General features: G+C 39.4%; 4 protein-coding genes across 24 annotated transcripts; 2 read left to right on the top strand and 2 right to left on the bottom strand.

Annotated features, from left to right (window-relative positions):
* The first annotated feature begins 11,673 nt into the window (after positions 1-11,673).
* LOC148868594 (BRISC complex subunit Abro1-like protein) lies at positions 11,674-40,195 on the top strand. Of its 19 annotated transcripts, none has more exons than XR_016107415.1 (4): positions 11,731-12,819; positions 13,546-13,628; positions 25,720-25,807; positions 27,225-27,691. XR_016107415.1 is itself a non-coding variant. In XM_088970738.1 (3 exons), exons 1-2 carry the CDS (start codon positions 11,932-11,934, stop codon positions 13,591-13,593), a joined length of 936 nt encoding a protein of 311 aa, XP_088826864.1. In that variant the 5' UTR covers positions 11,674-11,931; the 3' UTR covers positions 13,594-13,628; positions 39,893-40,195. The 19 variants fall into 19 exon arrangements, 11 of the variants coding, with proteins under 11 accessions (XP_088826864.1, XP_088826866.1, XP_088826869.1 ...); XR_016107416.1 differs by lacking the exon at positions 27,225-27,691 and adding an exon at positions 39,893-40,195 and having other exon boundaries at positions 11,822-12,819; positions 13,546-13,623; XR_016107417.1 differs by lacking the exon at positions 27,225-27,691 and adding an exon at positions 39,039-40,195 and having other exon boundaries at positions 11,822-12,819; positions 13,546-13,623.
* A 2,681-nt stretch (positions 40,196-42,876) lies between these two features.
* On the bottom strand, positions 42,877-46,333 carry LOC148868593 (cation/H(+) antiporter 15-like). 2 transcript variants are annotated; one of them, XM_088967690.1, is made up of 4 exons: positions 45,897-46,333; positions 44,738-45,721; positions 43,459-44,599; positions 42,877-43,188 (listed from the first exon to the last, which is right to left on the bottom strand). In XM_088967690.1, exons 1-3 carry the CDS (start codon positions 46,146-46,148, stop codon positions 43,496-43,498), a joined length of 2,340 nt encoding a protein of 779 aa, XP_088823816.1. In that variant the 5' UTR covers positions 46,149-46,333; the 3' UTR covers positions 42,877-43,188; positions 43,459-43,495. The 2 variants fall into 2 exon arrangements, with proteins under 2 accessions (XP_088823816.1, XP_088823815.1); XM_088967689.1 differs by lacking the exon at positions 42,877-43,188 and having other exon boundaries at positions 43,390-44,599.
* Positions 46,334-59,535: 13,202 nt separating this feature from the next.
* On the bottom strand, positions 59,536-62,862 carry LOC148868592 (cation/H(+) antiporter 15-like). Of its 2 annotated transcripts, XR_016106968.1 has the most exons (4): positions 62,349-62,861; positions 61,171-62,154; positions 59,876-61,039; positions 59,536-59,762 (listed from the first exon to the last, which is right to left on the bottom strand). XR_016106968.1 is itself a non-coding variant. In XM_088968585.1 (3 exons), exons 1-3 carry the CDS (start codon positions 62,850-62,852, stop codon positions 59,939-59,941), a joined length of 2,589 nt encoding a protein of 862 aa, XP_088824711.1. In that variant the 5' UTR covers positions 62,853-62,862; the 3' UTR covers positions 59,872-59,938. The 2 variants fall into 2 exon arrangements, 1 of the variants encoding a protein (XP_088824711.1); XM_088968585.1 differs by lacking the exon at positions 59,536-59,762 and having other exon boundaries at positions 59,872-61,039; positions 62,349-62,862.
* Positions 62,863-67,307: 4,445 nt separating this feature from the next.
* On the top strand, positions 67,308-69,357 carry LOC148868591 (dehydration-responsive element-binding protein 2C-like). The gene is made up of 2 exons (XM_088967160.1): positions 67,308-67,450; positions 67,940-69,357. The coding sequence occupies exons 1-2, from the start codon at positions 67,428-67,430 to the stop codon at positions 69,024-69,026; spliced, it is 1,110 nt and encodes a 369-aa protein (XP_088823286.1). The 5' UTR covers positions 67,308-67,427; the 3' UTR covers positions 69,027-69,357.
* Positions 69,358-71,236: the final 1,879 nt, after the last annotated feature.

Genomic DNA, 71,236 nt, shown 5'->3' with positions numbered 1-71,236 from the left:
GTACTCTGTTTCATTGTTAGACGCCGCAAACTCGAAGCGTAGCGCATATTCCAGTTTTGTACCGCTTGGGTTGTGCAGAACTATTTCGGCACCACTGCCCTGTTGGTTCGAGGAGCCATCTCCATGAAGGATCCAGGGCTCCTCATCCCAGCTCGCGGTTGGCCAAGCTAGGAGAGGTGTCACACTGGCTGCTACCTCACGGGGTTTGGACTCGACCGACCAGGGAGCTTCGGGCTCACCCGAGGTGGGAGCCTTACACTCAACCGGCCTGGGAACTTCAGAGTTGAATGTGCATTCGGCTATGAAATCTGCTAAGGCTTGGGCCTTAATGGCAGTTCGCGGCTTGTACTGGAGGTCATACTCGCTGAGCTCAACGGCCCACTTCGTCAACCGACCAGAGACCTCGGGCTTAAGCAATACTTGCCTCAGAGGTTTGTCGGTGAGGGCGATAACAGTATGAGCTTGGAAGTACGGGCGGAGCTTCCGAGTTGTGATTATCAGTGCGTATGCTAGCTTTTCCATCTCCGGGTATCTTGTTTTTGCTCCCTGCAATACTTTACTAACATAATAGATGGGTCATTGGAGCCGATCTACTTCCTTTATTAGTACCGAACTTACCACTTCGTCGCTCGCCGAGGGGTACAGTTCTAAGACATCGCCCTCCTCGAGCCGGGTTAAGGTCAGCACACTAGCGAGGTATTTCTTGAGCTCGTTGAACATGAGTTGGCAATCTTGGGTCCATTCAAACCCTTTGCTCTTAATTATCTTAAAGAACGGTAGACAGCGGTCCGCCGATTTAGACATGAAGCGGCTCAGGACGGCTATGCGGCCATTCAACCTCTGAACCTCCTTCAACTTCCGGGGTGGTCTCATATCTAAAATGGTCTTAATCTTATCTGGGTTGGCCTCAATACCGCGCCAGTTAACGATGCATCCTAGGAACTTGCCTGAGGTCACACCGAACATACACTTGTTTGGGTTTAGTCTCATATTAAACTTACGCAGAATTTCAAAAACAGAATGCAAATCTTGTATTAATTCATGTGAGAATTGAGTTTTGACGACCATGTCATTTACATAGCATTCTACTTTTCTACCGATTAATGGCGCAAACAACCTATTTACAAGCCTTTGGAAGGTTGCCCCTGCGTTTTTCAACCCGAATGGCATAACCTTGTAACAGTATAGGTCGAATTTCGTGATGAAGGTGGTCTTTTCTTTGTCCATCGGGTCCATCTTGATTTGGTTATAGCCTGAATAGAGGTCCAAGAAACTTAGCAACTAGTGCCCTGAGGTCACGTCTACCAAGTGGTCGATTCTGGGGAGTGGGAAGCAGTCTTTTGGGCAAGCCCGGTTCAGGTCGGTGTAGTCGACACACATGCGCCACTTGACATTGGCCTTCTTTACCAGAACGGGGTTGGCTACCTAGCTCGGATAGTGGACTTCTCTTATGAAGTTCGCTGCGATGAGCTTTTCAACCTCCTCGTTGACCGCTTTCCACCGCTCTAGGGCTAAGTTATGTTTCTTTTGTCTAACGGGTCTAACTACAGGATCAGTGTTCAGCTTGTGAGTTATGAGTTCGGGGTCTATATCGGGCATCTCTGTTGCAGACCATGCAAAAATATCTAAATTTTGAAGTAAGAAACTTACCAGTTCTGATCGTAGAGGTTCCTGGATGGAAGTGTCGTTCTGAAGCGTTCAATATGGGTCCACTGCTAAGGTCGGAACCGTGACTGTTTCTTCTATTGGCGCGGCTCGTTCTTCATCTTGCTCCATAGGCCGCTCCAGCTCGAGGTCGTCGGTTACCTTGGTTTTTCCCTTCAAGGCGGCGACGTAGCACTTACGGGATTTGAGCTGGTCGCCCCGCACTACTCCCACACCGAAGTTGATTGGGAACTTCATAGCCAAATGGTAAGTGGAGACTACCACCCGTATGACATGGGTGATCGATCGACCTACTATGGCATTGTAGGGGGAGGGGGTCGCGACCACCAAGAAGTCATGCTTGAATCTAACCACACAAGGCCACGTGCCGACTTCCATAGATAGTGTTATTTTCCTAAGGGGCCGGACTTCTTCTCTGCTAAAGCCTACCAAAGGAGTGTCTACGGGCTTCTGGTCGCTTCTCTGCAACTAGAGCTGGTCAAATGTAGCTTTGAAGAGGATGTTGGTTGAGCTGCTTGAGTCGATGTGTACACGCCTGACCTCAAAGTCGTTGACTCTTAGTTTTATTACGAGCACGTCACGTGGGGGTAGTGGATTCCTCGGACATCATCTTCTGTGAAGAAAATTGGTTGTTCTGTCCTCAGTTGTTTTGGGGTGTTCTGCTCCTCCCGAGTGGCTTCACGAATTGAAGTTCGAGCTACTACTGAAGTGCAACCCGCGACGATAGAGCCTCCCACTATCATGTGGATGGTTCCCCGGACTGGCCTCTCCTCTGGAGGCTGCCTCTGCGGTTGTTCGACCGGTCTGCTATTGGACTCGGGAGCATCCTTACTGCGCTCCCCTTGCTGACTTGTTTTATTACTATTATTATTATTTTGTACAAAGTTTCTCAAATACCCTCGACGGATGAGCTCCTCTATCTCATCGCGGAGGCTTTTACAACTCTCGGTACTGTGGCCGTGATCTTTGTGAAAACTGCAATACAAATTCTTATTCCTTTCATTGGGATTCCCTCTCAGACGGGGTGCCCACTTCACGTACGGGGCGTCCTTGATCGCCATCAGGATTTCAGCCCGCTTCGCATTCAGTGGTGTGCAATCAGCTCGGTCCGCTACGGGAGGTTGGAATAATTAATCTGGCCTTCCCCCCCGAGCAGTGTCCTTTTTCTTTCGGTTGTCCCCTTGACTGGAAAGCTCTCCTTCCCTCTTTCTTTTTTCGGGCGCGCCCTCACCCTTTTGGTTGATCTCCTCTTCGATGGCTATGAACCTGTCCGCAAGCTTCAGGAACTTGGTTATGGTCGTCGGTTGGTTGACGACCATGTGTCGTTTAAACTCTTTGTGCGTCACGCCCTTCTTAGCTACTGCAAGGCGTACGACGGGGTCCAGGCACGGTATTTGCATACTGGCATCGTTGAACTGCTTGATATAGCTTCGGATGGATTCTCCCTCTCTTTGTACTATGCTGAGGAGACTTTCTTCAGTTCGCGGACACCGCTTGCTAGTAACGAAGTGGGACGTGAAGGTTTGTGCGAATTACGCCCAACTTCTTATCGACCCGGGTGCCAAGTTCCGGTACCACGTACGGGCTACTCCGCTAAAACTAGTGGAGAAGGCCACGCACATGCACGACTCACTAGCTCACGCCAGGTGCATCTGTGACTGAAAGGCATCTATGTGATCATTTGAGTCGAACGACCCGTCATACTTGTCAAGAGGGGGGAGCTTGAAGTCTTTGGGCATCGGGACTGCCAGGAGTTTGGAAGACAGGGGGATGGAACCAAGAGGAGGGGGGTTTGACTTCGATCGAGCTTACCTCTTCTTTGCCCATGAGCTCGGGCAAATCGCAGGTGACAGATCGGTGAGCTCAGCAGTGGCATCTCTGCTTCTTGGTGGGCTCGACGTTCGTGCTGCTCACCTCTGCGCTATCCGGTCTACGCAGGGAGTATCCCGGTCTGCTGGTGACGGCTGCGAACAGAGCAGGGTTTCAAACTTTGACTGCTGAGGTGACGTAGACCTAGCGAGTTGGGGTCCTCCCGACCTGTCCGCCTACGGTGAGATCGGGGTAGCCAGTCTCTCTCGTCTGCTACGGGGGGAGGCCTGGTTTTTTTGGAGGTTTTGGGGGGCCTCTCCTTGGCCAGAGGGGCGCTCATCCTGGCGGCGAGACTTAGCTTGCTGCGAGGCCGGGTGCCGAGGCGGGAACTGCAGCTGCTGAAGTTGAGGTTGAGACAGCTGGGGGAACTGCTGCTGATACTGATACTGGGAGACCTGGTGCAGTACGTGTTGTTGATAGAGCTGAAGTTGTTGGAACTGTTGCGTTTGGGCCTGCATGGCCCGCATGCACTGCATCAAGTCCTCCAGTTGGTTTGAGCAGGCCGTTGGGGGCACGACCAAGGGTTCGGTGAACCTCGCTCCGACTGTAGCAGGGAGTGGGGCGACGACAGGTGCCACTGTGAGAGGCACATTCAAGCTGGGGATTCCGTCCACTGAAGGGGGACGATGAACTATCCGATACAGACAGTAGGAAGCTGGGGTTATTCCCTGAAGTTATCCATTTCTGTGCTTCATCCGACGTTGTTGGAGGAAGCCATGAGCGTTGGATTGTTTCGAGGAAGAAAAGAACTCAGAAAGTTTAGAGAGAAAGGCTTTTTGAAGCGTTTCCCATAGACGATGCCAATTGATGCGGCACGATCCGAGCACTCCTAGTTGGCGGCTGACTTGCTCCTTGCTGGCAGCGGACGACACCTGAGAAGATGAAAGGAAGGATTCTCGGGGATTTTACCCGGTGGGAATACTCCGATGCTTAAGTTAGAACGCAAGAAAGAAGGAAAAGAAGAGTCGGTAGCTAAGAGTGTAGGTCGCGCTTTATCACTATACTCGAGAGATTAAAGGTCTCCAGAAGAAGCTTCTCTTCAGCCCTGAGGGCTTTTATAGGGGCGCTCTTGCGAGATCCGGCATAACCGCCACTGGGCCCCTGCCACAGCCATTACCTGCCATGGCTGCACAGGTGGCCGTTGTGACGTATTCCTCGCCCGGGTGAGTGACACGTCTCCAAAGTGACAGGCACGCCTCCGCCTGTTGAGAGATGTGGGTGCAGACTGTCGAAAGGGCAGGGACTACGCCATCAGTAAGGGACGTGGCGCAGTCTGACCGGTACGGCCTATCAGATAGAAGCTTCCTGAGGAATGCTCATGTGGCCCATTCGTGAGCTACTTCGTAGCGAGCTTGGAATATTTTAGGAGTACCCTATGTAGAATTGGTCCTCGGGATGACTTGTCTGCTTGGGTGCTCGGGCGAGCTGGTTTTCTTAGCTCGCAAGCTAAAGTTGCCTCGAAATATCCCTTTAGAGGTAGCTCGGGGAACCCGGAGCTCGCGTTGTGGTGAGCTTCTCCCTTTGCGCGCTACGATGTAGCGAGCTGCTTTATGGGCCTGTTACTTGGTTGTATTGGGCCTCAATGTTGAGCTGTCGCTTATGTTGAGTCAGTGTCTATGTGTCACCACTTCATAGGTTGGGTCAAATCATCATTCATCAGATAATATATTGTTTAAAACTTATATTATCTTTATTGATTAAATTGAGTAATTTAATATGTAGGTTATCATAATATATTAATATATGGTTGAAATTTTGTCATTATAATTTAAATTTTGTAAATATTTTCTTTTACATTATTTATTATATACATACAAAAATTAAAATGAAAACAAATGATCAAATCACTTAAGTAACTTGATGGCCAAGTGAGACCATGACTTTTATAACCATGAGTGTTTGGGCTCAAATCTTCTCATCCTTAAAAATAGTTGGGGTTTATTTCAAAGAAAGTTCGGTTCCAAGGTCGATTCAGGTAGGGTAAACCTCTAGACCCTATAGCCGACGCCGGTGGAAGTCAGTTCCATGAATTAATTCAAGCCCGATTCGAGGTTGGTTCCATTTGATTCTGAGTATAACCTACCCGTTTGCTCACCCCTACCTAAACTAAGCATTTGTAAGATGATGAGATTGCAGGTTTCTATGGTCTTCCTACTTTGCTCTAAATCCCAAGCTTGCAAGGTTTTTTAACTACCTTTTTGCTATTCTCCAAAGAGTAGGGGAAGAAATTAGAAAATTGTGGGTATATGGTCTTTTTTGCAACAACTAATTCGGGATGGCCCCAACCCCCATCTCCTAAGTCTCTTTTGTGTTCTTTTGCGACCACTATGCATGTATTCCGTCTTGGAATTCCCTCCCAAGTCCAACCAAGGATTTAAATATTGGTCAATAACAGTACGGGATACACTATGAATAGAAATGTATCTCATATATTGTTCGTATCAAATCGATATGGATGTATACCGACTAGTATTGTATTGTATCGACCGATATGCACCAATAAAGCACGTTAACCCTTCACTGCGATTTAAACCACCCAACCACACTTCATCTTGTGGTAATTAGTGATATAAAATACATTTTATAAAGTTTGTATCTACATGCAACTTAAAAAGAATACATGTTTATATTTAAATCTAACTATTCAAAGTCATTACCAAAAAAACTATTCAAAGCAATAATATTCAAAAATAGTACTTTATAAACTAATATCAAATAAACTATCAAATCCAAATTTAATAAAATGATGACTTTTAATATCAAGAAATTTATACAAATAGAATATTAATAGTAGAATAATTATTTTAAATCTTTAAATTTTATAAATTTGCAGATGGTATGCATCTTAAAATGTTTATAAATTTTTACAATTTATTAATTAATATTTTAATTTACATCAATAAGTAATAAATATATTTATTATTTACAAAAAATACAAATATTGTTTACAAAATATTAAAAAATATAATATTAAATAGAACCTATCAAATCCACTAATTTAATTTATTTCAAAAAAATGATTTTTTATTTCATATAACCTATATAAATAAATATATTAATAATAGAAAGATTATTTTAGTAATTAAAAATTATGAATTTGTATATGATATATAAGAAATTTTAACAAATTTGATATACTTTGAGTTAAGATTATATTTTTATAAATTATTAATTGATATTTTAATTTTCATTTGAGAATTTAACATTTTATTTAATTTTTTATTAATGTTAATAAATTAAAATAGTAAAATAAAAAAATAATTGATATAATAATTAAAATATAATAGGTGCATATGTTTAGTGTCTTAGACTCTTGACAATACTTTCTTGGAAACCTCCAATTAAATGGAGATGGGATCTCCTAAAAGCAAAAACCAAGGTTTTTAAAACCAACCCGAACAACGAACCGGTTAGGGGTCTGGTTCCCGGGTCGAGCAGTTGGCCCGTTCTAACAAAAAAATTAAAAATTTAAAAAAATTAAAAAATTAAAAAATTAAAACTACCAAAACAGTTGAACAGTTCAATCGCTTGGGTCAATGGTTTGTTGACCAAATCAATGTTTTTTTAGAAAAAATCCAATTTTGGGTAAAAACATAACCGATCACCTGACCGGTTCCCGATTTTTTTGGTCCGACCATTCGATCTGGTCCGGTTTTGAAAAGCATGGAAAAAGCCGTGTGAACATCTTAAGAGCAGGGGATTCAACCACACATCAGGAATATCGCCCCATCAATTTAACATATAAGCATGGGAAATAGTCCTAATGAGTGGATTGATACCATGCTTTCAAGGTGTTGGCACGATTTTTTTGCTCTAAAGAGTCCCTACTTCATTAAATGTAGATCCACCAATGATGAATGTAAAAAAGCAGATCATGTGAATAATGTGATGTTTTTCATTTTAGCAAAAGGGCTGATGTGCTCATATTTAATTCATTTTGAGGTTGAAACTTGAAAATGTGATGTGGCCTAGTGCCAAGCAACACTTTAATTTATTTTAGGCCCTCCTTGTGTTTGGCAGCAAATTATAAATAAAATTATATGATATATCTTGGTATATTAATTATAATATATTTCTTTGCATATACCATTAAAATATACATCTTTATGTATTTAAATACTTTTTATGACTATTTTAATCTTAAATTTAGTGTTATTAATATGTTTGTAGAATTTGTATGTATTTCCCTAGCGTATCCATGTGTTTTCATATTTTTTGTCTATATCCATGTGTTTTCAATGTGTATCCATATCTATATTTGAGTTGCCCGATACGATACCGAATACCGATACTTTAATCCTTGACTCCAACTAATACCTCAATCCCACATAGTTTTTTGTTTAAAAATTAAAGTTTTCATTTCAACATCTAAAACAATCTACAAAGAGAGATTACATCAATGCCCCATATGCACATCTCAGTGTGCATTGAGAATATCTCCTATACTTGTCATCTGGAGATGTTTCCAAGACACGATTGGGATGTGTTGTGAGGCATCTTGGGGCGCTGATGTGAACTCCTTTAAAGATGTGTGTTTACTTTACTGAAAATTGGAATTTCTAGTTGTGCTTGATGTTGATGATGCCTTTATAAGCACTAGTAAGCATGCATGTGCTTTGTACGTGGCAATTCTAAATGATGATAATGATAGTAATAATATATTCAAATTTTTTCTATAAATTTTATGTATTTTTTATTTTTATTATTAATCAAATGCAGATTGCAAAATTTGAACCTAATTACATAAACACCTCATCCAAATATGTGATAATTGGATCAAGTTGTGAAATTTCATGTATCATTGGCAGCCCTAACTACTTTGTTAGACTCTTCTTTTTGCATTGTTTTTCTTTTTGGTGTATCTTTTTCTTTTGTTCAATTATCAAAAAATTGTAAGATTTAAATAGAGTGAATTGATTGAGGTGAAATATAGTAATTCAATTTACAATTTAAACATTACAATTAAATAGAGACTAAATTTAAAAATGAGTACTTTAGTCAAAAGAAAGTTCTACAATTTTATTCATATTTTTAATAAAAGTGTAAATATAGAATTATATGCATGTTCATTTTTTTCTATATATATTTTTTGTGTCAAAATAATTCTAGTATATCACATTTACTTTTTATTTAATATGTAAATATATAATATTATGCATGTTCCTGAATTTTTTTTGCAAAATTTATGTATTTTTATATTTTTATGTTTTATTAATTTTTATTATTTATTTATGACATTAAAGGTTAACACATTTAACCCAAAAGTTAAACTATTTATTATTAATTTGTATATTTCATTTTTGGTTAGTTCTAAATTATGTATTTCATTTTCATTATCAATAAAAATAATTCTTGTTTATTATGCTTATTTTTTTAATTTAATTAATAAGAATATCATAAATGTGTCAAATTTTTTTATAATTTTTTATATTTAAAAATTTATTACCTAACTATGACTTCATAAGTTGATCCAGATTGTTGACTTTCTTAGCCACCACTTGGATAAAAAATGGTTTTGTTTTTCATTCAATTTTAAATTATATGGATTTATATTAAAAATATTGACATAGATCTAATTAGAAATGAAAGTAATAAGAGGAAATTGGATTTAATACCTTAAGTAATAATTGAAGTTACATTTTCAACCCTTACAATTAGAAATTGATTAAAACAAAAGTATAGGCATTTTAGTAGCCATTAAAGCTAGCATTAAAGCTATAATAAAATGACTTTTATAACATTTCTCAAATAAAAATGTAAAGGGTTTGCATGTGGCAATTCTAGATGATGATGATTATAATAATAATATATCCAAAATTTTCTATAAACTTTATATATTTTTTATTTTTTAATCTTTTATTATTAGTTAGATGAAGATTGCAAAATTCAAATATGATTACATAAACATCTTATCCAAATATGTGATAATTGAATCAAATTGTGAAGTTTCAAGTATCATTGATAGGCCTACCTACTTGGCTTAACTCTTCTTTTTGTAGTGTTTTATCATTTAGTGTATCTTTTTTCTATTGTTCATTGTTAGAAAAAAATGTAAGATTTAAATAGAGGGAATTGAATGAGGTGAAATATAGTAGTTCAATTTACAATTAAATAGGGTCTAAATTAAAAAAAATAAGTATTTTATTCAAATTTTAAAATACTGGACCATATTGGACGATCAAACCGTTTGGACCGTGAACTAGTTAGGTCACTAATTCCATTTTGGCCCTAAACTACTATTTAAAAAAAAAAAAAAAGCGTTGAAAGGATCAAAGAACTATTGACCCGAACGGTTTAACTGTTTGACCCAATTAATGTTCTTGGGTTCTTTCAAACCATTTCCAAAATTTTTATTTATTTTGAAATAAAAAACTAGAATAAAAAATTAAAAAAAGAAACTTTTCATATCTCATAAACTTGTTTGATTATTCCTCAAAATTAGTTAGGGTTTTTAGTTTTTTCCATTTTGATTTTAAGTTTCCTCATTTATGCGATTCCTTTTAAATTGTAACAGTAAAAAATACAACTCCAATAAAAAAAATTAAAAAATCGATGCAAGAGATGGAAGATTAAACACCGATCTTATATTAAAATCTAAGATACACCAATGAAGCAAACGAGTGAGAGATTTAGAAAGATGTGAAAGATATAAGAAGAGGGTGAATGGTATTGTAAACATGGTAATAATGAACATGGAGATAACAACTGGTGGCAGTTCTTTCTTCTTTTTCTTCTTCTTAGGGCAAAATGATTAGTGAATATGGTGACAATCACCTCCGATGATGCTTCATTTTCTTCTTTTTTTTTTCTCACTTCTTAGCTTTAACCAGACACTTCTTTCTTAAAGTCTCATACTCCCCTCTTATATAATGGTCAAATAAAAAGTTACACTATATTTTACATCTTATCAGTTTGACTTTATCAAATTGGACAGTTGAATTATTTACTTGGAAACCAAAAGTCAAAGTAATTCCATTTGTTGTTGAAACCTTGATTTTAGTGAAAATAAAGTTCCATAATATTATTAATATTGATATAAATATAAAATTATAGATATGTTCAATTTTTTCTATATTATTATTTTTTTTATATTTTTGTGTGTAAAAATAATTCTGATATGTCTACTTACTTTTTGTTTAATATGATAAATACATGATATTATATATGTTCCTAAATGCTTTTTTTTTTGCAAAACTTATGTGCTTTTTCTATTTTTCTATTTTGTTAAATTTTATTACTTATTTATGACATTAAAGATTAACACATTTAACCCAAAAGTTGAACTATTTATTATTAATTTTTATATTCATTTTTTTGGTTAATTCTAAATTATGAATTTCACATTCATTATCAATAAAAACAATTATTGTTTATTATAATTATTTTTTAAATTTGATTAATAAAAATATCATAAATGTGACTAATTTTTTTCTACATTTTTTGTAAATTTTTATATTTATTTATATTTTAAAATTTTTATTACCTAACTATGACTTCATAGGTTGATCAATTTGATTTGGATGGTTGAATTGCTTAGCTGCTACTTGGATAAAGAATGATTTTGTTTTTGAGTTAGTTTTAAAATATATGGATTTATATTATTAAAAATATTGATATAGATCTAATTAGTAATATTTATTAGTGAAAAGTAACTTAAAAATATAAGATTTAATAATAGAAAATGAGATTTAATACCTTAAATATAAGACTTAATGAGAGATGATTAAATGATGTGGCAAGTAATAATTGAAATTACACTTTCAACTCTTGAGATGGATTAAATACACAAATATGACCGTTATGCTAACCATTAAAACTATAATAAAATGATTTTTATAGTCTTTCCCAAACAAAGAAATAGGGGATAATTTTAGTCTAAAAGGATTTTACATTACAATATATATATCTAGTAGGATCAACGTTACGTTACATAAAGGGAATTACTATGTACCTTTCCCAAAATTACAATGGGAGGTTTTTGGTAAGATGATCAAAACACAGGGGGAGGCTTATGGCATTTTCAAAAAATCTAGGGGTTTTATACTTTTTTTCCTTCTTTAAAATCAGATTTATGAAAAAAGAAAATTGGGGTAAGAACCTTCACAGTTACGAGTAGAACCGGTTGTCCATAGTTTACACATCTGACAAACTTTTGACGCGTCCACTTTTTGTTGGACTCGATGGAAAAAATTCATTGGACTCCAACCGCAGACGATCCGGACTGGCTAACTCGGTGGCCCGTCACTAACCTTTTGTTTTTTTGTTTTTTCTTTTTGGTAATTCAGTCACCTGAGCGTTTTCCATTTATCGTTTAAAATTTAGAGAGACGACCGCTAGCCGGAGCTTAACCACCTCCAGTATATCTTCCATCTCTTCTATTCCCTCTGTCGAAGGGCCATGGACGATCTTCCCTTGCAGAAGATCGCCATTTCGAGCCCTACTCTTGCATCCATTATCCAACGGTTCTCGTCCTCGCCGGGAGACGTCGATGGCCTCCTATTTGGCCACGTAGCCCATCTCACCCCGTCCGATCTCCCGGACGACGACGGGCCCGAATCGTCCTCCATTCGCTCAGATTCGCCTACCCTCGTCGCCACCATCACAAGCTACTACTGCTCCGGCACAGTTAATAGCTTCTACGACTCACTGGGTCGAATTGATGTCAATGCTCTTTCCCTGTTACTCAGCGATCGGGGACCCGGAAGGTCTCTCATCGGATGGTTCACAGGACGACGGAAAACCCCTTTGAGGCCATCTATGAGAGAATTCTCAGTTTCCGCTTCTCTATGCAGCAAAACCCTAAACCTGAGTCCCCATGAAGACTTCCTGTCTTCCCTCAATTCTCCCCCATGTGTTTTCATTATCTTCTCGACGCCGTTTTCTGATCAACTGGTTCACACACACGAGCACCGTGCTTTCCAATTTCGTCGATCCATCGGTGTTTTTGAGCCGAAATCTATGAACGTCATCAATATTGGTCCGGCTTTTCGAGGACATTATGGTACGTTTTGCCCAAGTTCTCCATTCCCGTGGTTGTCCTGTGGGTTGAGCGATACAGAAGGGAAAAACCATACGAATTTGAATCAGATGAGACGGATATCGAAGGATCAGAAAGCGTTGGATTCGTGTGCTGAAGGGTTTGAGTTTGGGAGGATGAGTTCTTTAATGGGTTCGGAGGCGGTCAATTATACTTCCAAGCTGGAAAACTTGTATGAGAAGATGCTTGCGAAGCTTGAGGAGCTGGCACGGCTGGTAGAGAAGAGTTCGGATAAGGTTCTTGAACAGGTTAGTTCGGATAATGATTTTAAATGCGTTTGCTTCAACCGAGCACTAATATAAAACCACCGTGATAAGATAATCCTAGTATCTATCAGTATTGTATGTTTGAGAATTGAAAACGGGTTGTCAAGTGGTCGTTATGGGTTCTGAGGATCTTTCCTGGACTTCTAGTTACAAAATTTGTTTCCTTCAGGTAGGCTCTTTTTACTTTTGGTTCGAGTGATTGCTTGCTTCTTTGGTTACTTTTGAACTGTAAATTAATCCTTTCAAATAACCTAGTCTTTTCCTCCATGATTGTTACGGGAATAGTTTTTCTTTTTTTTTTTTTTTTTATGGGATGTATGCAATTCTTTGATGTTGTATTTGTGCATTATATTACTTTGTCTGTGCTGTTTCTCTTCAATTTTGTTATTATTACCTCTTCAACTCAAATTATCTAGTACTGAATACCTGAGGATGAAGGTAACACAACCGATAGTAACCCCAAAAGAATGTAAATAATATAAGGTTTTGTTATCAACAACATCTAAGTGCATAATTATCTGCTTTGATGTTCCTGCTACAAATCTCCCATTATCCTGTTCAATGCATTATTTTCCTAGGAGTTCTCCAATGTAGTCCTATGTTTTTCTTTCCCCTCTGGTTACACCTGTATATGCATTATATGGATCGTAGTTAAAATGTATTTTTCTTTAGCAGTGTAAAGAAAACTCATTTTCCCATTTTTGACAGGAAAACCGAAACATAAAGTTACGACAAAAGGTTGCAGGCTTGGAATAAAAATTAAGTTCTCAGAGGACCTTTAATCTTGTAAGGTGCTATTTTCACCCTCCAAACTCTAACTTTGTATTGTTTTTTATCACCTAATGGATTGGCAATCTTTTTTTTTTTTTTTTTTGTATGGGATTGTCTGCTCATTGTTATGATAACTCTACCTTTATCAATTTGTCTTTTCTAACCAAAAATAGAACACCAAATGTCCGAATGGTGCCAATCCATGGCCAAGTACAACTTCTTGGGACAACTTTGAGTAAGAAAAATGGATAGAACAATTTACTTGTAAAGGCTTATTTAATTTGACTCCTCTTTTGTTCATGTAATGTGATATAAATATATAATCATCTCTTAGACTTTGGTTAAGAATTGGGCTCTTTGAGAATTGCTTTTTTTTTTCCTTTTTAGGGCTCATGCATAAAGTAACTATCTGAAGAGAGTTTTCTACCATTCACAGTAGTCCCATAGTGTTTATTTTATCGCTTAGAGATCCATGATGCAATGTGGGAAAAAAAAGGAGAGAAGCCATTCAAGAAGAAAATCAAGTTTCTTGCTTTATTTTCAGCTCCAATAGGTCAAGCAAATTCCACTAAAGCGGAGATAATGACAGTACTAAAAGATATGCAATTGACTAGATCCCCCTGAATTTGAGGAATCTGATGGTGGAAGGGGACTCCAAAGTTGTGATCAGTTGGCTCACAAAAGTGGATGGACAGTTTCCTTGGCAATAAAAAAATACCGTGAGAGAGCTAAGAACTCTGGAAAAGGATATAGTGGATTTACAGATCAGCTAATGAACTAGCTGATGCAAAACAGCGGGTAGATAGAGGGCAACTATTTTTGGGCTCAATTGGGAAACAGCAGTTTCATTGATTATTAATTTCAAGTGTTAAATACAATTTGGTAGGATGATGAAAAAAAATACAATTTGATAGGAGGGTGGATGGCTTAGAATGGCCATCCTAGGAGATGCTGGGCATCTAGGCAAATACTTATTCTTTTTATGTGCAATGAATTTTTATTATCAATCAAATACTAATTCTTTTGTATTTTTGGTCAATTTGAGTTTCTAAGAATTGTTTTCTACTTTGTTGGCATCAGAGGAATTAGGGGATATGTTTGATAGAGTCACAATAGAATAAATGGCTTTATTAAAGTGTTGTAGAATTTTGAAAAGTTGAAGACTTGAAGTTAGTAGTTTTGCCTCTTGCAGCCCAAGTTTGAGGGTCAAAATTTTGTTTATTTGATTTGCATTTTTGTTATTAGATAGGTTTTTAGTTACCTATCCAATGAGATCAAGATCTTATGAATTTGATATGTTTAACTGAACTTATGACCATTTTAGTGATAGGGTATAAATATGTGATGGGGTTGAGTCTTTTATTTATTTATTTATTTTGTCTATCTCAAAGTCCTTTTTAATTAATTATTTAGTTTTAGTAGGGAGGGTGGGCCTTGGTGCAACGGTTGGGTTTCTCCCTTGTGACCTAGGTGACCAGGGTTCAAATCTTGGAAACAGCCTCTCTGTATGTGCAGGGGTAAAGTTGCATACACCTGTCACTCCCTAGACCTTGTATTGGTAGGAGCCTTGTGCATTGGGCTGTCCTAATTTAGTCATAGTAGGATTAGTAGTGGCTATTTGGAGTTATTGTTGAAGCCTAGACCTGAGTGTCCTTATGAGTTATGTAACCTTTGACCTATTGCACAACTGTTTCTGGTTGGTTCATAGTTGTTAAGGTGATGCCTAGGTGGGCGCCTACGCAACACCTAGGTGATAAGGCACTCATGGAGGGTTGCATCGTTTAATCACCATGATATTTTTTACACGGTGCTCTTGGGTAATTTTATGTTCTTAACTTTTTTGAGTTATAATAATAAAGTAGACATTATTAAACTAAATTATTCAGTTGAAGTTAAAAGACTAGTTTCTTTTTGTTATTTTTCTCCTTTGTTCGGGTTCAGTCAGCAAGTATACTACCTTGAGGCCTCGAAGCCTTCAAAACTTGAACTGATGAGCATGGAAGAACTAAAAATTTTATCCAATCAACACTTCGATTTTTTTTTTTTGATAGATAAAAATTCAATTGATTTTTTTTATCAATAACTTTGAAAAAATTTCATTAATTAGAAAACTTTAGGATACAACAAGTTGTGAAATAAATCAGCTTTAGTAAGCTGACCTGGGACAGAAGTACAAATGTGCCCAAAACATATGTGTTCTTTGAACCCCTTGCTTTGCTAAACTATCTGCCAAACTGTTGGCAGATCTCTTAACCCATCCCACCTGGATTGACATGTTCCTTGACATCCATTTAAATCTTCGAAAATCATTCTTCAACTGCCATGTCACCCCTTCCCCTTTCTACAACCATTTTATCACAGTTTTTGAGTCTCCCTCGATGATCAGTCTATTGCCCAACTCTTTAGCCTTCTCAACCCCATATGCTGCAGCTAGAAACTCTGCCCTTGCCACATCACCCTCCAAAATTCAATTGATTTCATTAGAAGTAAAGGATAATGAGTCTGTTACAAGCATCCCAATATGAGGTGTTAGGTGCAGCCTCACTCATTAATACAAAAACATCATAAAGTTACAAGTGGGCCTAGTACAACTGATCCCTAGTTACTCCTTGTTTAGCTAGAGAATCAGCAAAAGCATTTTCTTTTCTTCTTTTCCTAAGACAAGAATAGAGGGTCAACCCCTTTCTTTTTTGAAGTTTCTTTTTTTTCTTCCATTTTTTCAAGAATATGTTAGTTTTCTATGTTTCAAATGAAACTTACATTTTTTATGAAGACTATAGACAACTAATAGAAAAAGATAATTGTTTCTTGCTATGGAACCTGAGGAATTATCCTCGGATTCATGATTTTTATTAAAAAAAAAGAAAAGAAAAAAACATCACTTAGGCGACTAGGCAACAAATAGTGAAAGATGGGTTTTATTAAAAAAAAATTCTCATAGCCTTGCCTCAGTGCCTTGAAAACTATGCCTCTAGGGTTCACTATCTTACTTTAACAATCAAGAAATATAAAGATGGCTAAACATGTGGAGCAATGAGTTCGCATGGTCACAACACTTTCTTTTGACCCTCTAATAAAACATGGCATGCTATTAACCAAATTAAAAAGTAAATCATCCATTGAGTGCTTGCTTGGGTGTTTGCTACCTTTAACAATCAAGAAATACAAAGATGTCTCAACATGTGGAGCAATGAGTTCACATGGTCACAACACTTTCTTTTGGCCCTCCAATAAAACATGACATGCTATCAACCAAATGAAAAAACAAATCACCCAGTGAGTGCTTGCTTGAGGGATTTGGTATTGATGTGTTCACATGGTCACAACACATACTTGTGTTTCTCTAATAAAACATAGGCATGGTATTAATCAAACAAAAAATAAATTATCTAGTGAGTGCATCCTATTGTTGCTTCCCCAAATGACTCAAAACCCATAACATATGAAAAAAAATAGAGATTGCCTCTAGGGTCTACTACCTTACTATGACAATTTAGAAATATCAAGGTAGCCTATTGTTGAGTTGGTTCGAGTTGTTTTTTATTTTTTTATTATTTTTTATTTAGTTAGGAAGTTGTTGGGCTTTAGGCCCATTAGTTTATGCTTTTTAAGTTGTGACTGTTCAGTTATATTAGTAGCCGCCCTACTAAGGGCATCCTTGTAATATCTCATCCTTTAAGTTAAGTATAAATATAATGAGAGGTAGGCGGCTAGGGTTAATTTACAATCCTGGTTGATTTCCTACTCTTTTCTTCTCCTTTCTTCTCTACTGCTGAAATCTTCATCTTCCCCTTCTTTCATTTCACAAGAAACTCAACTAAATCTACAATTAGTGATTTCTACTTGGTATTAGAGCGGGCTGAAGGTTCCTTGAAGTTGTTCTCTCATGCAGCCCTAGATTGGCCGATTGCATGGTGATTTAAGAGGCTGATCGAAGCTCTCAAGTAAGCCTAGTTTTTGGATTTTTTTGATGGATCTGTGTGCCATGTAGTTGGTCTAGGGTTTCTCATCAAAGTCAGGAAAAACTGGAGAAAGGGGAAGAGTCCTGTTATTGTTAGACTCTTCAATTTTGACCTAGGAAGTGGCGCCCTAATTTTTTAGGGTTCCTTGGAGTTTTTTGTAAGGGGCGATTCAAGTCCTGCATGATTTGGAGGCTTCTAGAGAGAGCGGCTGGCTCTTCTCTCTCTTCTCCCGTCCCACAGAAAAGGAATCTTTTGTGGGAAGAAAGTCTAGGACACCGGAAAGGTGCTGTTGGTTCCAAAAAGTGTTTTGTTTGATCTTGTCGCAAATTGCAGTTATTTTCTTTACATTTTTTGAGAAGCATGGAGGACCACGGAGTTGAAAACAAGCCCGGGAGTGAAATGGAACTAGTAGGAGGAGGTGTTGGAGACCCTTTCGGGGCTGGGACCATTACTACAGTTAGGTTGGATGGTGCAAATTACTTAGAATGGTCACAATCTGCAAAGATGACCATTGGTGCTCGTGGGAAATTAGGGTATATCACTGGTGAAGAGGTGAAACCCGAAACTAGCAACTCCCGGTGGGTACAGGAGAATTATATGGTGATGACTTAGTTGTGTAATTCCATGTTGCCCCATATAAGTAAAAATTTTTTATGGGCAAATACAACTAAGGAAATATGGGATGGGGTTGCAGAAACCTATTCATAGAGGGGGAATGTTGATAGGGCTTATCAGTTGATAAATCAGATTCTACAAGGCAGGGAGATAGATCTGTTGCAGCCTATTTTTCAGCCCTTAAAACCCTATGGCAGGAGATTGACCATTTAGAGACATTTGCTTGGGAAACCACTAAGGATGCAACTACCTATCAGAAACATCTAGAGAAGTATAGGGTGTTTGAATTTCTTGCTGGCCTTAATCCCGAGTATGATATTGCACGACAACACCTTTCCAGGGACATTGTTACTCTTTCCCAAGCATATGCCTTTGTGTCAGGGGAGGAGTGTAGGAGAGATGTGATGAAAAACCTTATTTCTGATCAGTCTGCCATGGTAAGTGCTGTGAAACCTAAACAAATGGGAGATCGGGGTGTCAGTGAAATCAAGAAGGAAGATAAAAGATATTTGATCTGTGACTACTGTAAGAAGCCTAAGCACACAGGAGATACTTGCTGGAAGCTTTACCCACATCTTGTGCCGACTAGATTGAAACATAAGAAGGGAAATGCACACATGGCAGTTACTGGTGACATTCCGGCCCCTCCTACTACAACTGCTCTGGAGGCCGTTGCAGCTGTTGCAGTAAGGGCCGAACTTGAGAGGTATGGGCTACTTCTGAACCAACGTGATACAACCAGTTCCAGTTCAGCCGCAAGCGGACAACAAGGTACAGGTGGCACTGGTGGAGTCCACTCTACTTCCTTTGCTCACACAGGTAGTTCACACGTCATTGCAAATTATGTTTTTACTTCAGGTAAGGAGGGACCTCCTTGGATTATTTCTAGAGCCTCAGAGCACATGACCCATAGCTCTATTATTTTTTCAACTTACCAGCTCTGTTCTGGTAGAGATAGGGTCTCCACAGCTGATGGATCCCATGTTCCTATTGCTGGGAAGGGATCTGTCAAGATTAGTGATTCTATTTCTCTACCCTCTGTCCTTCATGTTCTCAGATTGAGCACTAATTTGTTATCTGTTAGTAGTTTGACTAAGAACCTGAACTGCCCAGTAATTTTTTCTCCTGGTCATTGTATTTTGCAGGATCTGGATTCAAAGAGGACGATTGGGAGTGATCGTGAAGTGATTGGAATCTACCTCCTGGATGTACTTCCTCCTCATCAAAGTCATCAAGTCAGCAGGGATGTGAGTTAGGGTCTGTGGGTCAAATTATGCTTTGGCATAATCGTTTGAGCCATTTACCTTTTTCTTCTTTGAGTTTTTTGTTTCCAAAACTTTTTGAGTCTGTTAGTTTGTCAAGTCTGGAGTGTGAAAGTTGTCAACTTGGAAAGCATTGTAGACATTCATTTAAACCTAGTAATAAAAGATGTTCTTCTTTTGATGTTATTCATTCAGATGTGTGGGGCCCTTACCATGTTCTTTTTATGGGAGGCTATCGCTATTTTCTCTTATTTGTGGATGATTTCTCACGATACTCTTGAATTCACCTGATGAGATCCCGCGATGAAATACCATCCTTGGTGAGGCAATTTCATCAGATGGTACTAACACAGTTTGGAACAAGAATAAAGGTGTTCAGATCCGACAATGCCAGGGAATATTTTGAAAGACACCTTGCCTCATATCTGTTAGAATATGGTGTTGTCCATCAGAGCAATTGTCTCTACAGTCCACAGTAGAATGGTGTTGCAGAAAGAAACTACAAACACATTGTTGAGATTGCAAGAAGCATGATCACATCTACAGTTCCAGTTCGGTTTTGGGGTGATGCAGTTCTCACAGTAGTATATCTGATTAACAGGGTGCCCTCTCGTATACTTGGATTCAGCACCCCATTCAGTCTCCTTTTTCGTCAGGGGAAGATGTTTCATATTCCTCTCAGGGTGTTTGGGTGTGTATGCTTTGCACATATCCTTGGTCCTCACCGTTCGAAGCTTGATCCCAAGGCAAAGAAGTGTGTCTTCCTTGGATATGCAAAGAATCAGAAAGGGTACTGCTGCTATGGTCCAGTCTCTGGGAGCCGGTATGTTACCATGGATGTCACCTTTTTTTATTCCACCTACTTATTCTCAAAGAATCCTTCTCAGGGGGAGTGTTCTGGGGAAGTGAGTCAGCAGTCTATTCCTCTCCCAGTTCCAGTCCCTGTGTCTACTCCTGTGCTTGACCACCACCCTGTGTCACCTACCTTGCCACCTCCTTTGCGTTATGCTTCTCAGCATTACTTACAGCAGAGACTTCACAAGGAGGTTGATTCCACTATAGCAGAACTCACATCACTTCCTGTCGATTCCTTGGAGACTCCAGATTCGGCTGACATGGATTCAGATTTTCCTCTTGGTCCCGCTACTGTTTCAGTTCTCATTGATCCTACTAACACTGTTACAGATAACCTTGATCTCCCTATCTCAGAAAAGGGAAGAGAAAGTGTACTGCTCATTGTATTTCATAATACTTATCTTACAGTGGACTTTCTCCTTCCTACCGTGCTTTTCTTTCCTCTCTTGATTCAGTGTCTATACCCAAGAGTGTTAGTGAGGTCTCTCCAAACCCGAGTGGAAGACAACTATGCATGAAGAGATGGCAGCTTTGATTAAGAATCAAACATGGGACATTGTGGATCTACCAGAAGGCAATGAGGCAGTTGGATGCAGATGGGTTTACATAGTAAAATATAAGGCAGATGGAAGTATAGAAAGGTACAAGGTAAGATTTGTTGCAAAAGGGTACACACAGACCTATGGCATTGATTACTTAGAGACCTTTGCACCAGTTGCAAAGATGACCTATGTTCGGATGCTTCTTTCTCTTGTTGCTTCATACTCTTGGCCCTTGTTTCAATTTGATGTGAAGAATGCTTTTCTAAATGGGGATCTGCAAGAAGTGTATATGGATCTTCCTGTTGGCTTTTACAATGATACTGAAAAGGGAAATGTATGCAGGCTTAAGAAGTTACTTTATGGCTTGAAACAATCTCCCAAAGCATGGTTTGACAAATTCAGGAAGGCCTTGATTGCTTTTAGCTACACTCAGACTCAATCCGATCACACCTTGTTTGTGAAGCGAAGGGGATCTTTGGTGTCAGTCCTAATTGTTTATGTGGATGATATTGTTATCATCGGGAATGATCTGAGTGAGATTGATGGTCTGAAAAGGAACCTGCATAAAGAATTTGAAATTAAGGATCTTGGAGAACTGAGATACTTCTTAGGCATTGAAGTTGCAAGATCAAAACATGGATTTTTTATCTCTCAAAGGAAGTATGTCTTGGATCTTCTTCAAGAGACAGGGAAGCTTGGAATAAAGGCAATCAACACCCCTATTGATCAGAACCATAAAATCAATGCATCAGAAGGTGAACCAATAAAGGACATTGGGAGATATCAGAGACTTGTGGGTCGGCTGCTATACTTGTGTATGACAAGACCAGACATTTCCTATGTAGTAAGTGTAGTAAGTTAATACATGCATGCTCCACGAGTCCAGCATTGGGAGGCAGTTGACAGGATTCTTGCTTATCTGAAGGGACACCCGAGCAGAGGCATATTGTTTACTGATCATGGACAGTTGAAACTAGAGGCTTATACAGATGTAGATTGGGCAGGATGCCTTGATGATAGGAGATCAACTTCAGGAGTGTGCACCCTTGTTGGGGGTAACCTTGTCTCATGGAAGAGTAAGAAACAAACAGTGGTGGCAAGATCAAGTGCTGAAGCCGAATACAGGGCCATGGCACATGGAGTTTCAGAACTTCTCTGGATCTGTTCCCTGTTAGAAGAAATTGGTGTACAGGCAGAAGAACCCATGATGCTATACTGTGATAACCAGACAACAATTAACATTGCCCATAACCCAGTCCAGCATGACCGAACTAAGCACATTGAAGTGGACAAACATTTTATTAGAGAAAGGGTAACTTCTGGAGGAGTTTGTCTTCCATACATTGCTTATGATTTGCAGCTCGCTGATGTTCTCACAAAAGGTGTTGCAAAGAACAAGCTGGAGCATGATCTACTCAAGTTGGGAATGTGTGACATTTACTCCCAACTTGAGGGGAGTGTTGAGTTTTTTTTTTTTTGATCAATAACACTTTCATTAATCATCAGTAGAAAATTTACAGGAGGAAGACAAACACACTTATCTTTCAAGAGTCGCTAAGAGCCTCATAAAAGAAAGAGAAAAGAAGAAAAAGAGAAAAGAATACACTAAAGTTACAACTTAGCCCAAAACAGTGAATCCCTTTCTGCCCCTTGTTTAGCTAAACCGTCAACTAGGGAATTAGTCGATCTTTTAACCCAACATGTCTTAACTTCCATCTCCCGCACCAGCCACATGAATTTCCTCCTCTCATTGTTATACTTCCATAAACCATTTTGATCTTTAGTCAGCCATCCTATCACCACCTCTGAATCCCCTTCAATTATGAGTTTCTTGATGTTGAGTTGGTCCGAGTTGTTTTTTTTTTTTTTTTTTTCTATTTAGTTAGGAAGTTGTTGGGCTTTAGGCCCATTAGTTTATGCTTTTTTAAGTTGTGACTGTTCAGCTATATTAGTAGCCGCCCTACTAAGGGCATCCTTGTAATATCTCATCCTTTAAGTTAAGTATAAATATAATGAGAGGTAGGCGGCTAGGGTTAATTTACAATCCCGGTTGACTTCCTACTCCTTTCTTCTTCTCCTTTCTTCTCTACTGTTGAAATCTTCATCTTCCCCCTCTTTCCTTTCACAAGAAATTCGACTAAATCTGCAATTAGTGATTTCTACTCCTATCATGTTGAGTGATTAGTTCAAACAACTACAATACTTTCTGCAACCCTCTAATAAAATACAAATATGCTATCAATCAAATGAAAAGCCAAATCACCCAATGAGTGTATGCCTGGATGATTTGGTTTCAATGAGTTCACATGGTCACAACACTTTCTTGCAACCCTACAATAAAACATAGGATGCTAACAATCAAATGAAAAATCAAATCACCCAGTGAGTGCATGCCTTTTTCCTACCCCAAACGATGCAAAAACAACCTGCTAACAAATGAAAACATAAAGACTACCTCTAAGGTTTGCTACCTTACTATGACGATCAAGAAATGCTGAGGTAGCCTAACATGTGTTGTGATGTATCCACATGGTCAACAATACTTTCTTGTGGCCTTCCCATAAAACACTAACATGCTATCGATCAAAAGAAAAGCCAAATCACCCAATGAGTGCATGCTTGGGTGATTTGATTTTGACGAGTTCATGTGGTTACAGCACTTTCTTGTGACCCTCCATTAAGTCACAAACATGCTAATTATGAAATTTAATACCAAATCACTTTCTGAGTGCCCTAGGTGATTTGGTTTCAATTAATCCACTTTGTCACAACACTTTTTTTTGCAAGCCTCAAGTAAAACATAGATATTCTATCAATCAAATGAAAGACGAAATTACCCAGTGAGTGCATTCTTGTTGCTATCCCAAGTGATGCATGAACTACCTGCTATGGCGCTATTATATGTTAAAATGGAGACTGCCTCTAGGATCCACTACCTTACTAGGAATATCAAGAAATACAAAGGTAGCCTCACATGTGGAGCAATGAGTTCACATAATCATAACACTTTCTTGTGGCCTCTAAGAAAAACCCAGACATGGCATAGGTCAAAGGATAAATGGAACAATGTGGATGGCAGAACCTAGAATGACAGAACAACAGTGGAGCTTGGAATAATGAAACCTGGAATGGCGTCATTTTGATCTGAAGAGACTGTCTGATGTCTGACCAAGTAACGGTGATTAGCTGGAAAAAACCAAACTGAGACTATCTGTTTAAAAGTCAAAGGTGAAGAGAAAAGAGACTGTATAAACTCTCTTTTCTTTCGCTTATGGTGTCTCAGTTGTTTCTTTCTCTTATGGTGGGGTTACTTGATTAGAGTTTGGGAAAATTACTTAAATATACCGTGTTTTTCACTAAACTACTTAGATATATCCCGTGGTTTCCAAAACTAATTAAGTATACCTTGTCAGGCGGTTCCATTTGACACAAATAGGCTCTCTGTTAGTGAAACATTTGGTGCTGTTTACACGTGCATCATACAGTTTATTATGACCCCAATTTTGCCCCTCTATGTTGAAAATACCTTTCTTAACTCCCGCATAAGACTTCAAACTGATAACTTGTGCTTCGATTTCTGTCAGTCAATGTAGGTAGAGAACCACTTGCTTGCATTATCTACTCAAAGCATGGAGAGAGGAGAGAGATGATACTTCACAAGTGGAAGCACGTGCTCTACCCCTCAACTCTTTGTTGGATGCACTTAAGCTACTACCTTTCTATGTGTGTTCATTGCCACAACAGTCAAAATTTTTTATCAGAGTATTTGAGTTCTATTTGAACTGTGATTTTGTAATCTGATGACCTTCTGTCCATGCCCACTTGTCAGTTTCTGTATGTGAAGGTTCTGAGAGGAGTGTGAAGAAAGGAGTTCTCTAGTTCATTTGAATTTTCTGGGTTTATTTGAGAGAAACTCTAGTATTAAATGATCAGGGCTAAGGTTTTAAAGATCTAGAGTTATTTTTGCTTCAAGATGCAAAGCTTTGAAGAGAGATTTGTCTCTCTGATCATGGTTGGTGGACTGACTAAAGGTGTGAAATTGGTTAGTGGACAAGCAATAATAAAAACCTCTTTCACGTTCACCCTTCTCTGTTGGAGTTTCTTTTCCCCAAAAAAGTTTTGTTACTCAGTTTTCTGTATCATGCTGACCTGTCAGTTTCTGTATGTGAAGGTTCTGAGAGAAGTGTTAAGAAAGGAGAGTTATTGTAACTCAGTTTCTGTATCATGCCCACCTGTCAGTTTCTGTATGTGAAGGTTCTGAGAGAAGTGTTAAGAAAGGAGAGTTATTGTAACTCAGTGTCTGTATCATGCCCACCTGTCAGTTTCTGTATGTGAAGGTTCTGATTTCTGAGAGAAGCGTTAGTGAGCAACTCTAATTTTTGTCAATCAGGGCTGAGGCTTTAGAGATCTAGAGTTAATTTTGCTTCATGATGCAAAGCTTCAAAGAGAGAGTTATTGTTGTGATCATGGTTGGTGGACCAACTAAAGGCATGGAATTGGTTGGTGGACAAGAAAATAATAAAAACCTCTTTTATGTTCACCCCTCTTAGTCAGAGGTTGTTTGTCCCCCCATTCTGGGCCACACAATAGGGTTGCAAATGAATCAGATCCAATTCAATTCCAAAATGTTAATTGCTGGATTTGAATATCCGAGTAGTCTTAAACGAATCCAATTAAGTATATCCTGTGGTTTCCAAAACTACTTATATATACCTTATTAAAGCATGAACTGTTAAGATCGATAGAAAAAATTAAAGGGCAAAAATATCCTTGTCTATTCTTTAAATTCAAAACATGCACTTGAAAAAAAAAGCTTTCTAAAACCCATTATTTGAAGCTCTTCCAATACTAATTCTGTTTTTTCTTTTTTTTTAGAGCTCTGCCATTGATGTAAAAAGCTATTCCATAACCTCACTGCTTCCAATCTTTCTCAACAAACAGCCAGAAATATGCCTTTGATATGGTGAGAATCACAACTAAAGTTGATGATTGTATTGAAACTTTAGGGTTTTGGAGGAGCCACTAATTTGGGGGTTCTGAGTTACTTTTAATCATAATTATCAAAATGCCACTCCTTGTCTTGTGCATCAAGAAACACAATAACTTTTCACATACTAGTGCAGTTAAACTAAATATTAAAATTTAAAAGATAAATCCAACTAAACTAGAAGAGCAAGATATCATGGGCCAAGCCCACATGGGACTGGTCAAAATGACAAAAATACTCCCATTGTCTAGAAAATACAGAAGTACATGAATTTTCAGAAAATTCCAATTTTGACTGTTCAGCTCTTGCATCATTCTCTCCCGGTTCAAAAAACTCATCCTTGAGTTCTGAAGAACTTGAGGGTGAAAAATTGATATGCCCCAATGACAAAAGGAGTAGGAGTTCCCATAGCTACTTCAACACACTTGGACTATAGAGTAGATGCCACACATAGCTGGAAAAGGATCTTGACAGCGATGCATATCTGAAACACCGTCTTCCATAATCTTCTTTGTTAAATCATCAGTAACACTAGCTTCTTGAACACTTAAATCATCAAGCAACCTATCTTGTGATGATTCTCCCCCTTGTGTTTCACTATGAACTTTCATATCCATAATCTCAATTGCAACATTCAGAACTTTTACTTCAATCTCTAGTTTAGGACTCATCATCTCTATGTGTTCAATTACCCTTGGTTCTTCAGCAAATTCTCAGACTTCTTCCACTATTGACATTGGTGGAACTTATGTTGTGTCAGCTTGTAATTCTTGAATTGGTTCTAGTTGAACTTGTAAGGTAAAGTCATGACTTTCTATGATATATTACAACCAGCACATTTGTATCTTGAACCTGAATTCCTTCAGCTTGCTCCACTTTTATCTCTTCTTTGATCATTAGCCTCATGCTGATCATAGATAACGGAAACTCCTTCAACAATTCTTTTCTTGGCCTGCACCCTTTTGTTCTCCAATGTCTACAACTGCATAGGTTGAAATTGTGGTTCTTTATCTTTATTCTCAACTTTAGCTCTAGGATAGACATCAAAATGCAAGGAATTATCTGCTTTATCTTCAACTTTGTACCTTCTTGTTGGCTTCAAATTCTGTCCTACCCTTCTTTATCTTGAGAGCTAATTCAGAAGCATGATCTAAGCCACAAATTTTAACTGTAAACAATTTGCTTTTCACTTTCTGTAGTGTCACATCTAATAGATAATCCATCAAACTTATGCATATATTAAATTACAGACGCATACCTTGCTTGAGGTTAGTCAACTCCATATGTTGCAAATTTGCAATTGAGATAGTACCACTTGTGCGATTGACTCACCTGTTTGTGTGTTATGTAATGGAGTAGAAGAATCAACTGACCACCTGTTACTACATTGCAGTTTTACATACAACATATGGGTGAAAATCTTTAGCATATTTGCCATCAAAAGTTGCTGCCCTGCAACAGTGGAAGCTTTTGTAAAAGGCTGGTGGGTGGATGCAAGGTCTGAGTAAGAGAGGGAGAAGTCTATGGCAAATGGTCCCAGGAGCAGTTTTCTGGTTGATTTGGCAGGAAAGAAAGTCAAGGCTCTTTCGAAGTAAAGGCTGTCAAGAAGAGGAAGTGTGGCTGAAAATAGTTGGGAAGCTGCTATCCTGGTCATCTGCACGTCTATCAAGGAATAGTGTTCCCCTTAGTTCTCTCTCTCAAATTGAAAACCTTTTTGTATTAACAAATGGGATGGTGGAAGTTTGTTGTATTTCCCACTGTATAGCCTCTGGTTGTACACGGGTCTTTTTTATTTTTTTCTTAATGAATTAGTACTTTACATCTTCTCAATAAAGGTTAGTCAACTCCATATATAGATCATCATGGAAGTCTTGTGGAGTGCAGTTTTCTTGCAAACACCTTTTTTCTCTGCCCACATGGCAATCACCTCTGTTTTTTCATCGCTGCTGAAGAGTTTTCCACCATACTTTAGCATGACCCATGAGCTTCATGTGTGCAAATCTATTCCTTTGTTTGTCAGACATATCATGCCAATCAAAATATTATCTTAGTTCAGCAACCCAATCAAAGAATACTTGCAGCCTTGTAGGTCATCATCTCCTTTGGAATTTGGTATTTCCCTTTCTCTTCCTAAAAGAGCATATTTCCATTGATAGGAAACTTTAGTGACATGAACTAAGTGACCATTATTTGAACCTTTGGGTTTTTCCTAGTTCACCAAAGATTTGTCACCTTTTCTATCCTCTTTGGTTATACTTTCATCCCTTTTCCTCCCCAAGTCCACCCCTATCTTTCCAATTACTTCCGTAACATTTACAGGTTCCATATGTATCTCCACTCGAGTATGTCAATGCAGCTTTCTCCCATCTCAAACAAGTCAACCCCATGATTGATTGAGGGGACTTCCTCCACCTGAAGAGAAGCTTCCCAAAATCAACCTCACTCTTAGATCAATTGCAACATCTTTTGATTTTCCACCCTTGTTGTAACTGCATCATCTGTTGTTGCCTTTTCAAATGTAAAATCCAATGGACTGCCACTCTCCAAGCAATCCATCGATGCCAAACCTCCAAAATCCGATCCAAATCCCGTATGCGGCTTCTAACCACAAGCATCCTTACAAGGAGAATTGGTGGGTGGAAGAACGATTCCAAATTTAACTTGGTTATCAAGTGTTGTAAAGCTTCTAGAGAAGAAAATGAGACTCTTTTTATGGGTTGGGTGGAAGAACAATTCCAAATTTAACTTGGTTAGATGGAAATCTGTGTGCAAATCAAGGAGAATTGGTGGTTTAGGATCAGAAATATTAAAGCTGTTAACAAGGCTCTCCTTGGTAAGTGGTGCTGGAGATTCAGCAAAGAGAGGAACAGCCTCTGGAGGAGAATTATTGCAGATAAATATGGGCTCACAAATCTAGGGTGGGACTCAGGCCCTGGCTTTCTCCCAAGGGGTTGTGCCTTGTGGAGCAATGCTGTCTCTATTTCCCCAGATTTCCTGAATGGAATTAAATGCAAAGTTGGCGAGGGCAACCTCCTTAAATCCTGGTATGATAAGTGGTGTGGGGACACTGCTCTAAAAGAAAGTTTCCCCTCTCTTTTTGACATTGCACAAGATAAAGATGCTGTAGTTGAAGACTGCTTTGATTTGAGGAATGGTGAAGTTGTTTGGAGCCCAATCTTCACTTCTTCAGAAGGAATCTTAATGATTGGGAAATAGGTCCACTAACAGATCTTCTAAACCTTATTCATAGCTCCAAGCCCAACCCGCAGGCAGATGATGAAAGATTTTGGGCTTGGGAGACTTCCAGCACTTTCTCCTCTAAGTCTTTCTACAACAACCTCATGGCCGGTGAAGATGGAGACTTCCCTTGGTTTATAATCTGGAAATCCCATGCTCCTTCAAAAGTATTCTTCTTGGTTTAAACTGCAGCACTTGATAAGTGCCTAACTGCAGATCAGCTGCTCAGAAGGGGGATGCAACTTCCTAGTATCTGCTGTCCCTTCTGCAATGAAGCTCCTGAATCTTCCAGCCACATTTTTATTCACTGCAGCTTCTCTCAGCAGCTTTGGGATATGGCTCTCTCCTGTTTGGTGTCTCCTCTTGCCCTCCTGCTTCTGTCGTACAGCTTCTTCAGGGGTGGACCTTAGAGGGTCTGAACGTAAGAGGCAAATAGCTTTTGAATATTTTTTCAGCTGTTATCCTTTGGGACCTTTGGAAGGAAATAAACAGACGAATTTTTGACAACCTTTCCAATGACATAGTTTCAGTCAAAAACTAAGTTATAGGTTTTTTATATTCCTGGTTAAGTGTACAAAGGGCTTTCACTGGAGTTCAGCTTTTTTCTTTTGTGCAAGCTGGACCATTCTTTATCTGGTTTCTCAGATATTTTTTTGTAAATTCCTATTGTACATGTCCCTCATTGTACATGGGGCTGATGTATCTGGTTTCTTTTTGCAATACAGTACTTTACCTTCAAAAAAAAAAATCTCATGATTCCATGACCTCTTATACAAACCATCTGTTGGCATGTGACCATTTATGTGTGCACATGTCGGCCCAAGATTCTTATAACCAAGTGGACCATCAACTTCATCACTTCTAATCCCAACTCCAAAAGCCCAGGCATTCAAACTTATCCACTTAAATAATGTGTCGTAAAGTTACAACTATTTGAATTTCCATTTAATAACTCTATTTTTTTTCAATTCAGCCCACTTGTCCCATCTCACTCCGTAACTGCCTTGTGGACTCTTGAAGATTCTTCTCAAGATGAATGCTTTGTAACTTTGGCATAGGAAAGCTGTACCCTTATTAACTCATTTCCTGCCAGACCTTTCATCTTCCCCTTCTTGATAACACCCAATTTTGTGTTCACTGACACATTATTGAATTCTACCAGTCCATCCTTTCTGTGTTTGAGAGGATCCAAATTTTGAGATGAAGATCATAGTTGATATTAACCAACCATGGTATATGATCAGGTCTATCTCCCTTAACCACATGTTCACCACACTAAGGTCTTTAAAATTTGTGGTTCTTTCCTCTGGTTTTATAATACCTCCACATGAATCCCCTATTTCCTCAAAATTCTAATATCTCCAAAGGTTGAACAACAATCTTAAAAGAATCAAGATGTCGATGCATCAGCTATTAGAATTTGGACACCAATTCAACAGCAGCAACTGTCTCATTTCTTACTCTAGGACCATCACATCAATCTCAAGAAGTTTCTTCTCAAAGAAAACCAGCTCTGTTCTCCGATAAAGTTTTGATCACGACCTTTTTCCCAGTCTCATTTCTATCGCTTCTTTCACCGTACGCCAACCTGAGACTGTAATCTTTGCTTCAATCAGTTTGCACATATCCTAGCCTGTCAGTCTTTTTGAAATCGACATGGAAGGTCTAATCACCTCTGCTGAAACTAAGATTTCCTCCCCTTCACTGAAGATCTGAAACTGGAGCAAAATCAGATTGTCTTCCTAATTGCAAGAATCTTTCTATTCATCTAATCTGCATGCAAATGCCTCCTACCCTATAAATTTTCTTCCCTTCAGAATACGGATTGTCTTTGTTACTAACATTTTATGGGGAAATGACATTCATCGAGTACATTAGCTGTTCATTTGTGGTTAATGAGTGGGGAGAAAAAAATGTCACATAAAAGTTTCCTTCAAGAATCTGTGGAGTGTAAGAGTCTGGCATGTGTCTGACATGGATACTTCATCCATTTGGGAGAAGCCAAGAGCCCATGAAACAGTATCCAGAAGGCAATAGTCATTGGAGATTCTTCTTTGCTAGTGGTTTTAATGCAAGAGGTTGAATTTTGTGGAGCATATTATCATTTTCTATTTGCTGGAGTTTGTGGAAGAAAAGGAACCATAGTATTTTTGATAGAAAGAGTTGTCAATGAATACAGTGAAAGTAAAAATAGAGAGAAAGCCAGTTTCAGGGGTCTCAATATTGAAGGATTTTCTTGTAGCAAAAAAAAAAAAAAAAAGAAGAAGAAGAATTTTCACTGGCTTCAAGCTTGATCAATTTTGTGGATATTGGAAACAAATACTTCTCTAATTCTTCTTTTGATCATTTGATGTGATAAAGGCCTATATGTAGTTGACAGTTCTATCTCAATGGGGCACCACAGATAGGCCTAAATACCCTTCACTATTCTCACCAGTTAGGTGAGTGATTTTTCTAAATCCCCACTGACACATCTACTGTTTTTATTTTTTATCAATAACTGTGGATTGAATTAATATTAAAAATATGAGAAAATTACAGGGCAGGGGGGCTAAACAATCTTAGTTCCCACGAACAACCATTAAACATCAAAAGAACAAAAATTACAAGACAGCCCAGAAAATAGAATGTCTGTTCACCCCTTGTCTAGCTAGACCATCTGCCAATGAGTTCGCACTTCTTTTTACCCATTTGTATTGGATTTTCATGTCCTTAGTCAGCCACTTGAATTTCCTCTTTTCATTACTGTAATTCCAAAGTCTAAGACTATCCTCTTTCAGCTAGTTTATCTCCATTTCAGAATCTCCTTCTATGATCAGCTTGTTAATATGCATATCCTTGATTCTTTGTACGCCTGCAAGAGTTGCAAGAATCTCAGCTCTCAAAGAATCTCCCACCCCAACTGGTCCAGAATACATAGCTAGCAGCTTCCCTTGTTCATCTCTTATTATTCCTCCTATTCCGGATGGCCCTGGATTGCCCAAGTTGCTGCCATCAAAGTTCAGTTTAACAAAGTCATGTGGTGGGGGGATCCAACAAACATTTGAGGCCTTCCTCATTGGAACAAGTTCTGCTATCTCCTTCCACTTTCTTTGCAACTCATCAGCTGAGAATTCTGTGAACAGAGCCAAGGTTTTCAGCCAGTGTATAACTTTAATGTGGATGACCTCCAACGTTGCTAGCTCATCAGCTGAGAATTCTGTGAACAGAGCCAAGGTTTTCAGCCCGTGTATAACTTTAATGTGGATGACCTCCAACGTTGCTTCCAAACTTCTCTCCTTATCTGTAAATGTTCGTGAATTTCTCTCCTCCCAAATAGTCCAACAGACTGCAACCCTCATACACCTCCACATAAACTTGGCCTTTTTTATTGGCCAAACGGCATAATTGTGAATAGGCTTTGCACATTCGAAGGGGGGGTCCACCTGCACCCAAACAAAGAAGTGCACCACTCCCAAATGATGTTAGTGAACCGACAGGAGATCAGTAAGTGATATCCAGACTCACCATCAGCTTTACAGAGGATACACCAGTGAGGACAAAAACAATTATTGGGTCTTTTTCTTTGAAGTAAATCTGTTGTGTTGACTCTTTCCAGAAAGGCTTCCCAACAGGAACTCCCAACCTTAAGAGGTATAGGATGACACCACACCTCTTTAACAGGGAAAGACAAGCCAGAAGAAGAAGAATGTGTGCAAGCACCAAAGAAAGAGGCACAAGTGAAAGAACCAGAGGGGGTGAGAGTCCAAATTCTACTATCTGCCTTTGTTGGCTCTAGGAACATCCCTTCAAGAATGGATAACAGTGATGAGATACCATCAAGTTCTATGTCCCCAATGTCTCTTCGTAGGCCCAAGTTCCAACCGACCCCAGAAATAGAATTAGAAGGAACAATGAATGAAGATATTGGTTCATTTTTAAAAGTGGAAAGGGCAAAAAGGCTTGGGAATTGGTCTTTTAGAGTAGAGTCCCCAATCCGAACATGTTCCCAAATATTAATGAGATTGCCTGAGTGCAAGTCATACCTGATCCATGGAGAAAATAAAGGTAGAATAGCTTGAATAGCTTTCCAAGGAGATTCTCTTGTACTCCTTGCCAAAATGCCAGAGTTCCATCCATTTGCTACAACCCCATGAATACTTCCCACTATCTTCACCCAAAGTTTCTCCTTCTCCAATGAGAACCTCCAAAGCCATTTCCCCAGAAGAGCCAAGTTCCTATTTCCTTATGTTCATGATACTCAAACCTCCCTCCCTCTTACTCCTACAAACCATTTCCCACCCCACCCTATGGTCCTTCTTCTCCTCCCCTGGCTCCCAGAGAAAGTCTCTCATTAGTTCTTCTAATCTACTAGCCACCTTTGTCAGAATCTTGAAGATTGACAAAAAGTAAATAGGAAGGTTAGCTAAAGTAGACCTGATTAGAGTGATTTTCCCTCCAAGAGACAAATAATTTTTCTTCCAAGTTGCTAATTTCTTTTCAAACCTCTCCACAACCGGAACCCAAAACTCACCTTTCTGAGGGTTATCACCCAATGGCAAACCGAGGTAATTAAAGGAACAATTTTCTATTGCACATTCTAAGATGTCTGTAGCCTCAGAGATCTCCCCCTTGCCCATATTTACCCCAACTATACAACTCTTCTCAAAATTCATCTTAAGGTTTGACATTTGCTGAAAAAGTCGTATAGTGAGCTTCAAATTTCTAACCTTGTTAGGGTCCCCTGCTTCACAAAAGAGTATGGTGTCATCTGCAAATTGCAAATGCGTGAGTGGAACAAGCTCCCTCCCAACTCTCCAGCCTCTGATTAAGCTCTTGGAATCTGCTCTATAAATTAGTCTCCCCAGAACTTCAGCTACCAAAGTAAATAAAAGGGAGAGGGGGGGGGTCTCCTTGCCTAATCCCTCTCAAGGCTGGAAAGAAATCGACCATTGTCCCATTTACCAGTATGGAGTAATGGCAGTTCCTGATAGAACCCAAGGCCCATCTACACCAATTATCCCCAAAACCAAAATTGGTCATCACCTCCATCAAGAAAGACCAATCCACCAAATCATAAGCCTTTTCCAAATCCAGTTTACAAATCACCCCTTTTTTCTTGGATCTCTTAAACTCCTCCAAGCTCTCATTTGCTATCAGAATCTGATCTGTTATCTGTCTCCCCTTCACAAAAGCTCCTTGATTATCTACTATTATTGTCAGGAGCACTTTCCTTATTCTGATGGACAACACCTTGGTGATAATCTTATAAAGGTTGTTGACTAGGTTGATCGGTCTAAAATCCTCTGGGTGATATGCATTCCTCTTCTTAAGAACCAGCGCAATAAAAGTGGAGTTCAGCCCTGGGTTGATCACCCCTCTAGAGTGGAATTCATCAAACACAGTCCACAGATCTTCCTTTAATATCTCCCAACAATCTTGATAAAAAGCCATCATAAAACCATCTAGGCCTGGTGCCTTTGATCTATCCATAGCGAACACTGCCTCCCTTATCTCTTCCACTTCAAATTTCCTTTCCATCCAATCCCTATCCTCTATCTGCAAAGTTGGCCATTCCATACCCTCAATCCACACCCTACTATTTAGGGGTTTTCTAAAGATAGAACTAAAGTGATTTGCAAAAGCCCCTGCTATTTCTCTTTGGGTGGATATTGTAACTCCTTTAATCTCCAGACTTGATACAAAATTCCTTCTTCCACTTGCCACCACATGAAAAAATTTGGTATTCATATCCCCCTCCTTCAACCATTTACACCTTGATTTTTGTCTCCAACTTATTTCCTCTGAAGAAGATAATCCTCTAATTGTTTACACAATTTCCATCTTAGCTCCTTATCTTCTTCTGTAAGACAACCCCTTTCTTCCTTGCCATCCAGGTTCTCAATTTGTGTAGTCACTATTTGCTTTCTTTCCTCTAATCTCCCGAACTCTAACAGATTCCACTCCTTGATTTTTCCTTTCAGATACTGGAGCTTCTTATGAAACTTCATTCCACTCCATTTCACTGTTGGATTGCTTTCTAGCCACCACTCTTTGACTTTCTTTATGAACCGTGGGTGTTCTAGCCATATGTTTTCAAACCTAAAGGGAGTAGGACCAGCACTTCTCACTTCCTCCCTACAGATTACAATAGGCCATTGGTTAGAAGTCACCCTTGGATATGCTCTAGAGTTTAGGTTCCCCCAATGTTCTTCCTAGTCATTTGAGAATAGAAATCTATCCAGCTTAGAGCAAATTGTGTTCACTTGGAGATTGGACCAAGTAAAACAGTTGTGTGATAGTGGGATCTCTTTAAGCTCGTAAACATCCACAAATTGATTGAATTTCTTCATACTCAAGGTCGATCTCCGCCTCAGACTATTTGTCTCTTCCAGGAATCTTATAACATTAAAGTCACCTCCAAGACACCAAGGCCCTTCCCATAGTCCCCTTATATCGGCTAGTTCTTCCCACAACTTCCTTCTCTCTCTGTAATCATTTGGACCATATACATTGGTAAGCACCCATTCAAACCCATCCTCCACTTGTTTAAACTTCAAGGAAATTGAAAATTGGCCTATTAACTCTTCCTGACCTATGAGTAATTCATTCTTCCACATTGTGACAACACCCCCCCCGCAAACCCCCAAGAAGGCAGAGCCGCCCAGCTAATCCCCCTGCCTCTCCAGACACTCCTTGCCCACCTAATGTCAAAATCTGCTCTCTTGGTCTCCTGCAAAAGTACCACATCTAGGTCTGTTTTCTTGATGGCCTCTTTTATTACTGCTCTCTTCCTAACACTTCCCAAACCTCTGATATTCTAGCTTAAGATCCTCATCTAACTATCTTCTTTCCCCTTAGACCCTCCTGCCCTCAGTTATTCATCTTCCTTCTTTCTCCTTTAACCTTCAAACCTCTATCTCCTCTCATCTCCTTTAGCAGCCTTTCAGCCTCACTCACTCTTCTCCTTTTAGATTTTGCTTCTTCTTTCTTTGTTTTCAAAAATACTTTAGAGCATTTGGATCTTTCAATTTGCACCCCAATTTCTGTACAAAACCCGCCACAGAATCCTCACTGGTTACATCTCTTAACTTGACTTTCTACTTCCCTCCCCTATTTTTGTCTCCCCCTTCTATCTCCTTCCTCTTCAGAACCCTCTACTCTAACTCCCTCTGACCCTTCCTTTTGATTGCTTTCCACCACTGCTTCATTTAACAGACACTCTAGGATTTCCAGGATTCTTTTATTTTTTTCTGTTTCTCCTTCATTCCCTACTTCTCTTTCCTGACCCTCCCTGTCGCTTCTATTTTCTCTCACCCCATCCCCTCCTTCAAGGGCTGCAGCCTCTGGGTTGGGATCTGTATTTGGCACGGAAGTCAAAGAGCAACAATTAGTACCACAAAACGAAAGGACACGGTTACCTGGGTTGTGATGGGGAAGACTAGGAGTGCTGGAGTTGGATATAGAAACAGTTTGGCCCTGACAAGGAATGTGGGTTCCATCTGGTTCCAAGGCTCAGTTCTGATTAGTTAGCCTTTCCCTCACCTCTGTTAAACAAAGATCACATCTCTTACCCACCTGTTTATGCCTCCCCACTGTGTCCCCGTATTGCTTCTGAGAAGTCTCGAGGGATCCCTTACAAAAAACTTGTTCGGCAAGGAGATTTTGAGATGGAGCTTCTGAGTGTGAGAGTTTCCACCTCCCGAGTTCGAAATTGTTCAGCGGCAACAATGTACGGCTCTTCCTCGGCACAGTGAGATGTTACCGCACCTGGTCTTTTTGAGAACAATGTATCCAGATCAAGAGTTGCAGCAGCTTCTTCCTCAAAAAACTTCTCACCCAAAACACTGCCTAAACTAGACTGGCTATCCGAAACTTCTTCCACGTCTTCTTCCTTCATTTCGCAGTCCACCCAGCCCTCGTCAAAACCATCATTTTCCTCCATTTCGTCCCTCCCTGGGTGTTTCAGGAACTGCGTGAGGCACCCATCGGAGAGTACTTGAGCTTCGCTCTAACTGCCTGAGGTCCAAAATTTTCGAAGAAGAAGATAGACGGTGTCTATCGTCTATGGTCCCCAACCATCTCCCCCGCCCCACATGGGTAGGGATTCCCCCTTTTTGGCTGAGCCGATCGGTCCACCCACCGGTTCAGATGACCCGGCCTGCAGAAATCTCCCTTTCTTAACCACGCCAGTGAAGGTGTCTTGTCCCTTCGAATTACCAGCTAATTCAAAAAAAATTGAATCTATTTCTTTTAATAGATTTCGTGGCTTTTGGTTCTCTCCCACTAACTTTTCAGCTTCCTTTCTAAGCTGCCCCCTATGTTCAGTCTTACCCCCCAGCTGTAGGCCCCTAGTAATCCAACCCTCCACGTCAGCATCGTCTTCTTCCTTGGGTCTTCGTGCCCAAAGCTCTGCCTCCACCTCTGAAACTAGCCATACTTTAAACCATGTACCTTCAGCAAGAAGCTCTATTGTTCTTTGGAGCGATTCCGGTCTCACCCCGACCCTCCTAACCACAGCGGTATGAAAATCTTGCAGTTGGACTTCCTCTATTTCTCCGCCCAGCAGCTTCACAATATTTCCCAGATTTGCTTCACTCCAGAGATGGAAGGGAAGACCTACCAATTTGAGCAGGAAACTTCCGCAGACATGTTCCGTCTCATTACACAACGGTTTCCAGTTTTGAATCTGAATCAAACCTTCTTCACATTCAAAAGATGTAAATCCCCTGATTTTCTCATCGTCAATTCTCAACACTGCCTTCCTGTCTGAGAACGGTTTCAGTGCAACCTCGGACTCCAGCTTCAAGTTGTCACTGAGTTTAGGACCTTCCTCCAATCTTGTATTGCCTTGCTCGCTGAGATCTCCATTCTCCGCTTCCAATCTTCTTTCTTACCCTCAAACCACAGCTTCACCCCTCTATTAGAGCTCGAAATAAGTTCACCATCACTGCATGAGCTCTCTTCTTCAACGGCTGCTCCAGGCTTTTAATGGATGCTGAACTTCGTTCTTGCTCCATCACCACCTCGACAGAGAAAGAAACTGCTGCAACCCCTCCGCAAAGGCCATCCAACCTTGTTTCTTCTTCCCTTTCGGTAGGCAAAGCTATTGTCTTCTTGCGTCGAAATATTCTGTGACCATGATGAACCAGCCTTTACCATTGCATCTCAGTTCCACTTCGTACCTCTTCTTTCCCAGTTCGATGACATTTTTCCATCCTATTGTCCTAACTGACTGTATAACACCATCAATAAAGCCCTTTAACCATGCCACTGCTTCCTCAAACAATGGTATCGTGGCCTTCCTATCCTCCCTAATTTTTAGTAGGTTCTTTCCTCTGGCCCTTCCGCTCTCAAATAAAAATTTCTTCGCTTCAATAATCAGTTCAGACTTCCATATACTCACCAAATGAAAAACTTCTCCGCTTCAAATTTCCATCAGTTCAGACTTCTCCAAATTGATTTAGAAAGTTATTTAACCTTCCATATGACAAATCTACTGTTCATTCAATGTAAATACATATTTATTAGTTATTTAAAGAAGTATCTTCAGTCCAGTTGTGCTGTACCATGAGAAGCAACAGCCATGCCTAAAGTTTTGCCAAGATGACACTCAAGGGAAGGTATCACTGTAAAATGGGCAAGGAATTGGTTTTATATCAAAGAAATGAGCATTAACAAAGTGAGATTCCCAAAATCTCAAGATATTTCTGCATGCTTTTCAGCGGTGTTGTGATATCCATGCCATCATTGACTAGGGTTTTAATTCTTTTTTATTCAACATTTCATCAAGAGAAAAAACTCTTGTGGTTTTATTTTCTGTTTTCACTGAATATAATCTTGTTTTCTTGGGAGATCAATCTGGTGAGGACTGAAGAACATGTTTTGTAAGTTTAACCACACAAACCAAGATAGGATTAATAATGATTGTCTGTAAAAGGCAAAAAAAACTTGACGATTTAACAGTTAAGTTGCACCCTTTGGAATGCAGCTTAGAGAAAAGATTCAGGAGCGCCCAAGCAAGGGAGCTGAACCCAAGAAAAGTGGTTTTGAAGGTGACTAAGAGGTGGTGGTGAGACGGCTAAAGGAAGATAACTCTGGTATGATACAAGCTTCAATGGGAGAGGAGACAGAAGTTATTTGACAAATTTGGGAGTTCTGTGGTCGCCTCAAAAGCATCAAGTTTTGAAGTTGCGGTTTCCAATATTGGAAAATTGAAACAATATTTGGAACTGTTGAATATTTGGCCGGTTGGAAAATTTGTTAATGCTGATCCAGAGGTGCATGGGGTGGGAAAATGGATTCATTCAGAATGGAGCTTGAAACAGATTCCATGATGAAGCAGCTTCAATAGAAGGAGAGAAGGCAGAAGTTGGAGTTTTGGGTGTTGCCTCAAATGCATCGAGACTTAAAAGTTGTGTTTTCAATATTGGAAAATTGAATCAACATTTGGAACTGTTGAATACTTGGCTGGTTGGTAAATGTGTGAATGCTGATCTGGAGGTGCATGAGGTGGGGAAATGGGTCCATTCAGAATGGAGCCTCGTACAGTTGCTACTAGTGGTGGATAGAGCCCGGGTGGGGGGGTGCGCAACATAAAACCAGTATGGGGAGATCAATCTGCTCAGTTGGTATGTGATGAAAATGTGATAATTAGAAGGAATGAACTTTTGCCTTTTGGTTATCAGCCATATATTTTCACCACAGGAGTGGCTGACCAATAATTCTTTTAAATGGGACTCCCTCTCTGTTTTTCCTTGGTGTATATTGATGATTCATATGTTTGCTTCATAATGCTACTCATTCCTGCTAATTTTGCCAACACCATTCTTTTTGGATAATCAGAAACAGAGGGATCTTGTTACATGTTGCAGACTGGCCCGAGTTTTATGTGAGAATCCCAGACTTGAAGTCCACGTCATTTGGTTAATAAACAGTTACGAGATTTGGGTGGTTTTTTCAATGGTTCATTTTTTGTTACCTATCGGCATCCATTGGGATAGCTTCCCAATATTTGTAATTTTATTTTATCGTTTGTTTCTTGCCTTATTCATGGTTTTGTGAATATTTCCTTGTGTTACTTGTAACATTTTTGGGTTGTTGTAAAAATACAACCATCAATGATATTTATGAGTTTGCCGTGCCCCAGATTGCTTATTTAGGCTGCATTTGGAATCAGTGTAAAATACATTGATGACATTTTACACTGAACCATGAAAGTGACCGTTGCTTTTTGAAAATAGTGATGGGTGGAAGAGTGTAAAGTTTTACATCGATAAAATCAGCATAGTTTTTACATCGATTATCGATGTCAAACTTTAGAACTGATGAGGTTTTACATCGATTATCGATGTAAAATTCCACTCCATCCAAACGTACACAAAACTGAATCGGAGTGGAGTTTTACGTTGACAATAATTACATTCTCTTTCCAAATGCCTATAAAACTGAACCAATGTAAATTTTACATTGCTTCTTGATTTACATTGCATCCAAATGCAACCTTAGGAGGTAAAGGTTTTATTCAAAAGAGCTCAAGAACAAGTGGCCAGTGAGTCTATCGCATGAAATGAGAACTTGTTAGAGGGTCTGAGTCTAGGAATCCTCCCGAGGTTCTGAGAACTTGTTAGAACTCTGCTGCCAGTTGCCATTCCTTCTATGCAAAATAGTCCAAAAACAAAATTTTTGGCTTAACTAATGGTAGGAAAAAATATAACTGGTAAGGGAAAGAAGGTCAAAGAGAAATAACTGGACTAATGGCCTACTTACCATGGAAACTAACATAAGACTGGTGAGAGGGTCTGAGTCTAGGAATCCTCCCGAGGTTCTCTTTCTAAGAGTAAGGTTTTAGAGGAATTAATGACAGTAACATTTATTATGAAAGAAAGTATACATTGGTTCCACTCAAGAGTCGATCACAGAAGTACGGTAATGCAATTTTACTCTCTCACTACTTCGGGTTAAAAAAATTAGAGGAAGAGACCATAAATTCTACTAATCGAGCACTCGTGTAGCTGCAGAATTTCCACTAGAAACAAAAGTGATTGAAAGTTGAAACCTGAGTGAGCTCTAAACTCCCTCATGAGATTCCTGCATGTGCGGCAGCGGATGTGCCACAAAGAGCTTTGAAATTATCCTTGAACAGGAATTTTACAATGTGATGGGAGTTATCTTCCAAAATCAATTGAGAAACACAGCTCCTTTGCAGATAAGAGTCCTTAAAAGCTTCGTATTCAGTCTCCAAGGCTGACAAACTGCACAATTTTATAGCTCTTCCCATCAACTATTTTAGGATAAAATAGTTAAATTAGTATGGGGGTATTTCGCCAACTAGGCAATCTAATATTGTTACCTAGGCTGCGTTTGGAAGCGATGTAAATATTTATGCTGGTTTGGTTTTGTCGGTGTTTGGAAGGAGTGTGTAAATCAAGATTGACGTAAAACTTCACTCTAATTCGATTTTATCGGTGCTTGGATGGAGTGGAGTTTTACTAAATCAATGTAAAACCTCATCAAAAATAAAGTTTTACATCGACTATCACTGTAAATACTACATTGATAAAATCAATATAAAACTCCACACATTTTGAATTCACACTTTTCAAAATTAACAGTCGCTTTTTTAAGGTTTGGTGTAAAACCTCATAGATATACTTTTACACCAATGAGGGATTACATAGATTCCAAAACGCAGCCCTAAGGTTTGTCTTACCATACATAAACTTCAGGGGAGGTTTCAACTTTCAACAATTTGCTCCAGAGGAAAATGATATTTTGCGTCCAACTTAACCTAGGACAGAAGCACCTCTGGATGCACATGCACCGTCAGTGTTACAAATGGAAAATTTTCTATTCATGTACCAGCAATCCTTGGAGAAGTCACCCAAGGATCATGGTACTTGCACTACAACTTTTTCAATACTAGCATCCACATTGAGCGGTCTATACTAGAATCCACATTGTTCATGGAATGCAAAACCTCTTGCACTACAACTTTGGCGATGAAACAACCCCCAATGTGAAGGTTTCTTAATAAGACGAAATGATCTTATTTAAAAATTGGATCTATACAGTGGGCAATGATCCTAGCAATCACCATGTAAGGGATGTTTGTCAAACTAATAGGTATAAAATCTCTCACAAGATGAATATCATAGTTAATCCAAATCATGTCCATGACCCAGTTGTCAGGATGACCACTTGGCACCCCTGGAAATAGGAGGCACGGGATCAAACCTGCATAACTAGTAGTGTGGCTAGTGGGCCTCATATGCACCCTACTCTGCCCCTCCCTAATTCCTACAAAAATAAAAAATGGAATCATGGTCTACGTCAGGTTATTCTCTCTTCTTTTGCTTCCCAATCTCCTAAAAATTTTATAGTTTTGTTTTGAAATTTTGGAAAAACAACCAACTTAGTTTCCATTTTATTAACAAACTGAAATTAATTTTTTTTATATAGAATATGGGCATTTTTTTTTTGCAGGTAAAGTTTCTTATTCTATTATTAATTCAAAGTTAACATGGTGTCTTTCTCATTTACCATGAAAACAAGCTTTATAAGCCACTCACCAGTCACGGGTCTCATGGTGTTGAGCCTTGTCTACAGTACACACATTGTATCATATCATCTAATAAGTTATGTTTGAGTTGTGAAGGTGGCCAGAAATTGTGTGTAGTTCCAAAAAATTAATGTTGTGATCAAAGTCGGTCGAGATAGTGGCATAATTAAGTAGAACCATAGAAAATAAATGGGTCACCAGGTGGTGTTGGTGATGTTAAGACCATGGTTGAAGCATATTCTAACTCCCTTCCAAGTGGAGGAAACAGTTGCTGTGTGATCATGGTGAAAGCACTTTCTTGCATCATGTATGTTCTATTGGGACACATTGCCAGAAAAATGCTACAAAGCCTGGTCTCAAAAATAGGTCTCTACGTACGGACTACATTGCATATAAATAATACCCGAACTCTTCCAGCTCAAATGTCAAAAATTAACTACAGTATCCATCTCTAGTCAATAAGCAAGAATCAGTGACCTGCACAGCTCAAATAACCTGCTGTCTCCTGATGCAAATGGTCCCAAGAAATAGCATCTGTAGAACCCAACTTCCAAAGTTGAAGCAAGCATACGTGTGTCACCTGGAAAGAGCATGGTAAAGATTTAAATCAGATGAATATTAGGGGTCTGTAACCCAAATGACTTGTTTTTTCGTTTTTTCTTAAATTTTATTTATTAAGAAGAATCTTACAACTTTAAGAAAAAAATTGATGCCCATCTTTCTCTTTATCTCTTAAAAGAGCAATCTTATAATTTTTTGTTTTTTAATATACCCCACAACATAAACAAAAATTTTCATTTATGAACTTAAAATGAATATTTAACAATTTTCAAATTTAGAACATGATTACTCTGGTGTTGATGGTGGAGAGTGTAGTCTTGCATCCATCACACCCTTGCTTGCATAACCAATAGATTGTACTCATTATCTAATAAATCAGAAGATGCAATTATGTCGCCGAGGACCCCAAGCTCTGTATTCTCACTCCAATCTGCCATATCTCCAGTGAGCGCCTTGCACGTCCAATTTCGTCTCCCAACGATAACAAGCTCGTACTTTCTCTTGAGAGATCGAATTAGAAGCAGAGCTTCCTCAATATCATTCACAACCTCCTCACGGAACATTGCAGATTCATTGGTGAAGTTCTTAAGCTTAAATTCATGCAGAACAGAGTAGTCAAGCTGTCTTTCCCTCTCATTATCGTTGCCGTCGTCGTCGGAAAATTGAAACCTTATGACGGTGACACTCAAGCCGGGGTGTGTGGACATGCGACTGGCAAATGCTAGTGCCTCACGGTCATCGGATCCGCCAAAGAAGAGGAGAAGCACGCTGTAGGAGAAGTGTTCTTGGACGGCGAAGCGACAATATTTGTAACCCCGGTTCACAAGGAGGGCGACGGAGCAAGGTGCACCGGCCAGAACGTTGTGGGTAAGGGTAGATAAGGCAGCAGTACTACTACCCAACATGTGGTCGTTCCTGTGGAAAGGCAGGAGAATGAGGGCGGCCCTGTTATCATGAGCTATCTTACAAATATCCTCGTGCATGGATTTGTAGGGGGCGATGACGGTTAAAGGGCGAAAGCCGACAGTCCCATGGGTGCAATCTGAGTACTTTTTGAAGGCACCCATGATATAATCAGATTTGGTGGGCTTATTGGTGCTGCACCTGTAAACGGTGCTAGGGTCGGCTACCACAGCAACGGATCGGCCGACCAAGTTAACCAGGTGAAGCACATAGGCGTATACGGGGGTTTCCCTGGCTGGATAGGAAGCTTCAATGATGGAGATGATGTCATTAACAATCCTCTCGTCGTGGAGGCAGGCAATGATTCGAAGCTCATGGTTGGGTCGTATGTTTTGGAGTGATAATCCCGCTGCGTGTGTGGCGAAGTACCTTGGTGGCTTGTAGAGGGTTGTGAGCAAAGGCGCGATTATGACTGTGAGCAACAGGTTGGACACTACGAATATAGTGAAACTTTCCTCGTCAATGAGCTGCAACCCATCACCATATCAGAAGCTAGTTATAATTAGTCCATGAATTTTAAGTTAACCAATTAACAACAAATAATTATATATATATAAGGGCCTCGGGCTCAGGCGGCCGGCCGGCCGTCATGTCATCAGCCTCACCCTATAAAATCTCCAGGTCAAGAAGAGGCTTATGTTGAAGATGCCCTTGCATATCATGATAAGACCCAGTGACAGCGCATTTTGAGCGTTGAGATTGCAAGGTAAGATAGTTCCCACCAGCTTCCCTACGCTTCCCATCAACATGATGACTTGCAGAGCTAAAAAATTCTTGACATTCCGTACCGAGAAAATGTTGGTGTACAAGCCACATCGAAGGAAGAAGAAGGGAAGAAGGAACTCCGTCACAATGGTTTCAGTCTTCTCCACCAGAGCTATCCCCAGGGTTGAGCCCTCCGGTATAATTACACCGAGGCCAAAAGCCCCAATATTAGGAGTGAGACCTATGACGTCGCCGATGAATGCATTGACCAACACTCCCAGCAGTATAATCACGACCCAAGACTGACTCACCACACCTCCCTCGGGAGTATTCTCGATAATCCCTACGACGACTGGGCGCATTACGTGGGTTATTAAAATGAAAAATGCACCGGTAGACGCGACTGCTGAAATTGAGGCCATCAAGGTTCTCTGGAGAAGGGCAGCAGTGATTATCAACACAAACCAGGACACCATGTCGTTCACCATTGCACAGGACACTGCCAGCTTTCCCATTTCAGAGGTGAGCAGATTCAGCTCATCCATTATATTAGCAATTGCAGGGAAGGGACTCAACGACAAACTTAAACAGAACATGATGAAAAACGGTCCCATTTCCCCTATCGACGTGTATGGACGTAGGTAGTGGGTTGCACACGCAACCAGCACCCAAGGAAGTATCAACCCTGTCATACCAATTCTCACTGCATCTCTTTTGGGCTTCAATATCAAATTCGTGTCCATTTTCACGCCAACCAGGAAGAACAAGTACAGCATTGCTAACTCTGATATTGTATTCAATACCATCTCTTTGCTTCCAGGAAACGCCAGCTTCTCAAATTCTTTCCTCTGCCCTAAGATGGTGGGCCCCAATATTATACCACCCTTAATTTACCCAAACCAAACCAAACAACCACATTATTAATTAGAACTTAGAAGAGGAGGAGATGGGGGAAGCAGCTAGCTAGCGCAGAAAATAATTAAACAATGGTTCATGATAATGCACGTAGGAAATATACATATATATATACAAAATTATATATAAAGCTAGCTTACTTACGAGCATATTTGCAACGAATCTGGGTTGTTTGAGAGGCCTGATGATAATGTGGATTACACGGCTGATCACCACAATCATGAAGACTTCAATAAACGAGGCGGGTAACACGAAACTCAGGGGATTGTCTCCAGACCAAACCCCTTTGGAGTTGAACCTTGTATCGTGGTATTTACATACCATATTATTTGATGGTACCGTCGTATTCAATATTTTATGGTTGGGTGGGTGGTTCGAGGGGTCCAAGGGGTTCATTCTCTTCCTCTCCCTCTCTCTTCCTTCTTGTCAGTGGATGAAGGATAGGCCTTCACAATAAGGGAGGAGGAGGAGAAGGAAGAGGCGGCGGTGGTGGAGGAGAAGAAGAAGAAGAAGAGAGGGAGTTCTAGAGGGAGAGAATCGAGAGATGGATGGGTGGTTAATTAGCGTGGTCTAGGGGTCCCAAATACTTTGAAAGTGTCTTAATTAAAAGCATTTCGGATTTGGTCATAGTCAATGACCATTAGTCGTTATTTTCGTTGAAAACATTTAATCTATTTCTCTCTCTCTCTCTATATATATAAAACAGACCGTTTCACTGGTCCAATTCATATAATTATAATACTCTTTCTATTTATATAAATTTTCATTTTATCCTTTTAACCTGCTAATTCATTCATAAGTTTATATATAAGCTTTTTCTACCACGAAAACATTCACCCTCGATCATCCCTTTGGTCCAACTTTTGTATACCTATAATATCCTTTCTCTTTACACAAATTTCCATTTTATTTTTATCATATATTAATTTATTAATAGACTTATTACGAAAAAATATTAATAGGTCTATACTCAAACTTTTATATATTTAAAATAAAATATCCTTAATTCTTTGTCTAATTTTCTATTCTGTCCTTTTGTTAATGTCCCAATTTTAGCCATTCGTTCAGACTTTCATATACCTATAACACCCATTCTATTTAGGCAATTTTTCATTTTATCCTTATAACCTATTAATTCATTAATAGGTCCATGTTGAAACTTATATATACACCCCAATTTTAACCAATGATTTAAACTTTTATATCTTAAACGCCCTTGTTATTTGCATAATTTTCTATTCTATCCTCAAATCTTGTTCCCTTTACAACATTAGTAATGATCAAACTATGCCCCACACTTTGATCCGTTCAGTTTTCTTTCTCCACTATCTCCTTTTAGGCTTTTACACAGAAATTCACGAGCCACTATCTTTTTTCACGTGCAATGTGCGTGCCACACCACTAGGTGAGAACCAATTGTCAAAAGGGAAAATCTCTTAAAATTAAAATATTCTTATGGTTTAGGAAATTGACTAATTCTATCCCTACTATTTATATATTGTCCTAAACCACTCTTAAGTTTTCTAACAATTGCCATCACCATTAAACACTGACAGAAAAAAATGAAATGTCGAATTTATCTTTCATTATTTATCAAATTTACAAAATAAAACCCACCTGATGAAAATTTTCAAGTCTGGATACAACTAGTGACTTTTCAAGTCTGTATTTTGATTTGAAGACTTTGAGGGAATCCGACTATGAACATGTCTACAACATAGCTGAAAAACCACTTTAGCTCACTCAAACGACGGCCATTTTAGAGGAATTGTAAATTTTCTACTAACTCTAGCTTTAATGAACCCACGGTCTCCGACGTTGAGCCCAACCTCAAGTCTCTCTCTCTCTCTCTCTCTCTCTCTCCCTTCCCTTTTTCCTACTTCTTCTTCTTCCATTTGTTCAATGTGACCCCTGCCTCAAGTGTTGAACTATACCTCCAGCACAACCTCTGCTCCTAAGGGAGTGGTTCACTGCCACTGCATGCTTTTCATCATCACCCTTAATTCTTTGATCGATTGGTCTATACCCAAACAACCTAATTGATCAACTTGCCCCCCTCGAGGGCTTTTTTTGGATCAATACCAGATGCAAGAGCATAGTATGGTAGTGTCCAAATATTGGAGAATAGTCAGTTATCGTCTAGTCCAGGTCCAGTTGTAGTTTGTTAAACAGTTGGACAGTTAGTCAAGTCGTTATAGGTTGTTACTAGTTTGTTAGTCAAACATACTGCTAAGACTCATCGCAATATTTTTATATACACGTGTCACCCCGAATCAATGAATATAAAGAATTTCTTTTCCTCTGCTCTCTGTTTTGATGTGGTATCAGAGCCTTGATCGAGTTCTACATCGATCAAACTCTACGCCGCTGCAATGTCACCGTCGTTAGCCATGTTTGATCTTGATCCCAGCGTCACCCTACTACCTGTATCCATCTAACAATCCTGGTGGGGTCTTGGTTTCATCTCTGCTTATAGGGGAGAATTTCCTGACATGGCAGAGAGCGATGTGGATCGCATTAGAAGCCAAAAATAAATTTGGCTTTGTGGATGGGATAGTATTGAAACCTGAAGAACCTCTAGAAAAAGTAAGAGCACTGATCAAATGCAATAGCATGGTCACTCCATGGATCTTTAACTCTCTCACACAAGAATTCCATGAAAGTGTTGCATATGCGTCTTCTACAAGGGAGATTTGGTCTGATCTTGAAGAAAGGTTTTCCTAGGGCCACGGTCCCCAATTATGTCAATTGAAGCGGGACCTTTCCTTGTTAAACCAAAGAACTATGTCAGGAACCTCCTATTTCATACGGATGAAGTCTTTGGGACAAAATTGCAGTTTTTTTCTAAAATATCAGAGAGCTCTTGTGGATCTGCAAGTAGACCTGTTCATGCGTCGGGTGGCCCAACGGGCCGGCCTGGCCCCCGGACGGGCTTGAACATGTTTATAGGCCCGTTGGCTTAAACTCGGGCCACAAAAGCCTGGTCCGCAATAAATTCGAGCCAGGCTCGGGTTTTGTCAAAATAGTCCGGCCCGAGCCCGGCCTGACCCAACCTAAAATTAGACTTAAAATGGGTTTTATGATTATGTCCATTTAAATGATTTTTTTTTTTAATTTAAGAATGTAAAACGGTGGTTTAAAACGTAAAAGAAAGGGAAAAAAGCAATCTTGTAGGCCCATTGTTCATTTAAATAGGAAAAAAAACCATTTGAATTTTTAATTCTAATTTGAATAGGGAAAATTGTAATTTTTTTATTAGGCCCGGCTACGGGCTCGGGCTCGGGCTCGGGCCCAAGTTATAGGCCCGTTGGTCGGGTCAGGCTCTGGCCTAGTGTATTTCCATTAATGATGAGTAAAACCCCAGCCCAAGCCCGACCCGACTCGGCCCATGAACATGTCTATCTGCAAGAAAGTTGATTGCAAAAAAAGAGAAAGACAAAATTCTACAGTTCTTCATGGGTCTTGTGGACACCTTCAATAATGTCCAATCTGCCATCCTCGCCATGGAGCCAATTCCAAATGTAAATCACGCCTATGCCATGGTTATACAAGAAGAGTGCCACCAAGCCATGGTCTCTCAGAAGGTGCCGCTAATTAACATTGTTGTTGTTGCTTTCTCTATGAATAAATCTAATATTCAAAGTAATGGAAATCCGACCAAACCCAAATTCAAATGTGAGTATTGTAAAAGAACAGGACATACCAGAGACAAGTGTTTTGAACTCAGATACCCTAAAGGTTGGGACAAAGGTTGATCAATCAAGAATTCCAATTGTGGAAATTTCAAGAATGGAAAACAACCCATGTAGCTTGTATGAAATTGAACCATCTAGGTCTCAAGAAGTCTCAAATATATCTCTCATTGTAGACCAATATAATCAGTTTCTAAGGCTACTAAACGATGATAATCATGGTCCATTGCCTACTTCAACCATGACTAGTAAGGATCCTTTCACTTCTTCAATACATTCAAACATTTGGATTTTGGACAGTGGGGCTTCAGATCACATGACCCCTGACAGAACCTTGTTCACTCATTGTGAAGTCTTAATAACTCCTTTCTCTATTAGATTACCCCATATGCCAATGATTCCTCTAACCAAAACTAGGATCCAAACATTGTGTTCCCACTCCCTCAAACTGAACAACAAACAGAACCCTTTGTTCTTAACCATTCAGATCAGTCCACTGAACCAGTAATATCTCAAGATAACGTCAAGATTGACTTACACTCATCTCCCACCTCAAAGACTTCATTTGTAACCTACCACATTCCACATCCACCTAAGCTTTAGCATCATCTGAACCCATTGAGCCCAAGTCATATGCTCAGGTGGCCCATGATCCAAATTGGCAACATGCTATTAATGAAGAAATATAAGCGTTCGAGAGAAATAAAACATGGTCCATAGTCGACCTTCCTCCGGGGAAGAAGCCCATTGGAGCAAAGTGGGTATACAAATTAAAATACTGTGTTGATGGCATGATGGAGTGCTACAAAGCCCGCTTAGTGACAAAGGGATACAACCAGGTAGAGGGATATGATTACCATGATACGTATACGCTTGTGGCAAAGCTAGTCACCCTCCGTTGTTTATTGGCTATAGCGGCATCAAAGGGTTGGGAACTTCACCGGTTGGACATGAACAACACTTTCTTGAATGGGGATTTGGAAAAAGATGTGTACATGAACATACCTCCTAGTTTTCCCAAACAACCACAAAATAAAGTTTGCAAGTTACACAAGTCTTTATATGGGCTTAAACAGGCCTCACGCTACTGGTATGAGAAGTTTGCAACTGTATTGACAAACATTGGACTCAACCAGCCCACAAGAAATTACTCCCTCTTTACACTAAATCGAGATGAATCATTCGTTGTGGTTTTGGTGTATGTTGATGACCTAGTCATAACCGGAAATGATCCATCCCGCATACATGATCTCAAGCAACACCTCCATGATTGTTTCTCGTTGAAAGACCTAGGCCCACTCAAATATTTCTTGGGCTTGGAAATTACACACAACAGTTCTAGAATTTTTATATGTCAGAATAAATATGCTTTGGACATCATCTCTGATACAGGGATGGAGAATTGTAAACCTGCATCACATCCTATGGAGCATCAACAACACTTTGTTGATAACAATAGTCCACTGTTGGATGATCCAAGTCAGTATAGGTGATTCGTGGGTTGGTTAGTCTACTTAACCATCACCAGGTCAGAACTCAGTTTTCTAATACATATATTGACCCAATTCTTGAGCAAACCACGCACAGAGCATATGGAGGCTACTAAAAGAATGGTCAAATTCATCAAAAACAATCCTAATCATGGAATATTCTTTTCAGCAAATAATATGATGCTACTCCGAAACTATTGTGATTCTAATTGGGCCTCTTGCCCATTAGCTCAGAGCTCCACTACAGGTTATGTTGTGTTACTTGGTAGTTCCATCATTTCATGAAAAACTAAGAAGCTGTCATCCATGTCACGCTCATCTTTGGAAGCTGAATATTGGGCCATGGTTGTTGCCACTAGTGAGCTATTATGGCTTAAATGCCTACTCCACGACTTAAACATTTCCATTTCTAAGCCTATGGAACTTTTCTGTGGCAGTCAGTCAGCCATACACATTGCTATGAATCCCGTCTTCCACGAGCGCACAAAGCATAACGATATTGATTGTCATTTTGTGCGTGAACATGTTCAAGATAAGACCATATAGCTCCGACATATTTCTACCAAGTGTCAGCCAGCCGACCTTTTCACTAAAATATTGGGCACATAACAATCCTCTCATCTCATGCCCAAGTTGGGCATAATAGATGCTCCAACTTGAGGGGGGAATTTTGGAGATTAGCCGTCTACCATCCAAGTTTGTTGGACAACTGGATAGTTAGTCAAGTTGTTGTAGGTTCTAACCATTTTGTTAGTCAAACATACTGTCAAGACTCATCGCATCGCAAATGATATCTCATCGCAATATTTGTATATATATACTTGTTACCCCCGAATCAATGAATATAAAGAATTCCTTTTCCTTTGCTCCCTATTTTGATACCAAAGCAATTGACTTGTAGTTAGAAGTTCTCTGAAGAAAAGTATCATGGATGTTTACACAATGTCGTATTGCATTACCAATGTCTGCTATGAAAAGTAACTGCCACATTGCCACCATGTCATCCACAACCTTTCCTATATACGGACATTTCACAAACAATGACATTTCAAGCCCAACGAATGCTTTTAGAAAATGAAAGCCTCATGAAAGACTTTGGATAGGGTAGTTGCAAGGTTCTTAGAAGCTGAATTCATTGACCCCGATTCAGCTATACGATGACTTGGAGATATAAATTCCCTTTACAAGAGTTGCATAGAAATAACACACAACAAAAGCAACAAGCTTAGTTATTGAGATTTTCCAGAGGGATTATAGTTGATAAGGGAAACTTTTGGGTCCTAATATCAATAAAAGTAATACTTTCAATAAAATTTCAAAAATATGTGAACTTTTTAAAAATAATATCAAATAAAGGCAAAAACATTGTTCATCTTCTTCTTCTTGAAGATCATTCATCAGCGCCACCACCCACCACCACCTCCGGCAATGTCTTCGCCTCCGCCTCCAGAGGTTCTTAGAGTGACGCTGCAGAAACCCCCAATCAATGACAATGTCCCAGTATGTGCTTCTTGCTGCTGAAATGGCTGAAGTCGTCATTGCCAAGATTTTCCAAATTTCTACCTTTTGCAGGCTATAAGCCATTCTCATGACGACGGCCACAATCGTCGATAAGAACTTGAGCGCATTGTATGCTTGCATTCGGTCTTTTTCTTCGTAAAAGCGTCAACCACACTAATTAAATTTAAATATATAGCTTCAGAATGTCAAGTGTCGTCGCCCGCCAGCATTATATTGTGATTAGAAAACATAAGGAAGCTATTGATGATGATTCTGCAAGTTCAACTAATATATATTGAGACAACAATAACCTACCTGAAAGAAGCAACACCAGTATGGAATTATGGCCATAATGCAATAGAAAGTGTTGTAAATGCTGCTGACGTTGCATTTGTGTCCATTCTTTTCGTAGTTTCCCCAGCCATAGTAGCAGATGTACAGCTCCAGGCTTCTGATTGCTTGGACTTGTCAAAACAAGCATAACAACATATGTACCACTCATTAATTAACCAACCGACCAGAAGATGTTGTTACAGTACTACTGTTTTAGATATCAAACCTGGCTGGTTAGCTGGTCGGCCAACAAAAAATCTGGGAGGGTAACCTGTAAAAGAAAAGAAAACTATCAAACACATCGATGAATCATTATCATGAACCAAGCAATCTTTGGTGTATACAAGTTTTCTTATTGGGTATATACCTTGTAGAGGGGAGCACAGAGGCAGTGGAATGCACACTGGAGTAGGAAGAAGGTGGATGGGGAGGCATTATCGAAGGTGGACGGAGGCATTATCGAAGGTAGGCGGAGGCATTGCCAGAGGTTGCCGGAGGTGGTGGTAGGCGGCGGCCCTGATGAATGACGTGCAAGAGAAACAAGATGAATAGTGTTTTTGCCTTTATTTAATATTATTTTTAAAAAGTTAATATATTTTTGAATTTTTATTAAAAATATTACTTTTATTGATATTAGTCCCCAAAAGTTGCCCTTATTAGTTATAATCCCTTTTCCAAAACAAGAACATCGGGACTTTTCTTTTTAACATCTTGTGTAGCACAAAACGTAACCTTTTGAATCAAATTTGTGAAGCCCCCAAGTGTCGACTCGTCCGTCCACCCCGCAACCATGCATGTCGACCATGATGATATGTAAACCATCACTAGATAGAATTAAACCACTGATAGAAACTCTTGGTCTCCACTCCTGTAGTGGGATTGAGAAGCATTCCTTACTCAGACGGGATTCATGTACTATCTTACTGCTGGTGCTGGAAAAAAGGCTTGCATCATTATCATCATCATCATCACTCTCCCTAGTCCCTAACCCTACTTGCAGCATTAGAAATTGTTGTATGGATCTGTAGTTCCAGACTTCCAATTTCTTGATCACCATCCCACTTCTAATCCACCTTGACAGATCACTACACAAAGATATATGCAAACTATTTTCGTGTACACCCTCCCAAGATCTAAGGGTGTTAATGGACCGATTTTAGATTGGACTGGATTGGACCTGGTACATTTATAATGGACTCGACTGGATCGGATTCAACCAAATCCAGTCCAATTGACACCCCTACCAAGATCCTTTATACATCAGCATCCGCAGAGCCTAATTCAGATACCCGTAGTACTGGTTGACTTCAATAAAAAATTGGAAAGCAAGACAGTTCCTAGCTTCAAGACTAGAAAGACATCTACTCAAGACCTTTGTTTGGTTTGCAGCTTCCAACTCAACGAGTTGAGTTGATTCCCTCCAACTGAAGTTAATAATTCATTTGTTAGTTTCAGATGTTCCCTCAAGAATGAACATACTGCCCGAGCCAGAGGAGAAGAATGCAGAGGTGACAAGTTTTTAAAAGCAATGGATATATTTTGACCAACTGATACAGAGAGAGGCATTAAAGGGAGAGTGAACAACTGTACGTAGGACAGCCTCAACTCCTTTCTTCTCAATAAATATACGACATGTGTTAGCATTCTGAAGTATTGTTTCTATAATATATACGGGCAATATGAGTTGCTAACACATTCAGGAAGAAATAGTTCGATATTGACAAGTGGACCCTCAGAAGACAGTTTCGCCATCTGTTCAGGAGCGGAGTATGGTAATGTTCAAAGCAACTGACTTGTAAACTCAAATGTGGAAAAGGGTACCGCTTCTATCTAGTCATTGATTCCAAAACTGTGACTCTGTGACTGGATATGTAGAGTTGCATTGTGTGTGATTGAAAGGCAAACCCATTTGTGAATGGAAGTTGCAGAGCTGCAGGGTCGCAGAGTTGCAATGTGTGACTGCAGAGCTGCAGAGTTGCAATGTATATGTGGAGAAAGTCACCACTTCTATCTAGTCACCGCTAACTTATTCAGTTGCCGGAGAAGCCAAATTAAATGGCGTTTTCAGCAAATACAGGAGGCATATTCCGGTAAGACAGGGAAACTTTTATGGCCGAAGGCGGTGTTTTCATTTACGGCCTTTGTCTGACAAAGGGAAATGATGAAATAAAATATGGAGATGAACTCTACACCATGGAAGCCCCCTGAAAGGAGAAGGTGAACAAGGGATGGTCTGAATAAATCTCAAAAAACATACGAGCTCCTTAGAGAAATTGGGATTAAAAACTTTTATGAGAAGATGCAAGAAAGGATATTTTAGAAATTTCAAAACAATATATCAATCACGTTAATGTAAAGTCAGTGTGACACTAAGGAAAGTTTTGGACAATTGTAAGAAAACTTAGGGATGGTTTAAGACTATGTAATCAATAGGGGTATAGTTAGTCAATAGAAATTTGCCCTTATCAAAATTCTGAAATTCGTGGGGTTTTGATTATCAAAATTCTTTGAGTATCATGTATTTTTCCTTTTAGTAGTATTATTTATTTATCTGTATATTTTTGTGAGAGTGGGGCACCCAAAACTTGATGCATATGCAAAGCAACAATTTGATATTTATTATCATGGGTGAGCAATTAATTATGTATAATAGTGCATAAGGGTGGCCATGAGTCGAGTTCTTCATGAGCTATTTGAGTTTGGCTCGTAAAAAGTTCGGCTCGGCTCGGTTTCAACCGAACTCGAGCCTAATTTACAGGCTCGTTTATTAATCGAGCCGAACTCAAACAGCTACATAATAATAATAATAATAATAATAATAATAATAATAATAATAATAATAATAATAACAATAATAATAATTTTATTTTTATATATAATAATAACTAATTATTATAATTCTTAATCTTTAAATATCAAATAAAAAATATTATATATATAATTTTTATTTTTATCAAACATTTTTCTCAAGTCGAGCTTGATCCGAGCTTTTGTCTCGAGTCGAGATCGAGTTCAAGGTTCTAGTTCGAATAGCTAGCTATTCGGCTCGACTAGGCTCGAATGCACCCCTATTAGTGCATCTGTTGAGAGTACCGACCTCAAACTTGACATTGATTCTGCCAATCAATTGGTATCATAAGAAAAAGAATGTTTGTATTCTTCTTGGTCATCTTTTAAATCATTTCTTTTCTGAAGGGGGTTTTACTCAAGGTTTGTTCATTTTTTTATAAATAGGGTAGGTAAACTGATAGGTCCCATGGAAAAAATAAATATGCGTTTGTTTTTTTATATTAATTCGTGCTTCAAAAAATAACAATTCTCTAGCAATTCATTTACTTAGGGAAATAATACTCTCCTCGGACTTAGATGAATTACTGACCTACGCATGCTGAAAATCACTAATATGTGATGAGATATTGTCATTTCAATAATGTCATTTTTTTTTATGATGAGACAATTTTGTACACCATTACTTGGGGAATAAAATAATATTAGTAAGTGCCTTTATCCGGACAAGTATTTCCCGAAAAACACTTGCCCAAATAAATGCATTTACCCAGATAAGACATTTATCGAGACACAAACGAGGCCTAAGTTGAAAGATTGATATTCAGGTAGGGGAATGTCCAACATGACAATAAAAATTAATGGTGGTTTTATATATGCATTTGTTTTTGTTGTTAGAGAGGATGAGATTGATGATTATATTATTTATATTATTTTAATGGACCCTCTAAAGAGGATTTAGCCACAGCAGCATATGGTATTTTAAACATAAGTTGTCACCAGTGAAGCATATTTTCATAGTTTGACTATGATATTGGAAAAACTTGTAACCATTGAACCAGTATCATCAAAAGTGACTACCAATCAATTGGTATTTATCAAAATTCACAAGGTTTTTATTGGTCAACGCCTTTTTAATATCATGTCTTTTCGATAGCATAGATTTTCTCATATTTTAAACATTTTATAAAAATGGTGTTTTCCAAATTACAATTTGAGCCTTTGATTAGAGTGAAATAGTGGATAATATTAGGGGTGTTAATGGACCAGTTTTGGATTGGAACCATTTAAATCAAAATTAATTGGACCAACAAGACATATTGAATTGGACCAATCCAGACTTAATGATCCAAAGTATTTATTGGATCGGATTGGACCTGATCCATCTATAATAAAATTTATATTGGATTGAGCCAGCATCTGACCCATTGATATAAGATAAGAATATAAGTGTCAGTGGACCACGTTTGAGTTAGAATCAATCCCAACTAAAATGAATTTAAACAGATTAGATGGTCCAAACATTGAATTGGCCCAGTCCAAAATGGTCTAAAATATTAATTGGATTGGATAGGACATGTCCATTTGTAATGAACTCACATTGGACTGAATAGGATTAGACCAAATCCAGTCCGATTGACTTCCATAGATAATATCAAGAAAAAATCCAATTAAAGAGTAAAATGTCTTTAGTTCCTTGTTCAAGGCGCCACGTTACAGGACCAGGTTGGATCAACCCATGTATCCAAAATTGACCTAATAATCTAAAAAACCAAAATGCTAAAAAATAAAAATCAATAACAAACATAAAAAATGCAGAAAGAAATAAAAACAAAAAAAAAAAACAAAAATTATACATTTCGGGAAAAAAAAAAGCAAAAACCGCAAGCAAAACACAAAAAAAATAATGAAGTAATGCTATTTTACTAATGTGATGTGTTGTTGATTTTACAAACAAAACTGGTGTTTTGTTTTATTGGGATATTGCAATAAAATGCTACAAGCCTGATGTTAGAAAAAGGTATCAACAGATTTTGGTCAAAAAGCGATTTTGGGGTGAAAAGGAGACCGATTTCTGATTTTTCCGGTCCAATTTTGAAAACACTGATTGTAACCTACAACAAAAGTGAGGAATATTAATTTCAACAGTGATCAACCCTTTTCTTATGAGAACCCTATATTTAATTAGTCGGTAGATATAGACCTGCAAGTTCCTCCAGTGTAGAAGAATTTCGATAAAGAAACAGCACAAATCCACTCAAATATCTAAATCCTAAGGTTCAGTTTGAAAGGAGTACAAATGCAAATATGTACAGCGCAAATACATACAAAATGATACAAAATATAAGGTTTTGCACTCTACATATTTGCATTTGTACTCCAAACTCAGCCTAAGTGAGTGCGTCATTCCTGCTTGTGTATCCCCATTAAAGTCATTTTGCTCCATGTATTTTGTTGGTAATAATGTGGATTGAGTATGGGAAACTATTGTGGGTCCATTTGGTTTGCAGTCTGAATTGGAATTAGAATCAAGATTTAAGTCTTTTGGAATTAAAATCAGAATCAGAATGGTCTATTTCCATAGTCTGTTTGTTTTATATAAAAATTGGAATGGAAATTGAAATCAGCTGGAATGGGATGGGGAATGTCATTTCATCAGAAATGGGCATGGGATTCTGATTCCGCCCAACCAAACAGTTAGAATTGGAATGGACTGATTCCAGACCCCTATTCCGGTGAACCAATTGGGGCCTAAGTACCAAAGAGGTAATGCCTCTTTATGAATCATATATAACTTGTCTACTTTGTTTGACGGTGAAAAGCGAAAATAGGTTAATGTTGATCGACAACTGGTATCTCCTTTGCAAAGTTCTTATTCACCAATAAAGTTATCATGCATGTTCATTGGTTTTAAAAAACAACCCAGAAATAGAATCGTTTTGGCCACCAGTTCTTGGGTGAAATGGTCCAACCATATAGTCAAAATCCTAATTGAACAGTTTTAGGATCCAAAACTAGACCCAGAGTCATGACCAATTCCTAAGTCAACTAGTCCGAGCCTTTGGTCTGGTCTTCAAAACCATGACCAGTCATGTTCTTCACCCGTGGTTCGTCCTAGCAAAGCTCTCTTGTCCATCCAGAGGTGTTGAAACAACCATGGTTTTTAAAAATGATCTGGAGATTGAACCGGTCAGGGGTCTGGTTACCGGGTCGACGGACTGACTGTTCTAACAAAAATAAAATAAAAAAATAATAAAAACGATCAAAACTGTTCAAACGATTAACTGTCTGGGTCAGCAGATTACTGACCAAAATCGACGGTTTTAGGCAAATTTTTTATTTTGAAAAAAAACCAAAACCGGCCACCTAACCAATTCCCGATTTTTCCAGTCCAACTGTTCGATCTAATCCGATTTTGAAAACCATGGAAATAACAAGACCGAAGAGATCACTAGCAATTGGTTTATCGGTCCAAAACAGGGCACTAATGGGTGATTTCCCTCCACAAGGCTCTCCCATTGAGCGGTGACAAGAGTAAGAGATAAGGAATCAGTGAATGGTACGGTTTTCCCTAGCTCTCATGAGTGATGACCAAAGTATCTGGAACGACAAAAAGACCCATTAGCTCTTGATTAGTGTTTGTAAATTATCATTGATTTTCTCCATGTCTCACTTCTGTTGCCTAGACCATTCACGTCATGCTAATTACGATAAAATTTAATCTAACATTATCAGGCTAATTAATTAATTGGTCTACTTAAACTTTTCCCCTCCATTGATCATGATAGCCGGGAATTTTTCATAGGGAGAATCAATGACGGTTCAGTCAAAATTACTGTCGGGATAAGTATGTCAATTTACAGGCGGGCGTTGATGCATAAAATGTGAGTTGTTGACCTTCTGAATGTATGTTTATACCAGAAGGGAATGACATCGAGAATTTTTATCAAGTTACAAATTAAGTTATGAAATACGAAGCCATGCATGACAATAATTTTTTTTTTTAAGAGTTGATTAATGTTCTACAAAGTGTAAAGTTGATTGTTATGTACAAGGCGCACTAACATATACATATGGGAACTCTTCCAATACAAATGTCAAAATATAATCACAAAACCCATCTCTAACCAAAGTAAGCATGCAAGAACCAGACCTGCAGAGATCGAGCCCAATTAACCTCCAAAGTTGGGGCAAGTGTGTTTTTTCTCCTGGAAATCAAGGGAAAAGAAAAGATTTGATTAGTTGAATTAATATTAGGGGTTTGTAGCTAGCCTAATGGACATATATAGTGAATAGACAGAGACGCGCGACAGAGACTCACAGTTAGCAGCATTAAGGATAAGATTCCAATCTACATCGACTGCGAGTGTATATTAAATATCCATCACATCCCTGCTTGCACAACCAAGAGAGAGTAGTTATTTTCCAAAAAGTCTGAGGATGCAAGCATGTCGCCGAGCACCCCAAGTTCTGAATTTTCACTCCAATCTTCCATTGCTCCACTGAGCATCTTGCAGGCCCCATGCCGTCTCCCCACCATCACAAGCTCGAAGTCAGCCTTTAGAGATCGAATTAGAAGCAGAGCTTGCTCCACATCATTCACAACCTCTTCGCGGAACACTGCACAGTCATTGTAGATGTTCTTGAGTCTAAATTCGTGTAGGACTGATTCGTCGAGCTGCTTTTCCCCCTCATTATCGTTGCCGTCGTCGGATATTTGAAACCTTATGACGGTGACACTCAATCCGGGGTGGGCGGACATCCGACTGCACAGTGCTAGTGTCTCACGATCATCTGGTCCGCCAAAGAAGATGAAAAGCACGCTGTAAGAGAAGTGTCCACGCACCACAAGACGACAACATTTGTAACCCTGACCCACAAGGAGGCCGACGGAGCAAGGTGCACCGGCGAGTACGTTCTGGTTAAGGTTAGAGAAGGCAGTTCCACCCCCTGCACCCACATTGGTGTCGTTCCCTTGGAATGGCAACAGAATTAGAGAAGCCCTGTTATCATGAGCTATCTTACAAATATCCTCGTGCATGGTTTTGTAGGGGGCGATGATGGTGAAAGGACGAAAGCCGACAGTCCCATGGGAGCAGTCTGAGTACTTTCTGAAGGCACTCATGATAAGATCGGAGGTAGTTAGCTTTCGGGATTCACACCTATAAATGGTGCTAGGATCGGCTACCAAAGCAAGAGATCGACCGACCAACTTAACCAGGTGGAGCACATAGATGTATATGGGGCTTTCCGAGGTTGGATGGAAAGCTTCGATGAAGGAGATGTTGTCGTTAACATTTCTGTCGTCGTGGAGGCAAGCGACGATTCGAAGCTCATGGTTGGGTCGTGCGTTTTGGATTGTTCCCGCTGCGTGTGTGGCGAAGTACCTTGGGGGCTTGTAGAGGCTTGTGAGCAACGGCGTTGTTAAGGCTGTGACCAAGAGGTCGTTCAGTACGAATATAGTAAAGCATTCGTCGTCGATCACCTGCGCGCATTAAGCATTAATTAATTAAAAGGGATTAAACAAACAATCAATCAATTAAAGGGATTAAAATTAAGAATTTACAAGGGTATCAATTATATGCATAGGCCCGCCTGCCGGCCTCAGTGCCTCACCTTAGAAATTCTCCACATCCGGAACGCGCTTACGTTGATGATGCCCCTGGTATTCAACATAAGAGCCAGGCACAGCGAATGTTGAGCGTTGAGGTTGCAAGGTAACATAGTGCCTATCAGCTTCCCAACGCGTCCGATGAAAATGATGAATTCCAGAACTGCCAAATTCTTAACATTCCGTATCTTGAAAATATTGAAGAACAAGCCACATCGAAGAAAGAAGAAGGGAAGAAGAATCTCTCCCAGGATGATTTCAGTCCTTTCCACTACGGTCACCCCCAGTGTTGAGCCCTCGGGTATAATTACCCCAAGGGCAAAAGCCCCACTCATAGCAGTGATACCTATGACGTCGCCGATGAATCCAGTCACCAACACTCCCAGCAGTATAATCACGATGGAAGACTGACCAACCGCATTTCCCTCGGGAGTTTTCCTAATAATCCCTACAATTCCCGACCGTAGCACGTAGATTGTACAAACGAGAAATGCAGCCACGGACACGATTGCCGAAATTGCGCTCACCAAGTTTTTCTGCCGGAAAACGGTAGTGCCTGTTATGAAGGACCATGACACCATGTCGTTCACTATTGCACAGGACATTGCAAGCTTGCCCAATTCAGAGGTCAGCAGATTCAGCTCATCCATTACATGAGCAATAGCTGGGAAGGAACTCATTGCCCAAGTTAGAGACAATAATACGAGAAACCATGGATCCAACGGTACCAAGATGTATGAGCGTAGGTAGTGCAGGCAAAATGTTATGAGCATGAAAGGAATTACAAAGTTTGACAGACCGATCTTCAATGCATTTCTATTGGGCTTCAATATTAAATTTGTTTCCATCTTCACACCGACCAAGAAGTACATGTACAGCATCGCTAACTCAGATAATGTATTCAATACCGCTTCTTTGGTTTCATCGTACACCAGTCTCTCAAGAGTCTCACTCTGCCCTAACACCGTCGGCCCCAACATTATACCACTCTTTACCAGTTACCACCAAAGAAATTTTTATATATTAGAACAGGAGACCCAGGAGCAAGAAAACCAAACCATACAACATATTATATTTATTTATATATTAATTAATTAAAGGCAGGGTGAATGTTAGACAAAATAAAGATGAGAATTAATGTATGCAGCAAATATATATCAACAGAAAAAAAAAAAATACTTACGAGGAAACTTGCAATGAATTTGGGTTGCTTAAGAGGTTTGATGACAATGTGGATTAGACGGCTGACCAGCACAACTATGAAAATTTGAAAAATCGAGATAGGTACGACGTAATTCAGAGGATTGTCTCCAGACCAAATCCCTCTAGAGTTGATGTTTAAATTTTCCGATTTACACGCCTCATTCATTGATGTCAAATTCAATGGAAGGTTGGGTGGTTGATTCTGATTCTGGGAGCTCATCTTCTCTCTCTCTCTCTCTCTCCCTCCCTCCTTTTGTCCGTGGGCGAAGGATAGGCCTTCACAACGAGGAGGAGGAAAAGGGGGGCGGCAGGCGGCGGTGGTGGTGGTGGTGGTGGAGGAGGAGGAGAAGAGGGAGTCACCGTCACGGGAGAGAGAGAGAGATGGGGATGGATGGTTAGCGTGGTCCAAGGGCCCCAAACACTTTGAACGTGTCGTAAAAGCACTCTCCACCGGATCTGCTGCTGGTGATGAGCTCATGACCATTAGTCCTTATTTTCGTTGAAAACATTTTTAAAGACAAAAGAATACTATAGTGTTCCCCTCTCCCGAGGCGTGAGAGAGTTATAAATGGTGGTGTCGTGGCAGGGTGCAACAAAATCATAAATAAAAGGTGTGGGATTTGAAACAGGAAGAGTGAATGATGGATAGGGGCAAGGAGGTAAATTGAAAAGGCAAAGATAAAATCTCCAAAGGATCATTGTAAAGGGTAATAAGGTAAATGAGGAAAATTGAATGGATAAGGGAGAAAGAAGATGAGGATTGGATTGGGATGGAAATAGGATTATTTATTTATGGGTGGTGGCCGTGGAGGGACCGAGATGGAGATGGATGACTCTCTCCCTGCCTCATCTCATCATGGCTTGGTTTGGTTAGTTGACGTGGGCGTAACATGCACGAATTCGAATTCTGTGTACCCTCCGATTCACAGGAAGTGTGCACATGCAAATGAAAAATGATTATATCATTTTATTAAATTAACAGGAATTTAACAAAATGCACAATATTTTATTTTTCTCATTCCAACTCCCCCCTCACTGTCTGTCTTTTAGCATCACACCGTAGCAATTAGCAACCGAGTTGAGAGACCGATGAGCAGTGACCAGCGGTGAAATCATCTTCTTCTTCCTCTCTTCCCGTTGAATGGAAGCGTATATATGTGGATAGGAAAACGAAAAATCGGATTCTAAGACAACGAAAAAAGCCAAATTCAAACGGAACACTCGGTCTTGCATTGCCACTGACATATTAGCTGATTTCATGCCTTGTGAGATCATTAGTTTTTGCTCTAGTATCCAGACTTTCAGGTTATCTTTTGCTACCAACTTCTGCGTGTCAGGTTTAGACCGACTGTAATCCAAACTTTGCACTATAGCCGATTATTTCTCGGATTATTCAAGTCTATAATTTCATTTCAAGCGTGTAAATGCTCTTGGAAAATCTAAGTGTACTTGGTGAGGATTGGGGAATTCTTTAAAGCTACCACAAATGAATGTTAACTGTGTAGTTTTGATTGCCCCATTTTTATTTGTTTTTGCATAGGGAATAAGGGAAAGCAAAAAATGAAGGCAATTCGGCTTTCTTCATGCTTTCCTTTTCTCCCCCTCAGAAGTCAGAGCTCAACCTACTTAATGATCTTAATTTTTGAAGATTAGGCTTACTTTACTTTGATAGCAACCGTAGTGACTGATTCCTTGCCACCGGATCTGTCAAAGTGTGTTGGAGTTCTGGGATACGGCCATAGGATTGTTGTCAACAAAAATGAGAAGAAGAAGTAGAAGGTGGAGGAGAAAGAGAATAAGAACAACTTACCATCAGTCTCTAGTCGTTAGGCTAGTGGTATAATTATAGTATATTGAGAGATGGCGGGAGGGGAGTTCAAATTAGAGAGCGAAGTATTATTAGGTTTTTTGTCTTTTAGTGGCTGGTTCAATTAGTTGGACCATTATTAACCGAGCAGCCCCATTAAAAATCCTAACTTGCTAGGACGACGTGTTCATTTTTCATTGTCAGCTGCATGCTTCTCGAGAACCAAAGGGTCTATAGCGTGGCTGCTGCTGCTGCTTCTTCTTGGCCCCTTTCCAATTCCCATGCCCTTGAGCTCCCTAAACTAGCTCCAGAATTTGGGCATGTCTCTTGCCACAATGGGATCCTCTCCCTCTTTATTCCTTCCTTGTGACATAGGGTTCGAATGCGTGAGACAATGAATCATTAATGTCAGTGTCTTAAAAACTGATCCGGTGGTTAAACCGCTTTTGCTTCCAAGTGTTGGGTCACAAATTTGACTATTTAGGTTGAATGAGTTAGACTATATAATTTCAATAAAATTTTATATTTTTAATTATTTGTAATATATGCATTATTTTATATTTAATTTATTAATTTTAATTCAGTTTTCAATTTTTATTTATAAAAAAATGTTAAAAATTGTAATTTGAGGAAAAAGAAAAGTGTTCTGGCCAAAATAACAGGGCAAGGGGCCTATAACACATTGAGATACATATATCTCAAAAAGTCACTCCAATCAGACATTTGACTATAAAGTTATGGCCTTCATAAGTTTGTATATGACCCAATGAATACGTCAAATGGATCAATGGTTCAACCACTTGAATTGTATAATTTTTTACTAAATCAATAGGTTTTAACCAAATCCTTACCCAAACTGAACTCGTAATCATGGCTACGTGACAGTTCGAATGATTTGACTGTTTGATTCAACAATCGGTTGAAGACAATGATAAATAGGGCTGTTAATGGGTTGGTTCTACCAATTGATCGAACCAAATTGAAATGATTACAATGTTAAAATTTTGTCCTTTTCGTTCTTATTTCAAAACGGTTATTTTGTTAATAACATATATAGATATTTTTTTTTTGTTTTTTTATAACTTTTATTATATTTTATTTCTAAAAATAATAATTTCAATATATAATATAAGATATTTTAGTTAAAACATTTGATTTCTCAACATATAAATAATTTATTATTTTTATTATCATTTTTATTAAGATGATATTATTAAAAATCAAGTTTTAACTTTGTTTTATATGTATTTATAATTAAATGTATAATATATTAAATAAATTAATATTATATTCATATTTTCAATATTTTCTTTTATAATCGACTCCATTGAATCATATCTAATTGTCTCAATAACCAGTCAGTTTGGTTCTTGATCTAAAATTACAAATCCGATAAGATCCAGTTCGGTTCCGGATCTTTGATGTTCCCTATGGGGTCAGTCTGGTTCTATTAGACCAATTTAGACCCAACCTATTAATAGGCCTTCCTAGAACCAAAGATAGATTCTTTTGGTACAATCGTGTTTGATCCAATGGACCCAATTATCATAGCCTGCTTTGAGATTTTATACATGCTACAGGCTGCGGCTTCGTAGTGCTACTACCGTTGCCTCCACCGACCATAATCGCCAGTTCGCCACCATTGTCTCCACCATTTGACGTTGCCACTAGTTGTGGCCTTGTCCTCCCGAACTTAGAGAAAGAAATTAAATAACGAAAGAAAAAAAAAAGGAAGAAGATGAGAAGATGGTGTGAAAGATAAAACAAAATGGTTGCCATCGGTCAATTGAATGGAGAATGGAGAGAAAGACGGTGAGAGAGAAGAGGCCCTTCGTTTTTTATCGAATGAATGAAAAATTAAATGTTCATTTTGGTAAAGTTTTAAATGAAATATATTAATATGATAATTTCGGACATGTATTATTTAAATATTAGCATATATCATATCATATATTTAGGGTTAATTTGGTTTGCAGTTGAAATTGAAATCATATATTCTTATAATTTGTTTGGTTTGGAGAGGAAGAAAATGAAAATTAAAATTAACAAGAATGAAATTTCATTTTTAAGGAAGAAGTTGGAAATGACCATTTCCTTGAACAGAAGAATGTCTATTCCAGCAGAAATGAAAATGAGATTTGGATTCCATCCAATCAACTAATTGGAACCGAAAAAAACCATTCCAATTCCAATTTTGAATTCTTATTCCTGCGAACCAAATGGGACCTTGATGTATTGACTCGGACCCGACCCATTGACAATCTTAGCCAGGCATGCATGGTGGATGTGTTGTTGGATGTAGATCTTGCCACATGGAAATTAGAGTGGGACCCTCTAGATGCAAACGTGGAGAAATCACCCAATAGATTGAAGGGACCCACGCCCACCTATCCATGTGAACAGTAAATCACCGGCATGATATGCCATACTTATATGATGTCATCAGTGGTGTCTCTTGGTGCGCATGTCCAGCACTACTGGACAACATATTCTTTACTTGGCTCGGTTGATGGGATATAGAATAATGTCCGGTGGGAGGGTGGGATACCAAAAGTAGACCATGTCCATATGAAACATTGAAACCCTCTCTGTGGTCTATACCATGTGCGACAACTGGAATTGAATTGAGGATGCTAATCCAATGGTTTACTCATTTTCGATGTACATGATCGCTCGTCAATATGTCGCCCATTTGTCGTCAGATTGGGATCCACTTCAATATGCAATACTACTACGGTACTACCTATCAGTTATCACGGAACATCTTACACCACTGTTGAACGAATCCGGAATTCCGACCATTATGATAGGGGTACAACAGTAATTTGGTGGAGAAAAAGCGTCTAGTAAAGGTGAGGGCAATAAAGAGATTTCGAGAATTGTCTCCGGGCAATTGAGAGAACACGGAAAAAGGAGGCAAAGCCGAAAGAAAGGCAAACCTTCGGCTCCAAGAAAGCGATGGCCGAGCTTGGGAAAGGACAAAGGAGCCAGTTTGTGTTCGGGAAGGTTCCTCTGCCACGTGTCCAAATTAGCGGTCAGAGACGCGCCACGACAATAAAACCCACCACGTCACTGATATTTAAATGATTTAGAAATATCTCGAGAAGGCTATAAATAGTCGTGTAGCTTTAAGCGAGGAGAGTTTTCTTAGTCCCCAAGAAGTTGAAGAGAAAGATCAAAAATAAGGAATACCAAACAAACTCATATCGGAGCGAGCTTTGGACGACACAGAACCAGAGAAGTGAAGTTTGCATGTCGTCGCTGATCAAAGAGAGGTGAATCGCTTTCGACTTTCCTTTTTCGATTTTTCCCCCTTGTTTCTATTTCGTGTCAAAGTGGATTTTCTTTATACCCCTATGTTTTAGAGGGATTTCGTGTCATACTTGAAGTATAAAATATTTAGACTTTGTGCGAGATCTTGGTTTGGTTTTGATTGTGGCCTCATCATCTTCGAGTACTCTTCCTTGTTTATGGAGTTTCCCCTGTGATTCCTGGTAAGATTTGGTCTTGTCATGCTCCTATTTGTTGAAAGGGCTTTGCTTCAGATTCCTGGTAGGAGTTAAAAACAGTCACCAAATAGAAGTCTTGGACCGCTCGGGATATTGTTTCCGTCCTATTAAGTTAAGGGTTTTTCTATTTTACACACAGTATTGCATGTGCACAAGGTCTTTGAATGCAGATTGTCATTGATTCTTCGAAACAATTAATATGGGCGCTTGTGAACTGGTATTTAACTCTACTTCTCTTCCCTTGAATCATGGCAGAAAGAGAAAGTCGCGAAGTAGACGCAATGGGTGTGAGTCCATAGCAGAGAGACTTTCTAAGTGGAAAGAGTTCAACGACCAACTTGATGTTGCCGGTGATGAAGGAAAACTGATTCGAAAAGTACCTGCCAAGGGCTCAAAGAAAGGATGTATGAGAGGAAAAGGAGGTCCCGAAAATTCACGCTGCAACTACAGAGGCGTGAGGCAACGGACGTGGGGAAAGTGGGTTGCAGAGATTCGTGAACCGAACAGAGGAAGCAGACTCTGGTTGGGAACATTCGCGACTGCCCTTGAAGCTGCTCGTGCTTACGATGAAGCTGCTAGAGCTATGTACGGTCCCTGTGCACGCCTTAACCTTCCGGAATGCTCTACATCGAAGGAGTCGTCATATTCCGCCACTACTCCATCAACATCCGGTTCCGCTACTACTCCAACATCCGGTTCCGCCACTACTCCATCAACATCCGATTCCTCCACTACATCCAACCATTCCGAAGTCTGCTTGTCCGAGGAATCCAAGGCGAATGTCCCTAAGGTACAACCTAAACGTGAACTATGCGAATTCGGAATCAACAGTCGTCCCCATATTGCCATGGAAGCAGATGCTCCTATGAGTATAGTCAAGAAAGAGTCTAAAGAGGAGTCGGTACAACCCATGAATCCAGATCTGCTCAGAGGGTACGAGATCTCCCAGGACCCAGTACGCTCCGGTCAATTCAATGGGAACGGGTGTGGTCAAGAAGATATACAGAATTTCCCAACGGAAGAACTGTTTGATATGGAAGAGCTATTGGGAATGCTAGATAACGACACCCCTGGACCCGAATTGCAGCAGGAGTTGGGTGTTGTCTCTGACCAATTGCAGTGTGGGAGTCCGTCAGATCTTTCTTATCAGCTGCAGAACCCAGACGCAAAGTTGCTTGGGAGCTTGTACCATATGGAGCAGTCACCCGCGAGCATGGATTACAGTTATGATTTCTTGAAGCCTGCGGGACAAGATCCCATGAAACAGGAGGGAGATTACAATTACGGGTTGTATGGTGAACAAGGATCGCTGGAGTTGGGTTTCCCTGATTTAGGTTTTTAGGACCAAAGAGACAAGGCAGCGGTGTACACTTAATTGATCTTGTTTTGTTATTCTTTGTTCTTTATAATGTTTTTGGGTGGTCTTTCACTCAACTGTTGGGACCAGAGGTAAGTAAGCTGATTCTCTATAGGTTTTTAGATTGGAGAATTTGGCTGGTGCATTTGTTTTTCCATCCTCCGGCTTTTTTTCCCCTTACCTTCTTACCAACTGATACGGCATATGTTGTACAGATGATCAGGTTATCTCTGGGTTCTAATTCATTTCTTGTAAATATATATAAAACGAAGAAACACAACAGAAATAGAAAGCAGACAGAGTTGGCATTAGTAGAGATTAGACACTCTTGGACTTTGTGATAAGGATGTTATCAATTCAATAATCAATATGGTTGTAGTCTTTTTCCTGTATATAAATTTCGTGTGTTCTTCCCTCTTTGTGTCGGAGGATTGAAAGCTCCAAAAGAGAGAGTTCATGGGGGATATCGTATCAATCTTGTTTGGCGTTTGGTCTGCTGCTATACTTTAACGCCCCGTTCGTTTTCATTAAATTATTTATCAGGGTAAATGCGCACCTTCCTACTCGGTTTAGTGTATTTAATTCCTTCCTAAAAGATCTCCCTCAAAATTTAGAAAAAGAATCCCCATAAGAGTCAACCAACGGAGAAGCTAATTAGTCGTGCAACTATATTGCCTTCGAAAAAGGAAAAAAAAAAAGGGTCACATTTTAATTGGGACTCTCAGACTCATAACAATCGAAAGGTTTTCGTTTTTTCAAATGTCACTTGGGCCTTACCAGTTCAGTGTTTCTGTTTCTTATATAAAATTAACTTGTGTTCTTTTGTCTTATCAACGTAAAAGGATTATAAAGGTCGTCGACTCAGCAGGCGGCGGTCGGAGATCTGTATCGTTCATCATAGGTGGGTCTTTTTCTTAATTAATTTTATTTTTTGGTTTGTTTAATTGATTCTTCAGTCTTTCAGTCTTTGAGGGTATAAGATTTGGAAGACGGACAGTAGGGGTGGAGATGGCGGAGAGATTTGCTTACTGATGCTTTTCTTAAACAGAATCTTCGGGGAAGAAGCTAATGTTTTAACAAGGGTATGTTTGACTGAATAAAATCATCCAGAATCTGTATTTTTCATTGACCCCAGATGTATTTGCCAAAGAACATGAGAAAGCTGATCAACTTTTTTACTCTAACGTAACGGTAAACAAACGGGGTTTTAAAGGTTGATCAACGGGCTAATTAATGGAAATAATTGAATAATGGATAATTAATAATTTGGATACCCGAGCCAAGAGGAAAATAAGCGCTAAAATCTATTCTAACAAGTAAAATGCACTCCCAGATCCCATTATAACAATAATTAGAGATGGCAATTTTACCCGGATCAATCGACCCACCCCGAAAGGGGCGGATTTTCCCCGATGACAAATGCATACAGGGTGGGTTCGGGGAATTTTCTTTTGCCCCAGACCGGGGTGGGGCAGGGATGGGTCTGCTTATAAACCCTCGAACCTGCCCCAAACCCAGTTGTAATTAGGTTAGGAGTTAGCCGCCGGTTTCCCTACTATTTCATCTTCCTTCAACCTTCGCACATACAGAGACGGAGAGTCACTGAGTCTTCGTGCAACCGCCGACCGTTGGGCGCTGCCGCCGCCATAGCACAGAGGAACTGTCGACTGTCGTAGCACAGAGGAACAGCCGACCGCCGCACGGCCGTAGTGATTCACTCTTAGGTCTTCGTCTTTCAGACTTCTCACTTTTTCAGTCTGGCAGTCTTCCTTCGACTTTCGCAGTGAATCAGTCTCAATCACTCTTTGTTCTTCATATCCCCGTTTGTAACAGATCTAACAACCCAGTTCTTCATGTCATCGTTCTTCATCTCTCCGTTTGCTCTCCGGTCGTCCACCAACCACTAGGCACCGTCGCCACCGTAGCAGCAATTTTCCCAGCCTTCCTTCGTTCTTCGATCTTCACTGTATTTCTTGGTACTCTCATTGTCCATTACCAGCCTTAAACCTTTATTACAGTTTGGTTTTCTATTTTTTACTTCCTCCATTTTTCTTATCAATTTATCATGTTGATTGCTACAGAGAAAACTAATGAGAGTAGATAGGATAGAAACTAATAAAAAAACGTGTACACAGAGAAGATCAAAACCTCCTAATATTCATGGGAAGATCAAAACGACAGAACCTCCTAATACT

This window comes from Nelumbo lutea, chromosome 2 (assembly GCF_056320005.1).
Source record: "Nelumbo lutea isolate HS-2025 chromosome 2, American lotus-T2T, whole genome shotgun sequence".
NCBI lineage: Eukaryota > Viridiplantae > Streptophyta > Magnoliopsida > Proteales > Nelumbonaceae > Nelumbo > Nelumbo lutea.
The sequence above is the reverse complement of the archived record's forward strand: the minus strand, read 5'-3'. Positions and strand labels throughout refer to the sequence as shown.

Bases quoted from the DNA above. Each gene is read 5' to 3' on its own strand.
- LOC148868591 (XM_088967160.1), top strand. From the start codon at position 67,428: ATGTCGTCGCTGATCAAAGAGAG. The intron at 67,451-67,939 runs GTGAATCGCTTT...GAATCATGGCAG, and splicing joins TCGTCGCTGATCAAAGAGAG to AAAGAGAAAGTCGCGAAGTA.
- LOC148868593 (XM_088967690.1), bottom strand. From the start codon at position 46,148: ATGAACCCCTTGGACCCCTCGAACCACCCACCCAACCATAAAATATTG. The intron at 45,722-45,896 runs GTAAGTAAGCTA...GGGTAAATTAAG, and splicing joins GATTCGTTGCAAATATGCTC to GGTGGTATAATATTGGGGCC. The intron at 44,600-44,737 runs GTGAGGCTGATG...GATGGGTTGCAG, and splicing joins TGACCTGGAGATTTTATAGG to CTCATTGACGAGGAAAGTTT.
- LOC148868594 (XM_088970738.1), top strand. From the start codon at position 11,932: ATGGACGATCTTCCCTTGCAGAAGATCGCCATTTCGAGCCCTACTCTT. The intron at 12,820-13,545 runs GTTAGTTCGGAT...CATTTTTGACAG, and splicing joins CGGATAAGGTTCTTGAACAG to GAAAACCGAAACATAAAGTT.
- LOC148868592 (XM_088968585.1), bottom strand. From the start codon at position 62,852: ATGGTCATGAGCTCATCACCAGCAGCAGATCCGGTGGAGAGTGCTTTT. The intron at 62,155-62,348 runs GTAAGTATTTTT...TAACTGGTAAAG, and splicing joins AATTCATTGCAAGTTTCCTC to AGTGGTATAATGTTGGGGCC. The intron at 61,040-61,170 runs GTGAGGCACTGA...TAATGCGCGCAG, and splicing joins GGATGTGGAGAATTTCTAAG to GTGATCGACGACGAATGCTT.